Source organism: Nannobrachium achirus, assembly GCF_963921795.1.
Source record: "Nannobrachium achirus genome assembly, chromosome: 17".
In the NCBI taxonomy this organism is placed as follows: Eukaryota; Metazoa; Chordata; class Actinopteri; order Myctophiformes; family Myctophidae; genus Nannobrachium; species Nannobrachium achirus.
This window is the reverse complement of record NC_137824.1, coordinates 32,982,370-33,034,754: the sequence shown is the minus strand read 5'-3', so window position 1 is coordinate 33,034,754 and position 52,385 is coordinate 32,982,370. Positions and strand designations below refer to the sequence as shown.

General features: G+C 41.2%; 2 protein-coding genes across 2 annotated transcripts; both read right to left on the bottom strand.

Annotated features, from left to right (window-relative positions):
- Positions 1-4,908: 4,908 nt before the first annotated feature.
- On the bottom strand, positions 4,909-36,970 carry stag2b (STAG2 cohesin complex component b). Its single transcript, XM_080746250.1, has 34 exons — positions 36,834-36,970; positions 34,296-34,416; positions 34,120-34,201; positions 33,638-33,781; positions 33,423-33,519; positions 32,128-32,204; positions 31,547-31,751; positions 30,067-30,218; positions 28,508-28,581; positions 28,144-28,267; positions 27,505-27,603; positions 26,815-26,894; positions 26,154-26,261; positions 23,656-23,767; positions 23,260-23,377; positions 22,832-22,935; positions 22,433-22,525; positions 21,373-21,462; positions 20,485-20,688; positions 19,868-19,938; positions 19,569-19,656; positions 17,993-18,073; positions 17,798-17,890; positions 15,152-15,326; positions 14,488-14,627; positions 14,272-14,373; positions 14,029-14,177; positions 13,456-13,584; positions 12,825-13,051; positions 10,931-11,159; positions 9,930-10,037; positions 8,544-8,670; positions 8,058-8,135; positions 4,909-6,947 (listed from the first exon to the last, which is right to left on the bottom strand). Exons 2-34 carry the CDS (start codon positions 34,337-34,339, stop codon positions 6,924-6,926), a joined length of 3,828 nt encoding a protein of 1,275 aa, XP_080602376.1. The 5' UTR covers positions 34,340-34,416; positions 36,834-36,970; the 3' UTR covers positions 4,909-6,923.
- A 1,389-nt stretch (positions 36,971-38,359) lies between these two features.
- On the bottom strand, positions 38,360-48,090 carry xiap (X-linked inhibitor of apoptosis). Its single transcript, XM_080745874.1, has 8 exons — positions 47,941-48,090; positions 44,319-44,606; positions 43,673-44,231; positions 43,400-43,499; positions 43,244-43,322; positions 41,337-41,376; positions 41,063-41,236; positions 38,360-39,483 (listed from the first exon to the last, which is right to left on the bottom strand). The coding sequence occupies exons 2-8, from the start codon at positions 44,559-44,561 to the stop codon at positions 39,290-39,292; spliced, it is 1,389 nt and encodes a 462-aa protein (XP_080602000.1). The 5' UTR covers positions 44,562-44,606; positions 47,941-48,090; the 3' UTR covers positions 38,360-39,289.
- Positions 48,091-52,385: the final 4,295 nt, after the last annotated feature.

Sequence of the window (52,385 nt, the reverse complement as noted above, 5' to 3'; positions counted from 1 at the left end):
CGGAACTGTTGTCCCATTGGAAACATAATAGAAACACACTATAGCACAGAGAGAGACATTCGAGCGGCATATTCTTGTTATGCGTATATAGTTTAAGAAAACATTTGAAAACATCATGGAAGTAACACCAACAACAACAACAGAGACAGACGAAATAACGTCCCAAAAAATATCGAAAGAAGACGCTTCCAGTAGGCCTTGTTATCGCTACTGCACCAAGGGAGCAGGTGCATCACTTCCGTTTTATCCCATAAGACTTCCGTTGCCCCAGACTGTATGACGGGAGCATTTGCAAATCGCGGGAGTAAACACTCTGGCCACGGGAGATTAATCACGTTATAACACGAGTTACATGACAGAGCACTAACCCACTGAGCATTTTTCGGGCTATTAGACGTTCTAATACGTCTAAAAGCTGGTCTAAAATTGGTCTAAAAATGAAAGTTTTTTAGACGTCTAAGTTTAGATTAGACATTGATTAGACTTTTAAAGGCTGTCTATATAAAGTATAGCCGTTGAAATAACCAGTGTTGCATTGGTCCGGTCATGCATGTACACGCTGTCCCGTATTTTTCTGAACAGTGTCACGCCTCTCACGCGTGTGGGCATGCATCGACCCAAATGTACACCTCCACAACGTTTAGTGTCACAGCAGGGTGATTTAACAAAGAGATGAGCCTATATGCATATCAATAGACCATTGTCTGAACCTCTTAACTCCTGTAACGTAGGTGTTAAGCTACGTACATACAACGTCATTAAAACTACGTACCCCCAAACATTAAATTACCAATGCAACACTGGAAATAACGTCCAATCAACGTCTAGTCTAAGCTTAGACGTATAAAAAAAACGTTCACTTTTAAACCAATTTTAGACAGGTCTAATCGTCTGACTAATGCTCACTGGTGAACGCTGCAAATTTTCCTTCCCGCTGGCAAATACCATTATGACTCTTTCGTTCCAGTGCGTCTCCCCCCCCCCCCTTCCCCTCCCCTGCTGTGATGAGTGAGAGATTCTCCTGTGGGACGCGAGCGGGTGAGGTAAGGTGAGGACAGGAGGTGGAGACGTCCCCTGATTTTCTGCTGTCAGGGTCAGCATCATGCACGCTCCCAGGGGAACAGCTGTCTTGTTGTCTCACTTCATGGGGTCAAACCGCTCCGGCGTGACCCGGGCGAGACCCCGCCGGACCACCTGCAGCTCAGCTGACGACAGATTCCCCCCGCCAAACACAACAGGACGGGGGGCCTCTGCACTCGGCGGGGATGAGAGAGCCAGAGAGAGTAATCCCTCTGTTTCTCTCCTCCCTGGGCCTGCAACAACAACAGCGAACAGCGCTGTCTGTCGTTCACTTGTTCAGCACACCTCGGCCCGCCCTGCCCCGCTCCGTCAATACTCAGTAAACGGGCGGTCGGAGTCAGACGGTTTGTTCCCACGGCGCTCTATTCATAGCTTCCGAGCTGGAATCTGTGACCTGTTCTGGCCTGCCTGGAGTCGCACTCATAAAACCTGCTCTTCATAATGAAGAGCATTGATCCGCTCTCATTTCACATTCACCTCCACAGCTCCGTTACGGACCGCAGAGCACTCCCTCTTAATCCGGGAAAGATTCTTTGCCTTTTGTCAGGGATACCTGATACGCTGTTGGATGTACGCTGCAGCTTTGAAATGATTGGAATCACAAATGTCAAGGCTGCAGCCAGGGTACCGTAGGGTACTGTAAAGTACAGTTAGAGAACTAGAACTGCACTCTGTCGAGGTGCCAACTTGCTTGCGCCTTGTGCACAAGTAGGCCAGCAGGGCGTGCCACCACTGGCGATGCCCACGGATATAAAAAGCTAAATACTTCTTCCGCCGCTGGGGTTAATTGGAGCAACCCGTCAAACAGGATAAGAGGAAGTGCAGAAGTGCTGCAAGCATGCTGCCACTCAAAGTGACTACTGGCCAATCAAAGCGCATGTTTTCCGGGACTTGAATTCAATTCAAATGAACTTTATTGGCATGAGGAAACAAAAGTTTACATTGCCAAAACAAGTGCCTCTGGGAAAGAGGGAGTCCTGCCTCCGATTGGCCTACCGAACGTCCCCTTTGCCTATCTTCCAAGACGGACACCCCAGAGCCGAAGGAGGCGTCTATCTTTTTATGTCCATGGCGATGCCAGTGACATCACCACTGGCATCACCAGGAATGCTGGTCCCTCATTGGCTGTTAATGATGACGTTGCCAGAAACGCTGGTCCCCGATTGGGCTACGGGCTTAAACACGGGCAGACACAGACAGTATGTATGTACCTACAGTACATACGTACATACGCAGCCGAATGCAGTACTTGCTAGTGACTAGTGGACTATATTCTAGTCAGGAGCAAGCCCAGGGTTGCAAGACTGTTTGTCTAGCAGTCTGCCTGCCCTATGGCCTGTTTGTCTGTCTCTCTGCTTAATCTGTGGCCAGCCTTGGTAAATGATTTTCCGGGGTCAGCTGCTCCCCTCGGCCCTCAGCAGACTAGCAGATTACAACTGATGTGTCCATTAATGATTTAACCATGGAATTAAAATTCTGTGGATTTAACCCCTTGTGGAACACTGGAATGCTGGGTCCCTCCAGTGAGTACAAAAGCTTCATTGATGCGTGTAATCGTTTCTGAGAGAACAGCTGAATCAAGTGTAAAAGGCACGTATTCAATTTTTATTCTTGTTCTATTATTTATGTGAACATATCGTTGCCAGATCTGCAAAGTGGTCCATGGTGGGTGAGTGTGTGTGTGTGTGTGTGTGTGTGTGTGTGTGTGTGTGTGTGTGTGTGTGTGTGTGTTTGTAAATCCTGGTTCCCAGGTCTCCTTGACCCTCCTTGAGGTCCCAACACCAGCTGAACTGATATGGCCCTTGGGGGCCCCTGGGTTATCAGGAGTAAATACATGCTGAGGAGCCTATCTGTGGCTCTGGCTGTGATTGAAGTTCAGCAGCCCTGACCTCACACTGCACAGCCCAGCCAGCAGCACTGCCACTGTGGGAACAGCTCACTGTGGAAGAGCTTTAACTACTTTCAACCTGGTGTCCCTATTTTTGGAATGTTTTCAAAGATGTTCGGAAACAGCAGTGGAACCAGCAGAACTACAAGATCACAGTGCACAATGTTTGTGTGACCCGTTGTTAGCTTGTAGATCTGCTTTTTTTGGCCGTGTGAACACTTTTACAATGTGACAAAAAACGAAACCTCCTTTGGGATTTGTCTCAAATACGCTTTTAGTTTTCTGCTGAAGCATAGGCTTTGCTTTTGCCAGCAGAAGTGTCCTTCAAATTACAGGGACGTGTTCCCCCCGCCATAGGCCTATAATTATTAGACTTCTCAAATGGAAAATAAATCTTGAAATCTGAGATATTTAACTGTGACGAACTGACGATATTTTTAGGTTATTAATCAGGAAACCACATTTTCCCTACCATGTGTTTTTAAATGGTTATAGAGACAAAGCAGCTCCGGTATCTCTACCATTACTACCTGGCAAGTCCCTTTCCTATGCAGCTCCACCAGCTTTGATATCTATTGATTTTGCATTGTGGTTATTGTAGTTCCACACACACACATCATATCCTGTGGGCACATCATAAATGCAGGAGTACAGTCCCTGCCTGTTGCCATCCATGTGACGCTTTAAGCTTTGAAGAGAGCGACCTACAGAGAGCACAATCAACCGAGCTGCCAAGGTAACAGTGTTTTTCACGGACACTACACATCCACTCTGAAAGCAGAGCGGTGATGAGAGCGTCGATGTGGTGATGGATGGATAGGCCACTCCATGTTTTTTACACACACACACACACACACACACACACACACACACACACACACACACACACACACACACACACACACACACACACACACACACACACACACACACACACACACACACACACACACAGCGGACGTGAATGGACCTCTTCCAAGTCCAATTCTAATGAGGCTGCATTGATCTGAGCTGCTCTTTATTAATGCTGCACTTAACACAGAAGACCCTTTTGCTTTCATCCTTTCATCTGTGGCCACATGTCCTCACTTTTATCATTACAGAAACCATGGCCCTCTTTGTCTGTGCGGACACGGATTACTCTCTGAAATGGAGCCCTTTGACAGTAAACTCTCATTTAAAATACGTTTCCCACAACCAGGTACAAGCTATTAACACACTGGCTGCTTAAGGTTACATATATTCTATTAGCTTTTTTTCTACTGAATGAAAATGCATACATCACTACTATCAGTTCAAGTGACTGGTTTTTATCCAACAGCTCTGCGTTGGCAGATGCATGACGGTCTTAAGACTTGAATGCCCTCTACTGACAAAGAATGGAATAGAAAGTTAATTTAAACCAGCCAAAACGAATGTAGCTGTATGGGTCACTGAGTATTTCACCTCAAATAACTTTAAATAAGCACATTTACAATAATTACATTTAGAATAAGTGTACGTTTAGAATTAGAGGACTGGGTTTGAGTTAACACAAGCTTCTCAGTGTGTTGGCTGCATTTATCCCTTTTGCTATTTCAGATGAGAAGCCATTCAAATATCCAAAGTAGGTTTGAAAACGTTCCGAAGGTGTCATTGGTGTGAAGTGGGCTCTATTTTGCCACTTTAGGAATGCATTTAATCACTTTCAACCTGACATATGTTATTAATTATAGACCAAAACATTTTCTTTTAAAGGAAAGAAAGTCAAAAAGGTTACACAAACGGGAAACCTTTCCAAAACCCTCATAAACAGTGAATCTACAAGCTCACACAACTCATTGCATCTTGGAGCGTTGTGATTTTAAACCAAAACTAACTTTTAGCAAAGGTCACACGTTTGTATGGAGCACGTCCTAATCAGTGACAGGAAAGTTACGCAGATGAAATGTGTTGATTTTTATTCAAAAGTTACTGTCTCCAGACAAGTACAAATCAGAAAGAGTGACAGATGGGGAAAGACAACTCAGAATGGGTAGAGTGCAGAGGGGAGAAAAAAAAAAAATCTGACATGGCCAAAAAAGGGAAGGAAAAACAAAAAGGAAAAAGAAAATAAAGCTCAAAGTTTTGTATATATATATACACATGATCTAATAAGAATTTATACCAATGTAGTGGTAAGTAAAGTAATAACAAACAATAAACAGTACTTTCTCCGTAAAAGAATTTGTTTTACTTACATAAAATAATTAGGCAAAAAACACACACAGGCTGTTCATCTACTTTTATCACATTACATCCGACCACCTCGTGTCTCATCATGTCCTATAGAAGCCAATCAACCAACCATTAAACATGACTGATCCTCTGACATGGAAGATTTACTGTAAGAGAAGATGACCTTTCACAAGCATGTTTAAGGCTTGGGCATGGAATGAACACAAAGCAAAAAATACCCCAAAGTAGACAAATCAGGATGCCATTAAAATATTTGTGTATGTGACAAGGACATGTCAAAATCTAAGCTTTTTTTTTTTTTTCTTTTACTTTTTTTTTTATCTAGCTGCCAGAGCTTTCTGAATACCTTCTCACCTTCAGTAGGGTTTGAATGACTAGCTTGTCCTCTTTTAAACATTGTGGATTTTAAGCATTATTATAGTGACAGGACTGTTTGTTTTGCTTTAAAGCTGATTTTCACAAGTCTTTTCATTAGTCTTACCAAACTAATTTACACGTAGGAAAAAAGGTAGAAACCCCAGGACATTATCAAGACAAAGAAAAAACCATAAAAATACAAATTTAAAAATCTTCCTTTCACGCATGGCTTTACATGCTTTCAATTGTTTTGTGTTCTTTTTTTTTTAAAGTCTACTTACACATTTCTCAAACGTTGTGACTGCAGGTTGAAAATAAGAAAATAAGAAAACCAAAAAGCACATTTATAAAATCAGCACCGATTCATATATTTATATATATATATATAACCTTTTTCGTATCATTGTTATTTAAAATGGAGAGCCAACCCAGTTCCACATATCAATATGCTGGATTCCAAGGAAGAAATTCAATTTTCTTCAAAACGTGCTGCTGCTTTTTTGTTGTCATTTTTTCCTCTTTTCCTCAACAGTCCACACAGTGGCACTAACCAGGACATACATATATTCTAGGGGTAAATGGAGGAGAGCGAGAGAAAAAGAAAGAGAGAGAGAGGAGTGGGGGGGGGGGGGGGGGGGGAGTAAGAGAGAGGTCTGAATCTTTGGGGTAAAGCTTCAGGCCGTGTGGATCCACTGGTCTCTCTGGGCAAAATTCACAGCACTGAGGGGATTTTTCTTTTACCCATTCTAGATGATAATGGCTTCACCATATAAACCACCAGTGGTTGTTGGGACCCGACCCCGGTCCAAAAAAACAAGCAAAGGGAAAAGGAAGGGGTGGGGGGGAATTTCAAAAAATAAAATAAAGAAAGAAAAAGAAATTAATAAAACCAGAAAGCCGTCCATCCACGTGGCTAGAACACAGTACAAGCTACTACAGTCTGTTTATAAATTACTACGTCACACCTGGTTACTGACTACCATTATAAAAAGGGTTAGACATAAAAAAAGGCTCTTAAGTTAAACACCAATTCGTCCCCATTTGAAAAGAAAACAAAAAATAAACAAAAACAAAAAATAAAATAAATGATGGATGTTTCTTTTCTTCAGACGTCTGATTCTTAAATCGGTTCGGAAGTGGCCTGTCACTCTTGTTTCTGAACAGGAAGAGCTTACCCAAGATTATAAAAAGTAAATATCTGAAACAAAGTCCTCTCTGAGCAAGCAACACTGAGTGTGGGAGTCGTTGGTCCACGTATGTCGAGTATACGACAGAAATGTCCTTTACATAAAAAGAAAACACTTCTGTTTATCGCATCTAAAATTCTCTTTAAATACAAAGCGCCTCTTCTCTCCTCTTCTCCCAGCATCTAAATATTAGCTTAAAACATGGACACTCCGAGGACCTAGACACAAACAAAAACATAACCTTGGTTAACAAATCAACAAATACCAAGGAAACTCATTGCTACAGCAGTAGATTAACAAATCACCAACAAATAAACAAAACACTTGTGTGTCTAAGCATTTCACTTAGAATTTATGTTCCATTAGGCTTCTCTGAAAAACACCAAAGCTGACTTTCCCTGAAGCCAGACTGAGATGATTCTGAATGTTTTGGACAGCAGACACAGGGTGGCTGTAATGTTTCAGCGAGATAACTTAATATCCTTTAAAATACATTTTTCTACCAGTTAAAATGAAATATAAGGCCGATTTCACCAGTGAAATATACTAATCCAAGTCTGCGTGACCTGCTGGATTTAAAACTAGAGATTCAGTGAAGCCAAGAACAGATTCTTTCAAGGGCAAGGACACTTTGCTAGAGGTTTGGGTTGTGTAGTTAAGTTGCCATGATTTCACGCCAAATGTTTTTTTTTTTCTTCTTTTTTTAAATTCCTTCTATCTACTAGGCATGATCTCGATCATGAAATTGCATGTTTGACCCGCATACCAACGCCATCTAGCAAACATGTTTGCCATGTTTGTTTACATTTGAAGAAAACATAATTAAGCAATATTACACGAGAGGGTGTGCATTATCACAGTGCATTATCACAGCACACGCCAGCCTTGCTTGTAGACAGTGCAGTAGTGCTCATTAACTGCACTGGTAGAGAGCCATTTCAACCAATCAGATTGCTTCGTCAGAACTACCAGTTGTATAATGGCTGCCATCTCATGAATGCCTGAACGGATTTCCAAGCAGAACTTTTTTGTTTGAAAGCTGTGAACGGAGCGCACACACGTGGTGCATGATCTGTGCATGGGTATGCATTATTATTATTATTGTTATTATGGGTGAATTTGGCTTCCTGGCACTTTGGCAGCCATTTTTAAAGGGCAGAGTATGTGTTAACCGTGCTACGCAAGTCAATGGGGAGACTACTTGAAATTCTAATAAATCAAACAACTATTGACGTTAATCTCAATAATATTTGGAATTACATCATTGCAAGTTAACTACACAACCCAAACCTCTACCAAAGTCAGATTTTGTGGAGGATTTTGCTCACCGATTCATCCATGATAGAAGCAGGGTCGAAGTAGTCTGGCTTCAGTTCGGACCTTTCACGTCGATTCTTTGAGGGAGGCTGGGACACAGAATGACACAGGTGTAAAACATTAACACACCAATAGGAACGCACTTTTAAAACAGGTTATCTATCAATATCAACTCTTGGTTTAGTTTTATTTCACCTTCCAGCACATTCAGTGTGCTGCCATTTTCTACCACCACTGGTGGTGCCTTTAAATATTTTATTCCATTTTGTGAACTAAGTCTATCATTATTGAAGTGGGTGTACTGTAAAATATAGAATGTCTGAGCTAAGTATAATATAATGGATTGTAATGTACACTACATGTGCGAAACAAAATAAAATGAAATGAAAGTTGGTCCTTCTGCTTGTGTAATGAACTACAGTATGTTTACAGCTGAACTAACTGCTCTCTAGTCTAAACCAATAACAGCAGACAGGATAGGTCTCCTGGAGTCTCACCAGATCAATGTCCATGGTGTCAAAGTCCATGCCTTCGTTCAGATCGTCCATGCGACCCTCCGATGACATCATCACATCCTCCACTATTGGCTCCTCGTCTTCCTCCATAAGTCCGGTGCCACGGCGACTACACGCATACAAACAAAAACACATTTACACCAATGGACTTGTGTGTGTGTGTGTTCGAGGGTACAACAGTTCTTGGCTTAACTCATACCCTGCCAAAAAATATGTTTCTATGATAAAAACGTCTTTAAAACGTCTTTTTCCACTATGGACCTCCCTGCCAGACGTCTTCTGAACGTCTTTTTTAAAAAAATAATTAAAAAAAAAAAAAAAAAAAAAATTGAAAAAAGAAATTTTTTGAATTTTTTTTTTTTGGACCTCCAACAATGTACTAGGCATGATCGCGATCGCGAAATTGCATGTTTAACCCCCATACCAACCCCATCTTTCAAACATGGCAGCCATGTTTGTTTACATTTGAAGAAAACATAAGGGCTCCTTTCTCCTGAATGCCTGAACGGATTTCCAAGCGGATTTTTTTGTTTGAAAGCTGTGAAAAGCATGCACATGCATAGTGCATGATCTGTGCACGAATGTGTGCACCAGCGTGCACACTATTTTTTTAACCCTTTGTTGGCGAACCGGCAATATAAGAGGTCATCCCACTTTAAATATGGCACCGACTGAGTTAATATAGGAACATACGGTTCGCAATCCATGGTTCAATACACGCCTTCCAGTTTGACTAATTTACTCAGTTATTACTGCTAAAATGGCACTGTGACTGTATCACTGCGAGTGAATCAATAGCAGCCTATCTACAAGCATTGTGTCACAATGTGAGCTTGTATATTGTATTTTCGGGGAGTGACAAGTCAGATTAACAAAAGAGCATAATGATTGGCCTTGATGTCTTTGATTGATGTCTTGTCGTTTGTTCTCTATCTTGAGCTCACGGCCTCATTCCAAGTTATTTCCAACATAAAAGCTTGATAAAGTACTCAATGACAGCAGAGATGGACAACACTTGGGTTTTAAGGACATTCTTAAATCCTTATACAGATTAAAATAACCAAAAAAGAGTTGATTCAACTGATGTTTTTCTTTGCAATAGTCCATCACCCTCAGTGAAATAAGGTTTGTTTTTTCCCTTGAGAGCAATGAAAGGCAGGCAATAATCTTGTCGTTCTTGTCGTACTGTAATGTATGTGAATGGAAAATTGCTGAGCAAAATAGAGAATTTCAGCAATGGTGTCAACATTTACCGTACCAACCAAACTGAATCTGTGACCCAAATAACAAGGTATGAACGGAACCGTGGACTAAATGAACAGCTGGACCACTAGAGAGTGTGTTTGTGTATGTGTGTCTCTCTCTTACATAGCGTGCTGCAGGTTTGTCCTGAGCTTGGCGTAGTTCATGGCTCTTTCCTGCTGCTGGCGAGCTTCCTCCTGCTGTCTCTGTGCCAGCATCCACGTGACCTGGGAACTACGCACACACAAAGACACAGACATTAAGACACTGGTCCTCAATGGCGGGGTCCGTGAGAGGGCTCCAGAGGGTCCCCATCAATATGAAGAACAGTTAAAAAATTTAGAAAATAGCCGATCTACAAGTTTACGACACGTCCCGATGCGACTCGTGGTGAGCATCTGCTTTATTCATGTTGAAAAATCTCTGGAGGTCAATGGAACAAAATCTTTTCAGATGAGGGACCATGGCCAAATCCATAACAATTTGGGGGTCGTTGACATGAAAATGTTTGAGAACCACTGCATTAAAATGGCTATATATTTTTGTGCACAGGTTAAAATTCCATCAACAAGCTGATGCAGCACGCAACATTAAAATGTGTCCTGCTGGCCAGAGGCCCGTTTAATAATCATGTCAGTTTACTGGTCAGTCACTGACCCTATTCATATAGAACTTGGCAGGCCTGTAGGTGCAAGTTCTTTTTTAACTTATTAATGTGCAAATGGGAAATCAAAATCAATCCTGCCCTCGTGCCTTTTGGCTCCTATTCACGTGCAGTCGCCTTGGCACTGATTAATGAGTCTGATATGAAGTTTAACATGACCCACCAAATAAAGATGTAAAAATGTAATCAAAACTAAATGTCTTGTTGTGAATACTGAGGGTCTAGCAAGTACTGTATATTGTAACAGTTAGTAAAGGGCCAGTCTGGGATGCAAGAGTGAGTTATCAGAATAATTATTTATATAGCAGACAATTATATTATTTAAGCCGTTTGCTTAATTGTAAACATAAAACACATAAGCGTGTGTGTGTATTCAAGACACAAATCACAATAAATAAGACTGAATCAAGTCATTAAGTAAAAGATTTTTGAGAAGATGATTTAGAAGTGATTTAGTGCATACTTGTAGTCCATGGGTGTTTGGTGGTGCTGAGGCGTGTGCGGTAGGTGTTGGGGGAGTTGGTGCGTCTGTGGCTGGTCGTGGGGGATAGGGGGGTACACAGCACCCATGTAGCTGTCCTCTCTGCCCCTCTTGGGGTCCCTCATGGCCGTGGAAGTGAGGTGGGGGGACGGCAACATGATTGGGGTTTGTATGGTCTGCTGCCAGACGTCACTGCTGCTACTGCTCTCCTCTGGAACACAAGCACACACACTTTTAGTTACATTGGTTGCATTCATGCCATGACCTCTGCACTTAAAGGACAACTTAAGTTTTTTACAACAAGGGTTCATCATTTAGATTGTAATTAAATAATATAAAAGATGTGTGTTAAAAATTATTTAATTTACTTCTTTCTATTGTTTTAGAGATTCTTATTTCAGTGGTTGGGGGCATGCGGACAAGTAGCTAAATATGTCATTTTACAAAGAATAAGCCCATTCCCAAGATACAACGCAACCTTTCATGGTTGGATGTGACTTATGGGGGCTAGAAGTGTTACTGTAAATAGCAATAAAGAAACTGCTGGCTTATTGTGTCTAAAAAGACATATTTAGCCACTTGTACGCTACGCATGCCCCCATGCGTATGCATGCCCCACATTTTAGCACGGTAAACGCGATAAAACAACAGAACGAAGCAAATGAAAACATTTTAACACTCACTTTTTCTTTTCTCTAATTACAATCTAAAATATGAACCCTTGTTGTAAAAAAACAAAGTTGTCCTTTAATTCCATGTGTAATTAAGTTTTCTGTGATATTGATTTGAAGTCATACCGTCCAGCCCTACCAACTAGTATTGCTTTATGGGACCGTGGAAGTTCATGTAGATCAAGTGACACTGACCCGGATCTAGATCTATAGTGAGCTCCCTCCTCCCATCTGCTATTTAATCTGCTCTCCCACCAGCATCTGGGTTAATCTGGGCTCCAACTCAGCTTTCATAACATCATGCCTGGCTATAATGCATGGCTAATGGAGACCTCCACTCCGTGTGGGCAGTTGACAGGTCTCAACTACAACTGAAAAGGTTATCAAGCGGATTCATACATCTTTTACAAATGGCTAAAATCGATGATGGGGCAATATATTGTCCACCACTGAGAGGGTGGGATTAGAAACTGGAAGTAGTCGTTGCTACAAGAGATCAATAATGATTAAAGTGTGGTGGCCCATAGCTGTACATGCCTCTTTGTTTGTCAACAGCTCAAGAAAATGGAGAGGCCTGTTTACCAAAGAGCTGTCTTTGTGTTCATACAGACATTAATATAGCTTAACTGTCATTACTACTAATGTTACAGGACTTGTTTCAGAATGTCCACACAGCTCAAGACTGCCAGTGAATAACTGCTTGTGCTCGCAATTTCACAAGCTCACCAGCTGGACCAGTGCCAGTGCACACAGTGTACATTTTGTGCATTTTCAATGCTTAGGCGATTAAGGATCTTAATTAAGGATTAATGTTCTGTTCAATCCATGAACCATGAACTGAGTTGACAATGTTCTGAGAGAAAAGGCGATTTTTGTTTATGAAAAGTGTTAAAACAGCTTCCTGTTTTTGTATGCAGTTGGTACATCACAAACCACTTTTTGATAGGTAAAAAAAAGTAACTTCAAGCTACTGTGTACGATAATGGTTGTTGGCGCAGGATACAATATGTGAACCAACTGCACCTTTTTTGATTAATCAAATTATCGAGAAGCAAGGTGTTCTTTCATTTATATATTAATTAATATGAATTAATTAATAATTAATTATTCTTTTTAATAAGTGATTGAACCCATCAGTTTAACTGTTGCACCAATAGCATAAAGTGAAGTTAGTGTTGCGTCGTCCTGCGTGCGTTATTGTCTACCTTCTGGCAACTTCCTCTTGGCCGTCGAGGGTCCGGCCGACGCGATAGGGGGCTTGGCTTTCTTGGAGCGGACCGAGGAGCCTCGGCTGGAGTAACCGCTCATCACCGACATGGTGTCATCGTCACCCCCTGCCTGGAGGGAGTTCCGGTAGGAGATGAGAGGAAGCCAGCAGTCCTCTCTCTGCAACGCCATCTGAAACGTCATGAAGCGCTCCAGGTACATGTGACTGGAAAGAGAGACAGAGAGTAGGGGTGAGAGGGAAATATTGTACTTTTTACTCCAGTCATTATTCGACAATTTGAGTTACTAGTTACTATTAAAAAATAGACAATCTTGGATTGAAATTTTACAAACGTTTACAAAATGTTATGTGAATATTCTTTTGGAATACAGGCCTTTTACTTGTTAACAGATCATGTTATTGGTACTTAAATCTGACTGCTTCTTCCGCCATTGGATGTCAGAGGGCTAAGACAAGATGCACAACCTCACGCACACAACCAGGTGCACATTCCTATGGGAGGGGAGAAGCAGCCTCCCACCACACCAATCACGCTGCAGCAGCGCCAGTTGTCAGGAACACCTGTTGCACAAAGACACCAGGGGCTCACGGCCGTCAGTCAGACTTACACCGTCCTCTTGTCCTGTCTCATCAGCTTGGAAGAGAACTCGCTCAGGATGTCGAGAAACGCTAGGTTGAGGGGAGGGTTCCCTTCTCCCTGGGGACTGGGCTCTTTGAACGCAAACTCTATACCATCCCTGAGAGAGAGAGAGAGAGAGAGAGAGAGAGAGAGAGGGTGTTGAGAGGTGGAGAAAGAGCGAGGGATATATAGTCAAAGGTAGAGAGAGAGAGAGAGAAGAGGGAGACAAGCTTAAGAAAAAGCATGCATTGACAAACCGCACCAAACAGGATGTTCCTGATAACCGAATGAAAATTCAAAATCCCAGGATGTCACGCTTAATAGTTCACATATTTTGCTTTGCATGCTTCTAAATAGCTGCCAGCAGAGCTTTTTAACAGCACGCAAACTTGAACAGACATAAGAGTGCTGCATTTGTGTCTTGATAATATATCAGTTCTTTATGTCACAATTCCCCCATTCCATTACAACACAATTTGTCAAAGTAGATTAACACACAAGCCTCTCTGCAGTAGTGCAATATAGTAAGAGCTGATCTGAGCACAGCAGGGCAGAGACTCACTTGTGTAGCATGGCAATGGCATCTCTGGTTTTGACCTGGTCCAGACCAAAGGTGAGAGAGAAGCGACGAGCCAACTCCTTGATCCCACAGAAGGCCGAGGAGGACCGGTCGAACGTGTGACCCAAGTCTGACAACATCTCATTAAACAGCTAGAGGAGACAACAATTTCAACGATCTGTTAGAAACAGTCTCACGTGTGTGTGTGCGTACTGTATGTGTGTATGCGCGTGTGTGCGTGTGTACCTGTTGCAGACTGAGGATCAAGGTCTTGGCACACTGAATCTTGTCAATCTGCCGAGTCTTACTCATCGTCTCCTTGATGATGTCACCATAGTCGTTGTAATACTACGAACAAAGACACAGCAAGAACCTCTTGGGTCAAAATACGTTATAATGAGTTTCACCGAGTGATAAATACAAATCTACGTAAACCAATAGTGATATAAAAAACCATCTCACCCTCATGTACTGTTTGAAGATGTCTGCTCCTGTCGACATCTCCACCACACAGTAGATGATGAGTTTACTGTACGCTGCCAGAAGATTCCTCCTCTTGTGGAGAGCTTCAATCTTTCCTGCCTCATCATCCTGCTGTCCATCTGACGGACACACAACCGCATGTCAGCCACACAAAACCCACAATGCTATCAGGGAATCAGACGTGCCTGGTCAAAGCAGCTCAATTAAATGTTGTCGCAGTCGGGCAGAAACCTTGAATCTTCACGTTTCATCTTTTTTTGTTTTCATAAATTAATGCCCCATTTTATAATTTGTTGTCCCACAAAAGTTGAAAGCCCTACAGGCCCTACAGGTCCCGCTGTCACAATCATAATATTTTACTTGACGATTGTAATAGAAATAATTGTGATTAACTTAACTGTATTGAATATTGGAACATAAAATGCATGAAATGACAAATAACACAGATATTACCATTACCAATAATACAAAAAATAAAGAATGTACTATGGCCAAAATAGGCTAATTAATCATGATGTGCTGTGAGCTTGTACACACCTGTTAAAATATTTTTTGAAAATATGGAAAGATTATTCAAAATAATGGATTATCTAAAATAGTAGCGATCAGGTGATTATGTGATAATTGTGACAGGTCTATGTACCTGTGCTGTTGGTGTCATCGTCCTGGTCAATGAAGACGTGGGTGAGGATGAAGGAGAGGAGTTCAGACTGGAGAGTATCGTCTGGAGAGTAAACCAGAGGTTCCAGATAATCTCTGCCACTTGAAACCATCTGATGGCTGAAGATTAACAGAACATCACACAGGATGGTGAACGCCTGCAGGAGGTAGAGAGAGGGACAGGAGTGGGAGACACAGAAAGAGAAATTAGGACTGTATCTTTCAGCAAGTTACATTTAACCACTCAAAGGATTCTAGACTGATAGGCATGGTTCCTTCTGGTAACACCAGAAAGAACATGTCACACAGGTTAAGGCCATTGGATTTCACATTCAAAGGAAAGCAATATTTTGTGGTCAAAGGTAAGTACATTTGTTTTCAAATGGAATCCATATATATTGACCGGTAAATGTTGGTAGCACAAAACATTTGTAACAGTGGCTAAAGACAAGTAACGTTAGTGTTATCAAAATATTACAACTACTGATACATCTGGAGAGTAATGTTATGTTATCTTTAATTGTCAGGTGGATACGATTAGGTAATGATAGGACAGGGGCTGCAGGTGATAATTCTCTGGTAACTCCAAGGCCAACTCTGGTACAGCATCAATCAAAATATTAAATTTTAACACTATTTTAACACTGTGCATGGTCCCTTGCAAATAAATGAATTGGCTATTGTCAAAGAAGTTTAACAAATGTTTACAAACTTCATTCATAATCATAAGTGTATTTTAATGTCAATACTTCTCTACTTTTACAAGTACAATACAGGGCCTATTTCTACATCATGTTATTGGTACTTGAGGCAAATTCTAAAAAATGCCCTCTAAATCCAAAGTTCTGAAAAACCTTATTTTGTATTCAAATAAAAAAAAAAAAAAACATTCATTAAAATAAACAAAACTATCAGAAATGTGTGTAGCTTGGAAGCTGGTAGTAGAATAAAGAATCGAATAGAACGTTACTGCACATTTGACCTCAGTGAGAAATCCTTGGCAGTTTTGAATTGTACAAACACGTACCAGATGCATATCTAACACGGTGTCGCATCTCTGTTTTTGTGTAGCACTGCTGCTGCCTTTCGTGTTTTGTTTTTTTAATGGAATACAGCCAGTTGGTCTCCGTTTTTGGACGGTGTCCAAAGATAAATTCTGTTCACCTTCCTCAGAGATTAGCACCGCTCCTCAATGTCAAGTTTTAAGACAGTCGATGAATCGCAAAAGAAAGTGGCTTGATCTCTTTCTAGTTGTAGCAGCAACAGTACAATGCCAAAGTGAAGGCAATATTTGTCTAAAAATAAATGCATAGGCTCAATACTTATTTTAATATTATTCAGATTGTTTGTATTTATATGTACAGAGGTGTGTACAGAGGGAAGAATATTATTACCCTTTCATAATATAAACTGTAGTTTCAAATATATGGTAAACATTGCCTACGTACAGGTGAGAGATTCAGACTCAAAGGGCTTATACAAGCGAGCAAGAGAGAGCTTGTATAAGCTTTATTTTGGGGCTATATTTGAATTTGGAACAATGTCTGGAGAATAAGACTAAAGTAAGGCTGGTATAACAACCGAGTTGTTACTGTGTACAGTCTGTACACCAAAACCCACAACCAAAATACCTGGCACTGAACTAGAAAAAACTGAGATCTTCTTCTTAGGGAGATAATGTGTAAAGAAATGTAGGCTAACACAAAAAGCATGATGAGTGTGCATTGTCCACATTTGAAGTGAGTAGGCTCTTTGCAATGTAATGGCATACACCATTCATAAACCTATTATTACATGTACTTTGCAATTATTTTACAGCCACGAAATTTCACCTTTTCACCGTTGCATGTCATCAATAACATACAGTAACAGTATAGGAGCTCCTTCCATTTTGGTGGGTGCTCCTAAATTCTTTCTGGTGCTCCTAACATTTTAAACTGTTAGCACCAGTGCTACCAAGTAAAAAAAGTTAATTTCGAGCCCTGATTTTACAGAAACTTAACATAGGACAGCACAAAGTGGAGGAGACCTGCATTTCAACCCTCCCTTTGGCAAACTACTTCATCTTCTAAATATCTATTGTCTGTCCGTGCATTTTACTAAATGAGCCGATTAGAAATGCTCAATTTATCTTTGGCAATAAGACCATAAATAATTACAGCTCCTATGACTAAGAATCAATCTAGCTCTGCTAGATTGCAAAGCAGGAACACTATACTCTCTAAGCCACACTGAAACTTCAATTCTGTAAATGTACAGTAGCTAAAGACGGATTTACAACTCAGTTTTAGTTTTAGTTTTGTTAGGACAGGATTGATTCAGCCTCAATTGTGCTCATTGGTCTTTGAGTAGACCTACGCTACATAAATTCACCCTGGCTGGCTGCCTGTGCTCAATTATACTGTACTTCTATTATTTTCTATTTTTTGTTTTATAATGTAATGTATGTTTTATAATGTAATGTAAAAAGCAATGTCAATGCCCATAGAAAAAGTCTAAAATGTCAACCTATAGAACAAGAACAAACATCCCGATGATCTATAGTACACTCTTATGGAAACAGCCAGTGTGACAACTGGAGTAGTCTTTGCATGCGTACGTGGATAGGTTTAAATCAAGTGCAGGTTACCTGTTCTTTGACAGCTGTGTTGACATTAGTGAGGTAGCGTTGACACATCATACAGAATGCCCTCATCTGTTTCCTCAACGTCACCATGTCGTCCTGATTTACAAGTGAACCCCCAAAGAACAAACATTAATATCAGATTAGCCCTCACACATATCACAGTGCTTTATAGACCATGGAGAACAGAATGCAGCTCACCTTTCTGGAGCTTCCTTCAGACAGCTTCGCCAGTTGCCACTGAATTACATAGTGGGTACACTGCAGAGAGTGGATCACTATCTGCTCACACACACACACACACAGCAAGACAACAAGTCAATACTCATGAGACCCAACTTCACAGAAATGCCATTGCCTTTATTCAGGTGTGACCATAATATTTGTGTGTGTGTGCGCGCGCGCGCGCGTGCGTGCATGCGTACGAGGGTTGTTACAATCTTATTTAACTAAAGCCCTAAAATGGAAATAATTGTTAAAATAATATAAAACCAAAAGTTGACTGAATAAGAACTAGCTTAAATTCAAAATGAACTAAAATGAAATATTTTGCCATGCTTTCTTTCATCCTACCCTTTTCAGTTTCTGTATATAATTCCTATAACTACACATGCACTCGTAAAATTAATATTAAAATGAAAACAAACACCAAACTGAAAAACAAATGAATATTTAAAAATCACACCCGTGTGAACTGAGCGGTGGTCGTGGAGGCTGTGCAACAGCACTACTGGGTGGGTGCAGCGGGGTTAGTGTGCTTTACAATGCTGTAGTTTCTTCACACACTCTAATTTATTTGACCCTAAAACATTCAGTTTGTTAATTGCGACCGTAGGTCGCAGTTACTTGCACACTATCCAAACCTCCACCGGCTGTCCCTCCGTCACTCCGTCACTCCCTCTGTCACACGTCACACGTCACACTTTTGCCCTGCTCATATCTCTGCAACCGTTGCCCCGATCCATGCCAGATTTTGCACACACACTCCTTGCCTGCCAAACTACAACCTCCAAGGACCCCCGGAGTTTCGGGGACCCCCAGGTCCCTGGGGGACCCCCAGGTGTAAAAAATTACCAAATGTGCAAAAATGACCAAATGACCACCCCAACGGGGCTGCTCACGGGGCATTCCCGGGGACCACCCACTCCTGGTGCTCCAGAACGGATGCAAAAGTGGTGGCGCCCCCAGTGGAGGACCCCCTGCCACTGCAGCTCACATAAAATGCCGTAACTCGGGCTAGGAGCGACCGGGAGAGCCGGGGCCGGTACCTATTCGTCCGCCTTGGCGGCGAGGAGACCCCACCCCTCATTTCTCACAGGGCCCTCTAGCGCCACCATGAGGCCGATTCAGATTTTGCCCTAAAATCACGAAAATCACTACACAGTATGTCTACACTCATGTCAACAACATGGATGAGGAAGATTTTGGAAAAACACATTTTTGCTCTATTTATGGAGATAAGCGACCAACGGTCGCTTATCTCCCGATTAGGGAGTCTTACTGGTAATAATAATAATACTTGACCACACATGCTGCCCACCCTTCCCCCCTGTGTGTGTGTGTGTGTGTGTGTGTGTGTGTGTGTGTGTGTGTGTGTGTGTGTGTGTGAGAACAACAGTGCCCCTCCCTTAACATGTGTGGTCAGAAAAGGTACTGCAGGCTTGAGGCTACATACACGGCCGGACGGCCGGACGGACGGACGCATACACACACGGCCACGTATAGGAGACGGTGTGACCACCGCTCAAAAACTATAATGACTCTGGTGTATACCAACCTGCTCGGGCATGTCTCCATTCTCAATGCCTGTGTTGAGCAGCTTGAAGTTGCTGGTAAACAGGTCCCACCCCGAGAGATCATGAGCACTGAAGTGAGAGAGTCAGTCAGTTTCACCCAAAATAAGTATTTTATTATTTTCATAATCGATTCATTTGCAGATCATTTATCAATTCCTTTGCCAATATTCCTATTTCTTTAAGTAGTACTTGTACATAGAAAACAATCTGCTAAAATGAAATGCCCAAAATAGTTTCATTTAGATTATGGATGATAGTAAAATAAGGTAATGTCCCATACTTGTGGAAAGCTGTAATCCTCTTCAGTGTGGACAGAACCTGGTAAGCATCGTCTTCATCTGCTTCTTCACCCTGGAGAAAGATGGTGATACAGAACAATCTTTAGAGAAACAAGGTCAGACTCACTGGCACCGTATTGATTACCCAATATAAGCTACACGACCTAAGATCAATCCTAGAATCACACGTATCAGAGGATACATATGCTCACCTACCCCCCTCACTACCAACCAGTAGAGGTCAGCAGCGAGGGACTACAGTACTAAGGGACTTGGGAGAGAAAGATCAGGGTGTTATTTTAGCCAATATAATGGAGTATAATATATATACTGCATTTCAAACAAGCACACTTGCTGTGGCCATTGAGAAGCCACTCTGCTCTGCCATTGACCTTCTCTTGATTGGGCATCGAGCCAGAACTCAGCCAAAACTGTGCCGTCATAACAGGAACATGCAGACTTGTTCATGTGGCCCCAAGATACACATGCTGCTGCTATGTGGACCACTGCATTACCAGCAACCACATTTTACTTATTCCCAAAATAATCTTTGTTATTACCATTATCGTTAATACAATACAGTGTAATTATCGTTATTCTATGAACTTTCTGTTTTCACCTCTTGCAGGAAGTCCTCCAGTAGTCTGTTGAACTTGTCCACCAGTTCGTCCAGTAGCTGCGAGCGGGCGATGTCCACCCTGTTGTAGATGGTATACTCCTCGTTGCAGAGGGCATGGTAGGTTCTAGAGCAGGCCTCCAGAACCTCAATGTCTGTGTGTTTCTCTACGATCTCTCTGATCTGACGGAGTAACGACTCCAAGTGCTGAGGAAGATGACGAGAGGAAGGTTTGAAGGTGTGATACCAGCCAAAGATGAGCAAGACCATTTTGTTTATCATTTAGGGAAGCACCAGAAATATACAGTGTGTGTGTGTGTGTGTGTGTGTGTGTGTGTGTGTGTGTGTGTGTGTGTGTGTGTGTGTGTGTGTTAAATTGAGACATTTTAAGGTCACTTTAATACCAGTTAGACTAAATATACTGCTAGATTTGGGAATATTGCGATTTATATGTGACATCTTAATTATTTCTAGCCGTAGCTGATCTGCATTGTGAGCTTGTAGTTCAGCTATTTTCATGCCAGGACACCAACATACAGTTTACAGTTTACAGTTTAGGCATTTAGCAGACGCTTTTAATCCAAAGCGACTTACAATAAGCAGATAACATCACAATAATAAACAAGATAATATGTCAGTACATCATCAACAATATAACAAATGCAAATGGATATCTATCTAGAAAAAACAATATAATCAAAGTTCTGAAAAAACCTAAAAAACAAAAACAAATGCTAACTAGCTTCATGTATTCATGTATTCATTGATTCTTTTTCTGTAGTGCTAAGGGTTTAGGGTTTACAAAGTAGGAAACAGAGCCAAAGTGGTTAAGACATGTTCAGGACCTGCATACATAGACCCAGTAGGTAATGTTGTTCCACTATGCGTTACCTTCTCCAGACGTCCTGTGGTATAGATCTCCAGGTCAAAGTACTGAGGAAGCTGCAGCAGGTTGGTCACCTTCTCTGCATCCACATTATACTGCATAAAACACACACAAATAAAGTTCAACTGGAAGATCATCTTAGATAACAGACTTAAAATATTCACCAACCACTATGCAATTAGGGGCTCATGACCATTAGAACAGTGGTTCTCAACCTTTTCAGGCAGCGATCTCCAAAATAATCATATTTTAACTGGGGACCCCCCACCCTGACGAGCACTAAGAGTTGAGGCATTACATTTTGTTTATATTGTGAAAATAGCAGATCTACAAGCTCACAGTGAGCATGTAGATCCGCTATTTTCACAATGTCTGCCTCTAATATTTGGCCAATGTTCAATTTGTCATTTTAGAGGTATCAAAAAGTCCTTAAATTGTCACTTTAGAAATGTGCAGATACTCTCTTTACACTTCAACTTCACTTTGGTTTATTTACTGTTGAGTGAGAAAACAACGTTAACATTTAGCTAAACATCTGGGGACCCCCAAAAATAATTTGTGGACCCCTCTGGAGGTCCCGACCCATGGGTTGAGAAGCATTTCATTAGAAGGTGTCTTTTGAACGTTCTATAGTAAAGACGCGCTCTTCTTCCTACTGCCGAGCATCACGTTTCAGCACTCCCAGGCAGCGTCCAGCCTTTTTTTGCTAGACCGCTCTGGATGCCAAGCACAAAATAGTTCACATTTTGGGAGAGGAGCACCACTCATCAATGTCACTTTCCTGTGCGGAGGGCTGGAGAGACACGCCCACAATCACTAAGCAGAGCTCAGCGCATGTTCAGCCCTCTCGAAAATAATATCCAAAGCACTCCATCACTCAAAACATGCTTTCTTTTAACAGTTTCCTTGAAACATTCAGAATGCTGAGTACGATCCAACCCTTTGGGCATACACAAAATAGATGTCATACACAAACTAGAAGCAGATTCTCACAGTGAGAGCAAAGGCGGTCATGTAAGGACAGCCATGTGTATGTGTGTGTGTGTGTGAGTGAGAGTGACATACCTTGGCCAGCAGAGGGGGCAGTGTCACAGCAAATAGCTCTGTCATCCTGGTTCTGTCATCTAACTGTGTCTTCTTCTCCTTGGCAGTCATCACCTGATCATGCAAGAAAGCGCACACACACACACACACACAGAAATATTGAACGGACAGAAAACTCCACAAAAGTCTCAATATGAGCTTAATACTGTGAGATGGGTTGTACTGTTTGCTGGCTCTTTTTAGTCATGGTGCAACGGCTGACCAAATAAGAACTTTGAATTAATTGCCAATTACACAACTGTGAACCATAAAATTACAATTTCCGATCCCTTGGTTGAGCAGCCCTAATTTCAAAATGACCCCTTCAACCATGAATCACAGGCATACTAAAAGGGAATAAAAACAAGTTGTGCATCTCACCCTCTTCCCTGTTCCTCTGCCGACAGGCGGATGACATTCAGAGGCCTGTCGTACCGTACAGAGCATGATCTCTATTAGCGCCGTCTCCTGTCGGTCTGTCAGAGCTGCAGGACAACAGTCAAGAATACATTAACTATGATATTAGGGCTGTCACGATTATGACATTTTACATGATGATTAATTGTCACTCGATTAACGATTTAAGTGTGTTTTTGTCAAATATTACATATTTCTGTTTGTTTTTAGGCTTTGAAGTTGCACAAGGCAGAAAAACTAAATATACAAAGAAATTACTGACATATTTGACAACTTTATACTTTGATTCTTTGTGAGCTTGTTGATCTGTTATTTCCACTATTTTTGAAAATGTTTGAAAATACATATGTCTACATTTTTAAGTCAGCGTGCAGGCCGGTTGAGCTCTTTACCTTCTTCTCCTGGCAGTGGATCGTCCAGCAGTAAGCTGCTCATACACTCCCAGTCTTTCAACACCTCTGGACCACAGTCCCATAGAGAGTCTACCAGGTAGGCTGCATGTTCATGGAGCTGAAAAGAGAACGCAAGTTTATCCAATAAAGAAAGCACAAGCTCAAGGGTCTGAGAGACATCGCTGTAAGTATACCACCATCATCATATACATTATATGCTTAGATGTAGAGTACCGGTATACATAACTTCATAAAATGATTTAATGATCCATGAAATGCAATTATGAATGCTTGCACAGTAAAATCCATAACGTAAATTTAACTGAGAGTACCCGTAGGACGGATTTGGTTGCATTGCTACACTCTTTGAGTTGATGAACAGGTTCTTTTGTGTACCTCGCTCTCCAGGAAGAAGAACACGGTGGTTTTGATGAGATTGGCATTGGGACTTTGTCTCCCTCTCCTCTTGGGGGCGCCCTCCTCCTCTGGTTCCCTATGACTGAACAACCTGTGGTGGAGATGCGTTCCAGGTTAATCACCGTATCTTTCGCTCATAAAGCCTCTTACAAGCCCTCAAAGATAATGGACTGTGACTGTCAACAGACTATTTGAATTAATGCCAAGTCGACTGCAGAAACGCATACAATCATGCTTATTTTTTTATTTATTTTTGTATTGACAATAATGGAATGGAACGTAAAAACTAAATTTGTGGACTTCTGCTGACATACAAAATACAGTCTTAGGAATCCATGTTTAACATTTCTAGGTCAGCGGTTTTAACATTTCACAACTTCCCCTTTATTACCCATAAGTTGTAAGTAGTAGTCTACACATTTCTAACACAAACCACGCCTGGTCTTCCATGGCCTGCACTCTCTGCTTCCCTGCACACTCTCCTCTTTTCTTCTTCCCTCTGCTCTCTCCCCTCCTTTCCCAGTCTTCCCTGTGCTCCCTCCTCCGTTCCTAACCTGCCTCTACTGTTCCTGCCTCTCTTGTTCAAGAGAAGAATCACACCGTCATGTGACAGCCGCTCCTCAACATGCACACTGTGCAGCTGCACAACCACATACAGCTAGAGCAGATGTTATCAGGGTGGCAGTACATTTAAAGCAAGTGAAGGTCATAGCATTTTATAACGTTTTAACATTTTAACAGTTACATCTGATATCATTTTTCCACAAGCTTATTTTTCATAATAACCATTCCACACAAGTGTTGTGTGAACACTTCTTTACATACAATAAAATAAACTGCCTGTCCTCTAAATGGGGAATCAGTTTTGACAGACGCTCTAAGGAAAATCACCAGAGGTGTCCCCAAAAATACTAAACGTTATGCAGTATGCCTTAAATTGAAGACATTAATGCCACATAATATGTAATATTTTAAAGGACCATACCAGCAGTCTGGCATAAAAACATTAACCAAGACTCCCAGTATACTTTCCAAAGCATACCGTAGTTTATTTCAATGCAATATGAAAATCCATTCGCAGAGTTCAAACTACTTGAGATGGGTAATCAAACACAAAATGTAACTGGGTTAACATTAACCCATTTAGGCCTAACCTATAGTTAGGCCTAAATCAGAAATTAGCCTACAAAAACAAATATGCTGCTACATACTGTACATGTACTGTAAGCCCCTCCCATAAACTAAAATGTGTACCCGGCCTGAATGGGTTAAAGAGCAAAAGAAAATACTAGCCACCCCTCATCCGTCCCTTTCTTGCACTACTATGCTTGAACTGCACCTACTGTACATAGAATACACTGAATTGTTTACACCAAGTTAGGTAGCAACTACTGGAAGAAATGATGTTGGTGTATACAATATACCAAACCTTTATGTACATTTGATGCTCTTTTTCTCACTTTGCTCTTTTGTTTTTTCTGCTGTTGTTATTATTATACATACTGCTGCACTTCTGAAGGAAGCCAAACCAAAATAAGTTTTACTCTTATGAACTTGTGCACAAGATGTAACAATAAAGACTACCTTGAACCTTGAAAGGAACAATGGACAATATGCAGCCAGTAGATGTCGTACTTTAACCATACCTCTGTTGCACACGGTTCACTGCTTCCCAGTCACCTCTATAAGGAGTCCACAGAAAGTGCTTTTGAGCAAGCTATGGTATAAAGATGCGCTGGAGCTCTCCCAGTGCAGAGCATCACATTTCAACCCTCTCTGTGTCCAAAAATGTTTTTGTATGGCGCACTGCACCCTTTAAGTAGAAATTGTTCAACCCCACTCAACAAAGTCACTTTTCAAGAGTAAACTCTCAACCAATCCCCCTCCATTCCCCATTGGGGATGATCAACAAACATGAGTCTGATCTTCCTGGCTGAGTCTCATCCTGCTAATAATGCACATGACATCGTGTTTGGGCACAGCAACGGTTGACAAGTTCAAACATAGCTGGCGTCAATAAACAATCTGTGCACTAAAGCGCTCTGGACATGATATCCAAAGCACTGCTCCGGTCAAAAAAGGCTTTCTGTGACATGGATCATTAGAGTCCACAACATTATAATGTGATGACTGAATTATAATAATAATACTAATAATATATTTAGGTTAAAGTACTTAAACCAACTCAACCCAAGGCACAGCTACAGTAGGAGGGGAAAGAGGTGCACCACCTACGTAGACACACTGCAGCATGAGAGCTAGCAACACTGCAGAGCTTTTGGACCCTGATGCTGATTCTTTCCATTATTCTACCTACATAGATAACCTTTAATAAAATACACATGAATGCTTTAACCTACAATTCGACATCAGCAGAACGCCCTTATAGAATGTGACTTACAAAGTAAGCTATAGTTATTCCCAATAGTTTAGGTACACTATCTGTGTGCATGGACATAAGAAACACTGTGACATACTTCTTGTAGAGGAATTCCCCGGCTGCTACGGCGACCGGCCTGTGGGCGGAGTAAACCAGGTGATAAACGCTCTCACAGTCCTCGGGGCTCAGCACCTCATCTGTACTACTGTAGAGTTGCATGGACACACACACACACACACACACACACACACACACACACAGTGCAGGGTCAGTCACCAAGGTTAGAGAGTACACACCGATTTAGCATTACATTGCTTTACACCTTTTTATGATTTTATGTTCATTGTCCTTTTTTTGTTATTTGAAAAATTGACAAAGGTTGATCATACCAGAAATAAAAAATAATTTAAATTTTAAAAAGGTAAATAAAGTTTAATAAACATAGCATAGGTATTAAAAGCAGGACATGCAGACACTATCTGCAGGTAGCTGCATAGACATTAGACGCAGATCTGATATCGCCTGTATAAACAACCTGAAAATCTGTGTGCTTCAACGGACAAGCACCCATTGAATTTAAGTGGGGGGAAAACAAGCCCGTAGAGAGACACATCTGATACAGCCTGTACAAGCATCCTGAAAGTCTGTGCGCCTCAACGACAACATCCCATTGAACTTAAGTGGGAGGAAAACAAGCCTGCTGGTTTTATTACAACAGCTGGTTATCAGATAAAAAATAAAACAAACCAGATACTTACTGCAAGACTAGAGTGAGCAGTTTTATTGCTTGTACTGCAACATCATATTCCTTGTCTAGAGTCATAGAAACAATACGATCCTGTGAACAGAGAGGAGGAGGAACAAATAAATAATACTAATTTCATAGTGATATGGCTTTTAATTTCCTTATACATACACACAGTATATATAGTCTCTGGCTACTGAAGATTTTTTTCTGAACCTAGGTTTTGTATTTTCTGTTTGTGGAAAAATAGATGCTTGTTTGGGGGAAGAATGAATGAATGAATGAATGAATGAATAAATATCGAAATAAATAAATAAAACACAGACCCCTCACATATTAGGACAAAATCAGTCACCAGAACCCAGGATGCGTGTTTACAATTAATCTAACGTGGTTAAAACGGAGTTTGAAGTTACAATGCAAAGGGGGGCGTGTCTGATAAAATGAACACCAAATATCTAAATACTGAATCAAGCAACTTATAAACTGTCTGAGGAGATAAATGACCCCAAACACATTTGGAAGTGAAATATCCCTTTAAGTTAAATATAATAATAATAATAAGGGTGATAATAATAATAATAAATAAACTCATCTCTCGCAAAAGAAAAAAAAAAACAAGCTTGAGCGGAGCAAACAACAATATTTCAAGCATAAGTTGAAGTGGTGAGAGTATTTGTCGTGTCCAGCAAGCAGCACTGACCTTAAATCGACTGGTGAAGAGCTCTAGTCTGGTGTTGAGTTCCCTGTTGTAGTAGAGACCCTGAAGAGCCGTCAAACATTTCAAGCGCACCTCACCTTGCTGGGAAAGAAAAAGAACACCACACAAAAAGGTTATAAAAAAATAAAACTGAAACTAGGGCTGGCTCTGAGTGTGGATTAACTGGACGTCATGCTATCACAGGGAATTTAATGTGACGCTAGATGGTAGCTTAGCAGCATCACTAGCAAAGTGTTGCTAACAACAGTAAATAATAAAGCACTTCCAAAAAATCTGAAAAGAATAATAATAATAATACAGAGAGAGATTAGTGAAATACTGCAAGAAACCTGGTACAAAATATTTTCAGATGGAGGTCAGTGGCTAAACACATATTAAAGGTAGAGAGAGGTAAAGCACTATATTCTGATAGTAATCATTGTTATATAATGTTTGTTCAGTAACAGGAGTCTCCCCATCTCTCCAGAAAATACATTTTCACGTAGGAGAAACAATTTCAGCTTAATTGTTATAGTGTTCCATTTCCAATTTTGTCTGCCAATTTCTTGTGTCATCCAATTTCACTTAATCCTACAAAATGGCATTGGGGCCCTAACTCAAACAACTCCAAGTGTGACCCACCTTATCGTGCATGGTCCATCCCACATATTTCAGATAGCTGTCATTGAGGAAGGCATCGCTGTAGAGTTTCATCCACACTCCAATCTCTTCTATACAGATGGCTCTGATCTCTGCAATCGAATCACTGACAAATGCACAGATAACATAAGTATTAATACAACAGGAGATGGCTGTCAGAGTGGACATATATTACCCAATACCTAGCAGTCCAAAACAAAACTTTATTTTCTAAAATAGAACATCAAGCACCCATAGCATTTAATACATGTTTGTGTCTATTATTTGATTAATGAAACTCGATTTCTACAATAAGGACAGCATTGTCAGAAGTTAATTGATTTCAGTCACAGATGTGCAGGCCTACCGATATCGGTGAACAAACACTCCTTTGAATATCGCATTCATCATGTTTTCAATCTCGTCCTGATTTTCTTGGAGCTAAAGAAGAAGAAAAGCACAAGAATATGTGTGAGAATACACTGGTCTGGTTAAAACATGACGCTTCCTCTAAACACAGCCTTTACGGCAGAATCCTGCAATGGGCTGGGTACGCGTGGATACGGAACTAAACACGGGCTGGGGTGACATGTGAAAATCAGAAAGCACCGTTTCTGCCCAAACAACGTCAGTAACAGTAGCGCACACAGTGAGCGGCAGGACACACACAACACACAAACACAGCATGCATATAAACAAAGTAACATGGATGTTCTTCACTGCTGCATGAATTGCGTTAGCCCATGTTCTCGTCATCATAGCAAGGGTGGTTTAAAAGGCTATCTAAAAGAACTAAGAGTGACAGCCGACCTGGCGTTTATGTAAATGTATTGCGTCGCCAATACTGAGGACGGCGTGCGGGGACAATCGCGTGCGATGCCATTTGGAAGCACGCACATCTGTAATATATGCAGGCTAGATACTTTACTGCATGTAATGCAGTGGGTTGTCAAAATTGGACCCATGCAGGACTCAGGCTTTATGGTAAAGAAGGAATGCCAAGCGGGCATTGTTAATGTAAGCAGCGTGTGATGATGACAAGCTATACCACCATGCAGTGTCTCTGCTTAACGTTGACCCAGCAGATGGACGCCCAGTGGGACCTGCTGTTACATAACATAATAAACCGCCAATGGTAGCCGAATTCTACTCTGCAGTACGCTCCACACCGGGTACACACCTACGGAGGTGTCGCCTGGGCTAAGAGCAAGTGGATTTGTTCTGACAGCAGACAGGAAATGCAACAAAACAGAAGCCATTTGTTCTGGCACGTTTCTACTAGCTCACTGCCTGCATAACCTGGGTGATGCCAGCACACTTAATTATGTCCAGTAGTCAACAACGGACAATACAGACTACAAGAACATGAGTCACTGTTCCAAGAAATTAAGTAGCTCAATTATGAAATTACAATTCATCAAGGCACCAGACAGTATACAGCTCTAAATGAAATGCTGACACGTTTAAAATATTTATAACGGCACGTAACAATAACAATCCATTAATCTAATAATAATGATGCAATCCAATCAATGCAAAGCAGAAAAATCTATTTCAACATTTACAGTACAGTAAATTGTTGACAAACACTCCACAGCATGGAGGCCACTTGTCAATGTTAAACTTATTTCAACTTCCTTCAGTGAAGAAGATCTTTTTTCCCCCATGCCCGTTGCCTTTTAGGCATCCATAAAGCAGTTTGCAGCCTTGCAGGCCAGGAGCCTTCTACACACCACGGAGGGAAAGAAAATACCATCCCAAACAAAAACACAAGCAGCGTGGAAGACGAAATTGGGATTCAGATCAGGCTACTATCATTCAGTACGTGTCCGACCCGACACCAGGCAGATGGAAACTCAAAGTCAGATGAAACAAACACAGCATAAAGCTAGAGCTTTGCGTCTCCGCAAGGGAGACCAACTTCACCTCTTTTCGTTTCTGCAATAGTAGCTCCAGTCTGTCGTTCGCCCGCTTCGCCACAATCTTGTTTCTCTCCGATTCGTATTGTCTCTGGGTATTGTCCATGTTAATGCTCAGGTTCAGAGCTACATTCACCAGGGCTGTCATCAGCTTCATGGCTACCAGAAAGAAAAATACAACATTTAACATAACATCCTCAAACGGGATGAGACAGTAGCTGACTGGAAACTAAGTGCATTGACCACGTAACCACTAGGGATGGTTTATTGTAAAGTTGTCCTCAAAAATCGACTTATGCTCACCGCGACTCAAAAAGTATGAGTCGAAAAATCGCTTTTTTTATTTTTATTTTTCTTACGTTTTTCCCCCCCAAAATGTTTTAATCGCTTGTTCAAAAACGTTAATGTTTTCCAAATGTGAGAGGACCGGTGTGTGTGTCTGTGTCGGAGACGAGTGCATGTCTGTGTTGTGCATGCATGCATGCGGCACTAGTCAGGTCCACGGACTACTGTTTGAGAAACACTGCTGGACTGGTCTGATGCCCTCGTCATAGCAGTGCGCGCTGACGGAATGCGTTTTGTTTACCTCCTGCCTGTGCATGCATGCTTGAAATGAAAGCTCGCTTGTAAATGGCAGTGTCGCCTCGTGTGCGGTGATTTTGTCAAGATTGACAATAAAATACACTACTCGTCGTTAATGCGACACACCCGTGGACGCAGTCGGGGAGGGAGAGCGAGGCAGACCAAAGCTCCACATTTGATACACTAGCCTGGGGTGCCAGCCAGAGCGCTCCTACTACGTTTCATGGACTTTGTCACTCCGCTTCTAGTCTCTAGAGAACAGACTCCATGCTAACGCAAGGAAGAGCAATTATTTATTATAATTATTATTAGGGATTTGATGCAAGTTCTGATGGGTGCAGCTGTGATGTTTAAAGTAATGCGCCGTTGTGCTCTCCTCTCAGCTGCTGCTTAGCGGGGGAAAAAGTGAAATAAGTCGATCGACACGTTGTTTTTCGGCCTTGACGCGTCGATTCGCAAATAATGCGTCGATTAACATCCCTAGATCAATTCACCTTTTATTTGCCAAGCTGCATACCTGCATATATAATTGGTAAAGCGGACGTGTAAATAACGTACTTGATGTGTTTTTTTTTCACTCTACCAAATCACTTTGCCAAAAAATAGCTGATCTACAAGCTCACAACACATCGCTACGCTGTTGTGAGCTTGTAGATCGTCTATTTTTTCCGCCCCATAATGATGAATATTGGGGATAATTTGATTATCGCGATAATACCGTTAATGTCTATTATTTTGGTCACAATAATCGTGACATTTTCATATCGTCCCATCCCTAGTAACCACATAATCATTTTAATTCCAGACTTGAGACCTGTGTTGCCATGTAATTCATAGAGTTGTGATGGTGAAAAAGCAATGTAACCCCATGGTTAACGCAAGCTCTCTCTCACACACACCCTTACCTGCCAGTGTTGAGGTGTGTCTAAACGCTCGGACTTGCGAGTCCGACAGGCCGGTGAGGAGTGATATGACTGTGTCCATCATGTACTCGTCGTAGATGATGCTGTACTGACACTGACGCACCAGCACTGCGATGAACTCACAGAAACTCGACTTGAATTTCTTCCACTGTGGCCCTGCTATAGTTAAAGGGTAGTCTCCACTGTCCTGTAGCGGACACAGAAATGAGAATATTTTATTTTTCTATATTTTATCTTCCCCTTTGCAAAAGCAGTTTATAACAACCGTTTTGAAACGTGTTATATAAATGACGTTTTTAATATTCTTATTCATTAGTAACAGTTATGTTGTGAAGCACCAGCGAAAAATACAACAAAACATGCATTAAAAATGTGAGTATAATTCTGTGTGACCTGGCTGATTTCAAACGTGTAGATAAAAAAAAAAAAGTTTAAGAGTTTCACTTGTACACAGACTGACTTGTGAATGAATGGGTTCTAGTGTGAGACAGAGGGACTCCTAAAATGACATGGAAGAGTTTTGTGGTTAATGTAATGTGATTGTGGAAGACGGATTTAATTACCTCATCGAACTCCTCTGTCATCCGTCTGATGATCTCAGAGTTCTGCATGTTACGGAACATTTCTCCAGTGACCACACCTGACAGAAACAAACAGGAGCATATTTACTGTCAAAGAAGACCAGCTCAACAATTCACATTTAATGTAGGCCTAAGCCAAATAACGGCGGGTAGTTCTGTTGGACAGACCTTCAGGGCAACAGAACCAAGCAGCACAGTATTACAACTTTGACGTAGATATAATTGGAGGGCTGTTATTATGACCCATATGTAAGGCTAAGTCTGAGTGGTAATGGCACTTATTTTCTCTTACTCTCGCATTACCATAAAAAAGTAATTAATGTCAAACTCTCTCATTTAAGACATAACTTGGCATTTATTTTTTTGTTGTGCTTTTAAAATGATGCTGTGCATCTTCCTGTATCTCAAACAAGTTGTAAATCTCCCAAATAGTACTGTGTGTGTGTGTGTGTGTGTGTGTGTGTGTGTGTGTGTGTGTGTGTGTGTTGGGTATGGATATCATTTTTTAAACAAAAAGCAACACACGATTAGGTTTTGCGTTTTGTTAGCCATTAGTATTCCAGCAGTTTATGGATTGTAATAGTTTGGCCTTTTTTTTTCTCTACACTGACAAGATATACAGACAGAGGACAATGATAGTATACTTAATGTTAGTCTGAAAATACAAAGAAAGTGAATACAGCTTTAGTCGAGGGCAATGGAAAATGAAAATGCTTCCATTTGCTTGACTGGGAGCGACTTTATAAGGTCGAACCTGACTATCCGGCCACAAGCAATCTCTCAGATTCCCTCTACTACACACACACACACACCAAGAAGAAGCCAGCTCAGATAGATACAGGTGAGGTCTCCTAACCGTAACGAGAATAAATCTAAATCTAGTGTTGGTGCATTTAGTCATGGTCCTACTCTCTGGAACGAACTGTCCCGATGACCTGAGATCTGTAAAAACTATAATCTTTTAAAAGCAGGCTTAAGATCTACAGTACCTATTCCGTTTGTGTGTGATTGCAGTTTCTCACAGGGGTGAGAAGCGTGAGCTGTGTGGGCGGCATTCAAAAATGCTGTATCATGGGAATGTGTGGATGGCGTTTTAAAGCTTTATTTTGTTTGTCTGTGGGGTTTAGTATCTTTTTGTATAAACAGTTTTCTCTGCATTCTTTTTTAAGAAGCACATTGAGTTTAACTCGACTTCAATCCTATACATCTTACACACTACAGAAATATTCTTAATAGGCCTTTTAATTTAAAGAATAAAAACAAATGGAGATACACACCTTTACATCCCGAGCACTGGATGAAGAAATTGATTAGGTCTAGGAGAGCAACGTCTCTGTCGTGTTTGTAGGATTCAATCCAGTCATCAACAACAGACTGTAAGAATCAAAACAGACAAAATATGCTCATTTTCTAAAAGTGATGGGGTAAAACAAAAGCAAGCAGCAACACAGTGATTCATTTCCAAGGAACAAGGAAAGCTGTCGTACTGTACCTGCATTGCGCTTCTACCCATTCTAACAACTTCAAACAGCATCATGTTCTCCATGCCATTCTCCTGGTGGTGGCCGTTTAACCGGCCTGCTCCTTTGCCTCCTTTCCCCTTCTCCCCCACTGCTTTCTTCCCCTTCTTTCCACCCTACAAACAAGTAAAAAAAGAAAGTAAAAAAATAACAGGTGAGTATTCATGTGCCATTTAAAAAGGTTGCACACGCACAGACGACCTATAGCAGTGAGTAGCTATTTGTCCATCCAAACGCCAAGTGAGATTGAAATAAATGTATATTAGGTCATTTTCTCATCAGTTTGGCTAAAACCAATCAATAAGCCAGGAGAGTGTAGAATGGAGAGGACATCCAATGACTGTTTAAGTTGAAACGTTAACTGTGCTAGAATTTATGTACGTTGTTTTTGTCCTGCACCTTGAAAGAAAGTTTGGTCACAAAAATAATAGCACAAAGCGCCTAGGTCCTTTACCTTTCCTTTGGTTGATACTGTACTTCTTCCATCTGGATCTTCAGAGAAGTCTGTGTCTGAAGAGAAACGTGTGTCTGTATCCCTGGTGGGAGGACAGAAACAGATGTTGGACACCATTTCACACCAACGCATCTTCAATAGAATACACCTGTTAAGTACAGAGACTGGCCACTTACTGAGGGAAGGGGAACTCCGACGGTATTTCTGGTGCCGCTATCATTTCTGTAACATCTTCCGGACAAACTCAACTTATGATTGACTTGAGATCCCAAAGGACAGGAGGGGGTCGCATGTGACCTGTAGTACAAAAGGAGAGAATTTACTCAGATATACTCAGAAATACACCACCTAACACATTACTTGAAGACAGGGACAATCTTTGCTATTGACAAGAAATCACAATTAGACTGGTATTGTCTCTTAAAAATAAATGTAGATGCAGGCACGTTCATGCCTTTCAAGTTTCAACACAATTTGTTTTTTTAAAACAGCATTGAAAGCGAGAGCTGAGCATGTAGCAAATGTGTTCCTCAGATAACACATGCTCTGTAGTAAAGCCAATGTTGCTTTGATACTGTTTCACAGAGAGAGAAAAAAACTGTTTCACATGGTAACAGGGGGTGGCTAGGCTACAGATCCTCCTGTCACGCAAAGCTGCATCCTCATTGGCTCCCTCTCTTTCTTCTCTCCCTCCATATCGCACACAACGTCACTGCAAGGCAGAGCGAGGGCTCTTCCTCAATGGCCAAATATGGCAGTGCCCTATCCGCCCCACGCCTGGTCCAGCCAATCCCTACATAGTATCAACATCAACAAGGAGGCACAGTGGGCTCCAGATGAACAACTGCACTGTTGTGATATGTGACATTTACCCAGATCACATCTCAGAACGTGACAATGAAACACAGATTCTCACTTTGTGCCATCATAAACAGAACATGTATGGGTATGTGAAATTACGATACAAAATGTTAAGCAAATAGGCAATGACAATGTATTCCATGGGTGTAATCACTAGAGATGGCAAACATAACTCCTCCCCACTGTAGCGAGGGCCTTGTTCTGGGTGTGTCTTCCTGTAGTAACACATACAGTAGTGACACGCAAAGTAAAGTGTGTCATTCAGAGATTACTGTAACATTTCCATCACAAGCACTGGATAACCACGGTAGTCGAGAAAGAAAAAAGCCAATTGTAGCTCTGTGTACATCCTGATCTGAGTAATTTTATAATCAATTGATGCTGGTGATCAAAACATCACCTCCCCCCCTAGAAAAAAGATGATCCACATGGCCTTAAGATGAAAGGTCTCACTCATCAAGGCAGCACAGCACATGAGCACAAACAACTCATCACCACCGTGTCACTACACACGTAATGTTGCAACGTGTGACCGCTGTGTATTCATATATCATGCAGTGTAATAACGCTTGTTACTACCGTTGATAAAACGTTTACTTCCCGGAGCAGCGTTTATGTTCGCAGGATTCGAGGGGTGTTGACTGAAAAAGTGGCGCCAAACCCGGCTGCGTTACGAGTCATAACCCCGGGATCAGCGACCCCCAGACAACACTGTAAGACAGATGAAACATAACTGCTTCATAACGAGGCTGTGCGTGTGTAACGGGGAAGCCACAATTCACCGATCTGTTTCCACCAAGCAGACCGAATAGGCTGCGCTCTGCGGCGGCGCATGTCAAAATTGACACCGGTGCGGGTGGAGGGGATTGCTAGAAGGCTAACTAGCCGAGTGTCTTTACGAACCCACAGACAGTCAATGTTTTGATAACGAATTCAAATCAAACAATAAAATGAAAAAATCAAAACGTGCGAAAACAAAGCGTTACAAAAAGTGCAACAACAACCACACAATGGCTTGTTATTTACTAACAATAAGGAGCCAACGGCGTCCATCGGAGATGAATACACGTAACACTGAGCTCATAACAAAACAACTGTAACGTTGCGAGCGCAGGCTAAAGTTAGCACGTTAGCACAACAGTTCTCTGGTGTTTATTTTGAACCTGAACATCAACGGGGCACAAATACCGACAACACTTCCGCCAAGATGAAAACAAAACCCAAAAAAATGAAAACATGCATGAATGATAGACCTCTAAACATGTGCGGTGTTTTGCTGCTAGCAGCCGCTCTCTGTGTGACACACATCGCGTCGCACGAGCCTTTCTTTCCTTCCGCTCAATAAAATTGACGTAATTTTCGACCGAATAAAGTGTCGACGCGCGTCGCATCGGCACTTTTTTCGATCGAAAATTCGTCATTTTTGTATCCGACGTCATTTTTGTCGAGGAGAGAGGGGCTGCGCGACTATTAGTATAAACGACTACTTAAAAAAAAAAAACATCCCGTCCTCTCGTCCTCCATCTTGCCTCGGGACTTCCAGGCTGTGTGTGTGTGTTGTGTTCTTGAATAAGCAGCGACACAAACACTTTGTTTACCACCCGAACGCCACTTAAAACAGACGTGCGACTCTAAACGCACGACTGTGTCTTTTAAGTAGCAAATAAATAGCAGTTTGTGCGGCGAGGCGGGCAAGAACAGCAGCTAGTTAGCCTAGCAAACAGTCGAAGTAGCTGCTAAATGCGGCTAACGCTAGCCGCGGCTAGCTATGCGAGGCTAGCTAGCAAAATACAAACCAACTTAACTTCCAGATTGCTCCTCTGCTCCTATCCGCCATTTTACGGCTAACTTACCGTGCGTGTGAGACTTTGCTTCCGATAGAATCCCGACTTTTGCTGCGCTTACGAGGACGCGGTCTCCATTTCGACACAAATGTGTAAAAAGAGTTTGAAAGTGGCGGTCAGAGGCGGTTTTCGGACGCTGCTCCGTACTTCAGTTTGTTGTTTCGACGACCTGAGGAAGGGGGGGAAACTGGAGCACAGCTGCCACCTAGCGGCCACACCGGGGTACTGTCTCGTACTGTCCCCCATAAACCGTGAATCCACTGACCCCCAGTGGTGGGAAAAGTACTCACATTCTTGAGTAAAAGTATCAATACTGCAATGTAGAAATACCTTTTCTACTGCATACTAGAAATACTTACAAGTACTAGAAGTCCGGAATTCCAAATTTGTACAAAAGTATTGGCATCAAAAAGTACCTAAAAGGTAAAATTACTCATTATGCTCTTTCAAGTTTTCAAATGTATATAAATCACTTGATCATTTGAAAATAGCCAATCTAAAAGCTATTTGGGCTGAAGTTTAATTAATGTAGATTTTGGTTTCGTAATAATAATGATAAAAATATACAAAGTACGGTAACTAGTAACTAACATTTTCAAATAAATGTAGTGGAGTAAAAGTACAATATTTGGATCCAAGATGTAGTGGAGTAGAAGTAACGTATTGGAAATTGGGAATACTCAAGTATAAATAACTCAAGTGTACTAAAGTACAGTACTTGAGTAAATGTACTTAGTTACTTTACACCACTGCTGACACCTAGCGGTGAATGACTTGAAGTACAGCTGTCAACAATGAGTTATATAATAATATCTTGACTTGAGAGCCTTCAAAACTCAATGGCATTCGATTTATTTGTGTAGATCGTCTTGCTTTAAATGTATGTCGTTTTCTCGACCTTGATAATCATAGATACTCTTGCCCAATTCTGGGCTTGGAAAAAGGTATTAATCATCCTTATATTTCATCTCATATTATGTAACAACACTTTGACAGGACAAATTATATAACTCCGTTTTGAGTTACATTACAGCTGCTCATAGATACACTTTTAAGGTTTTACTGGTTAATTTCAAAGCAAGTTGTCTAGTTAGGTCGGAGAGGCTTTAATATTGTAGGTAAATGGATTGCCTTAGACTTAAATTAATGGTGTATTTTAACTCCTTTCATACTACTAATAATAATGAATAATGCTGCTATAAACAAATAGCAGCTAAATAGCCAACACTTGTTGTTTGGGGAGGCCCTTATCCCATGGAACTCCACATAGGATTTATTATGATATATTGATGTCAAATACATTTGGGGTGCATATGCAGACAAACAATGTGCTAGATGGGTGACCCCTTTACTGTCATGCTGCAATTTTTTATTTTGATGGAGTTTAAGTCAGTAAACCATTTGGTTAAATGACAATAGGCCCATATGAATGACATCATATTCTAAGTTCTTACTCTGAGAACATCTTGGTCAGGGGAAACACATTCTATGCTACAAAACCCCAATAAAACAAAACAAATACATTTTAAGTCAAGTACTTAAAATTTATTTCACACATAAATGCAAAGCTGCATGACGGAATGGAAAGGGAGATGTGACCCTGTGTGACAGATGACAGAGACAAAAAAACAGTTGGTTCTGTAGAAACGGACTCAAGTCTACAGATGTCAACAGCAGCAAGAAAACACTGAGAAAAAGAAAACCCTAAGTCTAAAACTGAAAGCACGCCCAGCAAAAACAATATGAAGAGTGACATACATACAAGGACCTTACATATGACCACCACCACCAAATCCGGATAAAATGTCAAAATTAAATAATTAAACAACACACATTATGTTGGGCACTAACTTGGAAAAAAGGCACCTCTGGCAAGCAAAACAAAATGGGTCAGAGTGGTAATCTCTGTGTCCTTTAGTGTCTACTTACATCTTATGAATCTGTGTCATGCACAATATAAACAAGGTTTATCATTATATTGTGAAAATGTTACCATCTTGTGCCCTTTTCCCTTTATCATATATACATTTGTATACATACTGTATGTGTACAGATTTTTTTTCTTTCTTTTCCTAAATTATAATACAACTCTATATACATTAGATTGAGTGTTATAAAAATAATCAATTGACAAAGCAGCATAAATTAGTCCTCATTCCAGAGCCTGGTTAAAGGCTTATTTATACTTAATTGAACGACATGTTGTATTCTCAAATGAAAAATGAACTTTGCATGCAAAGTACATTTCATGTACAACAGTCTTTCAAGGAAGTATACATTAACCACTTAAAACTTCGTTGACCAGGGTCCCCCAGGGGTCTATAATTGGTACCCTACATTCTTCCCTCTAGTTCTACACCAAATCTCTGATCTATAAGCTCACAACGCATTGAATGTTCACCCACTTTTACCCAATGTTCGCCTATAATGGCATGTCCAGAATAGAGACGGTAGGGTTCATGTGGTTAAGCAATATACGTCTTGATCTTCTGTGTGATGGCACCGCAGCAGATGGGACACTTGGTGAGGGCATCGGAACACTCCTTGCAGGTGACCAAGTGACCGCAAGGGATGAAGACAATACAGATGTCCCTGTCCATACATACTTTGCATTGTTTTTCCCTCTGCAGCTCCCGTAGTTTCTCCAACGGATCCTCATCTGAAAGGCAGTGCTCTATAAGTTTATAAGTACTTTGAGGGACATTCGGGTGATTAACACAGTCTGATTGCGACCGAATGTCGCAGTTAACTATGAAAACCGGCACACCTTGTCAGTCCTTCTGTAACGCCTGAACTTTGTTGACATTGCGCAATCATGTTACATCACCTCATCAAAGATCAAACCCTGGATATCCATACATGGATCATAACCTAGCTCTCCATATATGAAGCTGACCCCTATCCCTACATCTGATTCCCACATGATGCCCTGTTAGGGCAACCAGAATAAAATCCCTTTTATGCCCATAAAAGGGGACAAGGAATGAGAGACAGATACTGACACGCACAGACGCATGTCTGGGGTCTCACAGCACACGGTTGGTTCTACAGACAGGGATCTCCATATAAAAGGGATTGTATGTATGATGTCAGACATCATAGGACTTTCAGATAACGAGTAAGCATGTCTGGGGTCTCACAGCACACGATTGGTTCTACAGACACCAACCTTAGTTTGCACACAGATAGCTCAGATTTTTGCATATGTTCTTAGCTGCTTCCCCTGCCGTTACTGTACTTGCACACATTTGGTAGAACCGCCAATCCCACCAATATGCCCATATCTCCATATACATGGATATTAAGACAAATGGCCAAGACAGATGTCAAGACTGCTGTCATATTGGTGAGCACAGGTCATGCCTCCTAATGCATGAGGGGCAGCTTGCCGTAACTCCACAACAAGAAATCACCCATAACTAATTTCCTGGTTCACTTTGTGACTTTGTTTTACTTTGAAACCTTTTGTATTAATCTTACTTTATATACATACGTCGTAGTATACAATTCACCAGTTTCAATCAATACACTTTTGCCTTCAACTTTATTGCCACATCACAAGTCTACGATCTGCACAAATCAATCTACAGAAAAACAACGACTAACCGTTATTGGAGGATAGATACCAAAGGGGAATAATAACAAAACTTTCCCTCTCTAACAGTTAGGATGGTTAAAATGCAGAGGGTAAATTGTACATACTGTATGTATAAAGGTACTGTAGCAACATCATCAATTCATCATCAAGTTTAGGTCAAGAAGACGTTTGATTTAAAGCTTCAATCCAGAACCTGTTAGTCTGTGTGCATGAATACAATGTTATTTTGAACAAAGTGTATGGTAAAATATGTTAATACAATATAATTACAACTAACACATCTGCAGTGGTTGGAGGTGGTCTCCCTGCTCTTCTATTTAGAAATGTGTTCAGGTAGGACACCTACTGGTTGATAAGTGCTATTGCCTGAAGCCTAAAGCACAACATTTCCCCAGCAGGAATTCCTTCTTAGCTCATTGGCAGAAAGTCTAGAAACTGGGTCTGAATCCCGGGAAGGGCATTTCAGCTTTAAAAACTAACGGGAGGCCATACTAATCAAATATGAAGAACAAACAAGAACAAAGCCAATAAATAAAAAGGCAGTCTTGCAGATGGAGACAGACAATAAAATAAAACGAGTATGTAGTGATACAGATGAGAATATGCAAGACATCAGCAAAACGACAGCAAGAGGAAGTACCTTGTGACTGGGTATTACTCTCTGGGTTGGGGTTGAGACAGTCCTGGATAAAAGCCTCCAGGTTGGGGTAGCCTGACCCAGTTCTGCTAATCTTCTCCTGGATAGTTCGCTCTATCACAATGGGGTCCAGGCCCATCTCAAGAGCCTTTTGAGCCATTTCTGACTGCAGCACATCTGGAAAAAAACACAGAGACATTAGTTACAAGATAATTGTGGATCAATAAGTAAATCAATATATGAATAAAAAGAAAATTGACTAAAATGAAATGTTTACCATTTTGATGACTTGAAAATCCATTCTGATGACCTGGTGTCTGTAGGGGAAAGACGTTTATTTCATTATCATTACCAGAATTAATAACTCAAAGTTTAAGATCAGCTAAGATCAGCCGTCAATGTAATCTTACAATAAATGCGAGGTGGCAGGTAAGGTATAGGAGTGCCATTATCGTGAGCTACTGGCACTCATTAGACCAGTGGTTCCTAAACACTGGGTTGGGACCCATTTACGGGTCACAAACCTATTTTTATGGGTTGTGAGAAAATAGTCTTCTTTTGTTTTATGCAATTTCTTTACGGTTATTATAATTTTAGGAGAACTTCAAAAATCTCTCCTCAAAAAGGTTCAAAATAAAATAATTTCATAAATAAATAAGAAGTCCAAGATCCACAATTGAGCCAAACTGTTTGATTTATTCCCTATGTAACCCTATCTAACCCTAACCCTAACCCTGCCACGTAATTATTATCTCAACTACGCTACTCAGTGGGTACAGCTTGGTTCCTGAGAACCACTGATCAGACAGACTTCACACTCGGCACTAGGGCTGCACGATTTTGGGAAAAAATCTAATTGCGATTTTTCTGACTAATATTGCGATTGCGATTTTATTCGCGATATTTACAGGGGCTAAAGCAAAAAAAAATAAAAAATCCTAAGACGGAAATTTATTTTGACTTGACTAGCAAGTATTATGCTGCATTTTGACGATTTCGGTAACATCACGGATCACGGCCATGGCTACACCCCCCCCCCCCCCCCCCCCCACTCCCATTTTTTGTTTTATTTTTTTAGAAAATCTGCCTTGATCTCATAAATGGCCCCTAGGTACTCCTCAGGACGGAAATCCGTCCCCAGGACGGAGAACCTTAACCCCTGTATTTATATATTTATTTCAAGGTATAGTATAGTAGGATATAGTAGGATATAGTATAAGGTATAGTAGGATAAGTGATAGTTTTTTTTTGTTAAAAGGATGATATAATAAATTATTTTAACCAAAGGAAAATCACTTCACTACCTTAAGTCAAGCTTCCGTTGAATATTTATTGTGTAATATATTAAAAAAATAAATTGATTATTACTAACTAGGCTAATTGGCAATCATTAAAATGGTTTGATTCAGTTCAGTTATATTTCCAAAAGATTCCCTTTTATTTTGCTTTAGCAATATAAAACGTTTTTATATTCAGAAAAATCTCAGTAATGGTATTGTCTGCCTCTCATTATTGTCAAGGAAGAAAGTACCGTATGTCGCTGCCTTGCTTAAGTTTCATCAAGGCAAAAAAATGCACCATAAGACACACACCATAAGTTTCACTGGAGGAGGAGGGGCAGCCACCGTTGCACACACTGCACAGAAATTACTTTCACTTTCAGCTTACAACAAACGGGAGCATTTAATCTATGCACAAGGATTTAAGGATGTTATATTTATAATGATTACCAGAACATTCACTACCTGTAGCCATGGAGTACTCCGTTGGAAGGGATCATACACTTTTACGTGCTGTTAGACAGACAGACAGTGTCAAGCCTTGGCTTGGCTCCTCTCCTCTGAGGAGATTGGAGCAACCCGTAATGCTAATCCTCGGTGCGGCGATGCGCGGGTATTTAAGAAGCAAAGAAAGTCACCACAGTTTGATTTGATCATTGCTTAGTCAATTATGAACGAATTTCTAAAATTAAAACGTCTGCATAATGCTTGGGAAGTCAACTTCGCTGAAAATCGCCAAAACCGCGGCCATTGCGATTCGCTAATCGCGAGATTTCACATCGCGATTTCGGTTTGAAAACGATTAACCGTGCAGCCCTACTCGGCACTGCACTCCTTGGGGCCAGATGTGGCCAGCGGACTGCCAGTTTGACACCTGTGTTAGTGAAATCATAAAATTGCTTACAGCTCTGTTTCGTCGAGGGTGTTGTAGCTGAATACTGTTGACAAACTCCTGTCCCTTTTCTGCCAGCAGGAAACTGCACCTGGTTAAAGAAAACCAAAAGAGTCAGAATGAAATGAGGGGAGAGGAGAGGAGAGGAGAGGAGAGGAGAGGACTTACCCAGGATAGTGTTTGGCATGTTCCTCCCATGGGTCTTCCTCAGGTTGCCAGCCTTTCAGACCTCCACCACAGCAGAAACACGCCACCATGTCTCGATCTCCTACAACACAGAAATATCAATTTTAATTCTTGGAAATGACCAACTGTTCCTTCGAGTTTGCCAAATTGTACAGCCCCTGATTAGTCACATAACATTTGGTGAAGCAACCTTTGCATACATTAATTGCTTGCGATTTCTCCAAGTCCAGAACTATCACGTTACGACTTACGAACCTTTGCTGTAGAAGCCAGCCGCGGCCAGTCTCCCGTGGTCAATGAGGTGTTGGACACCTTCAAAGCTCCTGAGCCTCTCTTCATAGCTGCCCATAGGAACAGCGGGGCTTGTGCGTTGGCCGATCCCTCCCTCGTCCATCTCCATACCTCTAAGGGAAGGGATGTTGCCCACATCGTGCCCCAGGATGAAGAAGCAGTGAGGGAAGTGTTTGGAATGCTCTCCCCAGGCTGTGTCGCCTGCCTCCCAGCCTGCCAGCATGTTTCCACAACAGAAACACTGCACCTTGTCTCCATCGCCCAGGTAGTAGAGACCTGCTTCTGCCAGGTCCCGGGGCCTCACAGGGGCAGTGGAGGGCCACGAGGCAAAGGATGCCAGCCGGGAGTCCTCGCTGACCATGTGGGGGGCTTTGGGGTAGGGGGTCTGATCGACCACCTCCCCCGTCCTCAGACGAAACTCCATGTCTTCCATTTCCTCATTGTAGGCGGAACCATTAGTCAGTGACTCTGGGTTGACATTGGACCGGTGTGTGCACCTGAGAAATTTGCATGATGGGGAAACCTGAAGCGCAATAAAAATAAGAATTAGGGCGTTACATTTGGTAGGAACCAGAAATAGGTTTTTATGTTGACTTTATTTTATTATCACCTCTTTGTGTCGTTCTACAGGCATGTCTTCACCACACCAGTTTTCCACGGTCTTCTGGCAGCTGAAGCAGCGAACGCGGTCAGCGTGGCCAGTGAAATAGAAGCCGGCGCGGGCCAGCCTCTCTGCTGACAGCTGCTCGGCAAGGCTGGAACCTCGGAACGAGGCTAGGCGACTGTTCATCAAAGACCAGTCAGTAGCAGCGTTATCTGCCTCCAAGTCACCGTCTTGTGCGAGGTAAGACATCTTACAACCTGGGTTCTGCTGAGATGACCAGAGACGACAGAAGACCTGAAGACAAAAGATAATTATATTTATGTAGGTATGGCTTATTAGGCAGGTTTTCTTTCTTTGCACTGATGTTCATTATACCCTCTACAAAATGATCCTCAATTACCCCGTTTTTTGCACATCCCATTACTGCCGCTTTCTTTTATAAGATATGTGTGTGTCCTGCCTGTACAGATCCCTCTCAAAATTGAAAATCATGAAAGTTCTTTTTCTTACGTAAAATAATTCAAAAAGTGAAACTTTCATAAATTGTCAATTCATTGCAAGGGAAATATGTTGGGGATATTTAGCGGTTCAAACACTGATTTCCAAAATGTATAACGGAGGCATGTTTTTCAAATTCCACATTTTAATTTCCACTTCCAGTGCTTAAAATGATCTGATGCCTACTTGTGGTGTCTTTAAAAATCAACAGGAAATAATCAAAGTTAAAGTAAGTCAAACGAGGTTGTAAAGGACTTGGCTGGCCGCAGTGGTGTTATTAGGCCACTGTGCCTTTAAAGCAGCACTCAGGCTGTAGTCACATGGAGGCGTTGGCTGTTCCATGTGAGGGAGGAGGAGCTGGATTGGCTCTCAGCACTGCACCCTGTGTATCACTAGTATACACACACACCCCTTGACACACACATGAACACAAGGCACAACCAGCGCCAACTAGCAGCAAAACTACCAGAAACTCCACCTCAAGGGAGAGATTTAATCCAATATACAATACCGAAAATGCAATATTCAGATATCTAAATATGTTCATTGCAGTGTTTTTCAGTATTGTGAAGGAAAATAATTGTCCAGAACCTATCCATTGCTAGCTATCCCTTTAACCCGTGTTATTTCCATGTGAATAAACATATGGAAATACATGGTCTATATATGGAAATACATAGTCTATATATGAAGTCTATAGAAAACATGCCAATATAATATATGATGCCATCATTTGCCTGGCTCCAGCCCATAGACCGGCCCACTCTCAGGCTAATGCCATCATATGATTAATAAATATTTATATTTATTACGTTTGTGATTCAAAAGTTAACACTTTTTAAGTCATATCTCACTTTTCCAGATGTGGAGTGGACCCTATAATGATAGATCACACACAGACAGAACACAGACCTGATATCATCATCATGCAGCTGACAGAACAGTTAAATTGGAGTAGCATAGTGGCCGACAGTTTGAGGGAAGTTAAGGCCAGTCCACACTCTCTACGAAACCAAACCTTTCGGGGAGTTCGGATTTTCTGACCTGCAGCTTTCCGAACTCTAATTCTGGCTTTATGTTCATGTTTATTATGTATAATGTACAAATAGCACTCTGGGATATGCTGTGACCCATAAGGGAACAAAGAGCTTAATGTTGGACTTTGTTTACGTCCTAGTGGGCCATGTCTCACTGTGACTGTAGACAGTTTCTTCCAAGCATATCCTGCAGCAGATATCTGTTCCAACATTTTTCCTCAGACAATCAAGAACGGAGATGTGTGAGAAATACAAATTTCTCTGTGGGTATTCCATGTTCTGATGAGAAACAACAAACCATCATCTCTGACGTTTGATTTATGTTGATTTTTTTATAGGACTGGCTGATATATACTATATTAAATATCACAATATTTATTTTACCAATATTTATTTTATCGCTAGTATCAAATCCAACTTTGAGGATTATTGGTGATTTCAGAAGATATTTACAACCATAGAGAAAGAATCATTAGTAATGTGGATATGATGATCAAATATGGAGAGATTTGTCATTAATTTCAGTTAGCTAGAAGTCTAATAAGTTCATAAAGTTCTATCACTTTGCTGTAATGCAACTTTTTCGATGTGATATAACCAAAGTCCAGGATGATAAGGTTTCCAATCAAAATATCAATATTATGTCAATATGTCAGCCAGCCCTGATTGCACGTATCTCTAATAGGGAATCAGGATGCGACTCCACCCAAGCTGTCTGATATAGGTTACATAAACAAGCCACTTTACAATGCTAGTATGCTAAATCTCAGGTCTGACAGAATATATTACATGCCAAAGTGGCAATAATTGTCACCACAGCAAGAATGTAAATTAGTAATCATGTTACAACTGAATATATCAGCCAACATACAGTAAGGCTTAAATCGAAATTGCCATTTAATCAAATGATAATACACTGTATTATTGCGTATTGGCTTTTTTTGTTTTTCTTTCTACAGTTTATGTGCTCGTTCTCAATGCATCCATAAATGTACAGACCTCTGGAAAGTGTCAAAGATTCTTCCTATTCAACCATCCTGTCTCCCAAAAAGATGACCTTCTCACAAATGTACCCAACTTGAAATCATCTGTCAGCCAAGCAAAGCTTATTACAAAATGTCTCTAAAATGTGTACCTAATTCCCAAAGCATGAAGCAACACTTCCATGACCTAAGTAAGGGGAGATGAGTAAGATTTATGGATGACTTTGATGCAATCACAGGAGCAACAATGACATGATCAATCAGCATGATTGTCTCTTGATAAAATTGAGGCACAATCTTAACTATTTGAGCTGACAGTGATATCATCATTAAGTACTCTTTAAAAAACATCACTAAAAGTGTCACACTATGATTGATTGCATGTATTATGAACCTATGGGTGTTACACTTTTATAAAATAACATTATTACAAATGCCCGAGGACAGTAACACACATCATCACATGGGTTGATGCTCAGCCAAAGTGTGTGCACAAAGTTGAAGAAGATATGGCTGAGGATGCATTCATAGCCATGTGATTTCAAGTCACACTGTATTGACTGGCCACGTACACTCTGGAAACATCACAAGGCTTTGATCCAGCACAATGAGCCAGACAACAAACCCACCGACACACGGTGGTCTGTTTTGGTGCGTGTTTGACAGCTCAGAGCTGGAATGTGGCAACGCAACGCATGCATGACCCGTGACGACTTACCGTTAGCGTGCAAGTAACATAGCCGTTGTTACAAAAATAAACACAAACCAGTGTAAAGACAGTAACTAGACTAGTGTATACTTGTGCAATTAGCCCAAGTTAACTTGGGTTTTTAATTTGCCCTTTGATCGGTGCAGCTGAGCTGTAACGTTAATTCGTGATGAGAAGGCGTGGATCCAGGCAGTTAGACGGTTACAACATATAAATACCTCAGAAATAGTATAGTATTTACTATAATCTAACTAAACCAGGACCAATGGCACTTTTACATTCAAGTTAAAAACACGTTTTATAGACAATCATAAATCCTGGCGTCGTTAGTAGCTACATAATAATAACATTACGGGTAAAGCGCTGTCTGCGTTTAGGTTTCCACTTTCCACACAACTCACCGCGGCCAGTTGTAAAGCGTCCTCTCTGTTGCTGTGTGGTCTCTTGTCACTGTGTAAGAAGAACTGTGTCCTTTTAAAGCACAATTATTTTTTCAGCAGATAGCTGCTTGATGTGACCTCGCCGTCGTCGCTGCTACCAGGAAGTTAGCGGCGCAGTTGTTGTGTGCACTGTGCAGCAGCAGCAGCGCGCAACGCTTTTGCGCATCCCAACCCGACCACATGCATGAATGAAATGGGGAAAGTCTACGGGGAGGGCACAGTCGTGCTGTGACGCGTATTTACCGTCAGGGGTCTTCGACGTGTTTTCTAGCTGTGGAAGAGACAAAGCAGCAAACAATGATACATAATATACATATAAAATCAATTTATTTATTATTACACTTTATTTCCATGCTCTTGAAGAAGTTTTCAAAGCTTTCTAAAGCTCATGTGTCACAAAATGATACATCGTGAGCTTGTAGATATGCCAGCCTATTCAAAAAAATATTTATTTTGAATACTAACTAAAATAAACTTGGGTCCCTCACATTGTGAGCTATTTTCACTATTTTTTTACACACAACCCCCAAATAGATCATAGTTCAACAAATCACTTGTTTTTAATGGAACAATCACTGTTTTTGACATGTGATTCATTGGCTTTATTTGGTGATTTGGTAAATGGTAAATGTGGTGCCATGCATATTAAGCTAAATAAAAATAAAATATCCAACAATACATAGACATGCATATTAAGCTAAATAAAAATAAAATACCCAACAATACACAGACATGCATAGTATGCTACCTAAATATCTATCAGGATATGCAATTCCAAGACAATTCCAACACATTTCCATTGTGGTCCTGTAGACTTGGCTGAAAGGCAAGCATGAATATGGTGTAGTTTAGTATGAAACTCATAGCACATTATAGAATCAACACATATTCCACATGATGACACATTCTAAAAGCAAACATATGCATTCTCTGATATTTTACCCAGGAGAAAAAAAATGTTATTTGGAATCTGTAATCCACAATACAAAGTCAATGAAAGGTTGCATTTTGAAATGGGTGTATTTTTCTTCCCCACAGGTGCTTTGTGAGTCCTTTGCAAGTGGAAGTAAGATCCACTATAAATCTGAACACTTTGTAAAAAAAAAACTATATACACAAGTTAAATCATCAATGAATCTACAAAATGCAAAGAAAATAATGTCTGTCTGTCTGTAGCAACATGGAACATAGTGAGTACTGCATATAGAACAGGATAGTTGGCCTGGGCCGTGGTTCTGGCACCTAGGCACAAAAAGCAGTGTGGTTTGCGGGTTCGAGTCCCAACCCGATGATCTTTACTGCATGTCTCTCCCATCTCTCACCTGTTTCCTGTCTATCTACACGGTAAATTAAAAATAAAGGCCCCAAAAGAATATCTAAAAAAAAAAAAAAAAGTTAGTATAATAGTAGATAGTTATCCAATATCCACTCTAAAAATGATGCAGGCCAGGGTCTTTTATAACAGTGGTTCTCAATCTTTTCAGGCTGCGACCCCCCAAAATAATCATACTTTAACTGAAGACCCCCCCCACCCTGACGAGCACTAAAGAGTTGAGGCATACATTTTGTATAACACGGTTCTATTGTGAAAATAGCAGATCTACATGCTCACAACGTCTCGCAGCGTGAGGCGTTGTGAGCATGTAGATCGGCTATTTTCACAATTTCTGCCTCTAATATTTGCTAATTTGGCCAATGTTTAATTTGTCATTTCAGAGGTATTAAAAAGTCCTTAAATTGTCACTTTAGAAATGTGCTATACACTTAAAACTTTGTTGGTTTGTTTACTGTTGAGTGAGAAAACAATGTTGCACATTAAGGTAATCATCTGGGGACCCCCCAAAATAATTTGGGGACCCCCCTGGGGTCCCGACCCACAGGTTGAGAACCACTGTTTTATAACACAAGTTGCCAGATAAGCGTTGCCAGCTCCTTACAAAGAGACAGACCAAGACCCTTGCACATATGTATTGTAGATATCCTTCTAACTCCTACAGAGCCACATAATAAAACATTTAAAGGTTATACATATTGGCCCTGTCTCAATCAAATGGAAAAGACTTCCAATTGTATTTGACTTTAGTAGTCAGTGTAGTCATTTGGACTTAAATTGGTTTCATCTTCGTCAAGACAATTATGGTCAATTTCTCCCCCAGCGTGCTCTGTCCTGTGCATTGTTTTTTGTTCCTTGCGCTTGGCGCCATGCTTCTGCTGCACGGCTTGCACCTCTAGACGTTGTTTCGCCTTCGCTCTGAGCTGCGCTATGTGCCGTCTCTGCAACTCTCGGCGATGCTGCTTGACCTCTTCTGTTTCTTGAGCTCTTCGCTGCGCCACGGCCTGTCTGTGTGCGGCTCTGCGGCGGTCTGCTTCTTCTGGCGTTTCTGCCATGCGCGCGTTACGCTTTCTTTCGCTTTCTTTTTTTCTGCGCGTTTCAGGATTTGATCTGCGGCGAGGGGGCATTGTGACAGTAAAGGAAGTGCCTCTTCAGCAAAATTGTTGTTCCAGTGGTTGATGGTAGCTGGTAGCTGGGTACAATGACAAATAGATACAAGACATATATAGGCAAAGTGGGTAAAGGGTATACAGAATAAAAATAATACTATTTAATATTCACTGATTTAAGTTCAGATAGTATAGCTCCTACGGGGGAAATTCAGGCAGTACGGGAAACACAGGACAGATGCAGAAAAACATACATTTAGGACTAGGAGTAACCAATACTACTAGTGCAGTGCTACTACCAATAACGCAAGGTGATCTGAAAAAAGGAACACCAGAGGCCAGGAGATTCACAGATGCGTCAGGGAGATGAGCAAATAGCCAAGCACGTTGTTTCCTTTAAGCGTGGTGGTTATGTGTCATATGGGAAAGGAGAATGAATCTGTCACGCAAACAATACCTCTAGCCTCGGGAAACCATACCTCAGACAAGTTACCAAATCTTTAAATGACACAGAGAGGAATGGTGATACAGAGAACATAGAAGGAAGGAAGCATACATGTCACTAGCACTGTGGACTCAAAGGTCCAGGATCCCCACATTGTTATGTATGCTCGCTCGCTCGATTGATTTAAGAAAGAAAGCTTATCTATAAGCTTGTGATGCAATGCATTGTAAGCTTCTTGATTGATTTAAGTATGTATTAATTTGCATAGGAAAAGGTCCAGTTTCATGAGAGTACAGTTCACTGGTACAAGGTCAACTAAAAGCATAAGCTCAGGAAAGAACATGGCTTATTTAAATTGAGATCCTTTTTTTAAACTCATAACATTGAATGACAGACAGATAGAATACAGTACTATGCAGGGAAAAGTCGTGAAAATGCAAAAATAAATGGTATTTAAATTACAATTGAAGGGTCAGGGTGAATACCAGTAGAGTCGCCGAAATGAAGGTCGCCCGGAATGGTCGCCGACAAGTGTCGCCGACGTGTTTGGAATAGTCGCCTGGCGTTATAGAAAACTCATCCAGGCAGTGAGAAATCTCATCGAGAATGGTCGCCGACGTGTTTGGAATAGTCGCCTATATTTATAAACCATTATAGACAACAAAGGTATAAAGGGAGTGAGTGAGTGAGTGAGTGGGGTATATATTTATAAACCATTATAGCCTACTTAGCATTTAAAACTCTGATGCCCAAAATAGACAACAAAGGGAGCGAGTGTAGGCTACCCTACCCATATGTCACCCATTCACACGTTACAGTAGTATACTACTACATGTTTTGTACCTGTGCTATTTAGAGAAACTATAGGGTCTAAGCTTTATAACTGTACAAGCTGGCTGCTGGCAACTTTGTCTCTGACCAACGACTACAACGTATTGGATGCACAGATCGCTTCGTTGGGATTAAAACCGCTCGTAGTCCTACCATAGTGGTGCGGTGGTACGTGGCTTTGGAAATAAACGTCATGAAACTTTACCTTTTTCTATGCAAACTTCTAATAAAGTCTTCAATCAATCCATTTCATCCTCCATGACACAAACTACTTTAACCGAGCCTATGCTCGCGCCTCCGACCAAGACGACACGAGGAAAACAGTGTGCATGCACTCCGTGCAGCTGTCAGTGTGTGCCAGGGACGTGCAGAGAATGTTAGAGAGGCAGGGGCTGACACTTCTAAAAGAGGTCAATTCTTTCAACATACTTGCATTCAAGTTCAGGAGCTGCATTCAGGTATATGGCACGGAAAAGGGCGTTTGCATTTCTTTCACCATAGTAAAAAAAACGCATTCATGGTCTAGACTGGAGAGCAGTAATGGCGAGTGCCAATGTGCGGCCGGAGGGCACTTTTTACCAGTGGATAAAAGGGCAGGGGCTCAAGCCCCTTTGATGTCTAATGTGTGCACGTGCCACTATGTGCTGAGTCGCGGCTCGCAACATGATGCTGTCAGACAGTAAAATAA

Coding starts and splice junctions, on each gene's coding strand:
- stag2b (XM_080746250.1), bottom strand. CDS start 34,339: ATGATAGCGGCACCAGAAATACCGTCGGAGTTCCCCTTCCCTCA. Junction 32,205..33,422: donor CCAGTGCTCGGGATGTAAAG/GTGTGTATCTCC, acceptor TGTTTCTGTCAG/GTGTGGTCACTGGAGAAATG. Junction 14,178..14,271: donor TGATCCTCAGTCTGCAACAG/GTACACACGCAC, acceptor TGTCTCCTCTAG/CTGTTTAATGAGATGTTGTC.
- xiap (XM_080745874.1), bottom strand. CDS start 44,561: ATGTCTTACCTCGCACAAGACGGTGACTTGGAGGCAGATAACGCTGCT. Junction 44,232..44,318: donor CTGTAGAACGACACAAAGAG/GTGATAATAAAA, acceptor ATTGCGCTTCAG/GTTTCCCCATCATGCAAATT. Junction 43,323..43,399: donor CATGCCAAACACTATCCTGG/GTAAGTCCTCTC, acceptor TTCTTTAACCAG/GTGCAGTTTCCTGCTGGCAG.